Raw genomic sequence first — 72,089 nt, forward strand, 5'->3', positions numbered from 1 at the left:
CATGAGTTTTATGTGGAAAGAAAGGGTAAATGCACACGACAGCCATTTGGGCAAACAGTTGTAACACAAGGATACGTGAGCCAAAGAAGGTGGGGCGGGGGGTGGCGGGAAGAGGAAGGCATTGGAGAGTCTAGAAGCACAATTGTAGTAAGCTAATTCCTGAAGATTGGTTAATACCACGATTTGCTAATTAGCAATGCAGAAAATAGAGTGATTAATTAGTGAAAAGGTGACTTTATAACCCGCACCTCACAGTAGGTTCAAGTATTTGCTTGTACAAGTTGCCTGTTACTCCTCCCTGGATGCAGCAGTCTCTGTTCAGAGTATACACTATAATTTATCTTCAAGAGGTGAGTGCAAGATCTCTTCAACAGAAAGTTGTTACAAATAAAAGTTATTATTTTCTATTATAATATTGCATAATAGAAAACTATATTATTTTATAAAGATATGAAGTTTATCTATCAAGAAAAACAGGCCGCCTACCTCGAAGAGACAGAAAAGCAGTTAGCAACAGAATACAGAATCCTCTGTGTCATGGTTAAATAAAAGTATTTTTCTATTACAATCTAATGTTGTGCAACCTAATGTTGTAAAAGAAGAAAAACCTTTCACATTTATGAAATATGACAGTCACTGTGCAGCAAGATATTGTATAACTAGACACACTGAAAGAACACCTTAATGAATACTAATTCAGAGTAGAACATTTCTCAACAATAAATAAATATCTTGAAAATCAATGAAGAAAAAGATGACTTGATAATGGGATAATAATACACACTGCTTCAAAGTCTGTTAATTGAAGGTTTGCCATGACCAGGGAATAACATTCATTGAAAATGTCTTCAGAAAAAAATAATACCCTGCTAAAAGTAGAAAATGATCAAGAGGAAAGAAAATTGCAAAGGAATGAAAATTAGCGGACTTTACATAGTAAAATATAATGGTAGCTCTCAGAGCTTGGAATGGCAGATTAATTTTCCAAATTAGACTGGTTGGTTAATTGCGCACTTGAATGTGTCAGGCATTTTGAAATACTACTAAAAAGGATCAAAAGTTAGATAGGGAATAAAACCATCCAAGAATTATACTGGTTTAAAGATAGGCATACAAAACAAAGATGACAGGAGCAGGCTGGTGAACACAGAGCTTTGCTGTTTATATAACTAATGGCCTCTAGTTCAAATCTGACTGCAGGTTTTCACATAGAAACTGGTTTAAGAAAACATTTGGTATTTTGCATGCTAGAAAAAAAAAATCACCCTGTTATGTCAGAGTAATAACAAATATTATCAGTTTGGAAAAACAGTAATTTGGCATTAGGCATTTAACATCCTGTGCTGTAAGAATTAAATCACATGTATAACTTTCCTTGAATTTGATGTATACTTGCATATGCAATATTGTCTTCATGCTGAGATATAAACATGATTTGAGAGTATTCTGTTGACAACGGCTTGTTTTACTGAACTTGAGTATCTCAAGACTGGCTTCTGGTAACTACTATGGAAGAAATGAATAATGACCTTTCTGCAATGCCTCTTAGTAGTCAAAAAAGACAGCTCTATTTCAGACTACTGAACGGAGTACAGCATGACTCTGAGAAAGCAACATTTGAAGAAAAGATATGCTTGTGACTACCTGAAAATATTTAGAAATTCTGAATAGAAAGCTAACCAGATCAAGAGATGGAGGTAGAAAGAATTTCTAAACAATGATAAAATAACACTTAGAAAGGGCATGAAAACCACGTTGCACAAGACAGAAATCATGTGGTGGCATATCATTTGAGGGAGAGGACATGTGAGAGAAGACAAGTTAAATTAGCAAACTGGCCTGACTTTTGTTTTATGACTTTCAGTCAAAACCTCAGAACACCAGCAGAGTGTACATCCAGTGAAACTGAGAGAGTAAGAGTAAAGGAAAACACTTATCAAAACAGGCATAATTAGCCCTTGGAAATCACTTTTCCACAACATATGACTGAGGTAAAGAGCTTAAAAGGATTAAAAGTACTAATGCAAATGCATATAGATAACAAAGGAACCCAGAATTATGACAGCAACTTATTTCATTAGTGTTAATTTCACTAACTGCAGCAGCAGAGATCTTTCCTCTTTAAAAGCATCCCATGTTGACCATTGCCTGAAAGCTACCTCTTCAGACACAACACCATTTTTCTTGTCCATGTGGACATAACACTGCTCTCCCATTTCCTGGGCTGAAGTAATGATAAAGGTACTTAGGAAAGGAAATAGTCAAGGAATTTTACTACTGAGAGCCACTGCTGTAAGTAGGGAGAAAAAAAAAATCCACCACATGACTATAGCACAGAATAAAAGGAAAACAGCAACAGCAATGAGGAACTTAAATCGAGACATTCCACAGTAAGGCTTTACAATGAAATTGACACAGATTCCTTGATAGGATCCTTATTCCCACTAATGCATGAGGTCACATTACCAAGGGGTTCCTATCTGGCCTTAAAATCTATCAACAGCATTAATTTTATGGTCCACTTGGGCTTCACAGATACATACAGGAAGGTGAGGGCAAGGATTTTGCCTTTGCTACTCCAGAATACTACAGACATGCATCAGAGCACTAAACACAAATTTTCTCCATACAAACATATTTAGTCATCAGTTTGAACATTAGAAGTAGGAGAAAATTCTTACTTTTGACAGGTAGTTATTATAAAATACTTGAAAGGATACTTGCAAAATAGAACAGCATATGAAAGAACGTTTAATAGGCTTATTTAGAAAGCAAAGCTTCTTATTTAGAAAAATATCTCTATTCCATGAATATTTGGGATAGATGGGATGTCTCCTATGGCAGCCAATGCTCAAAAAAAGGACCTAACCTGGACATTTTTTTCCCCTTCTCCCCAAGTTCAGCAGCACTGTGCTATCTGCTATTGCTAGTTCCAGAATTCATGTATTTGGCAAGCTGGCACCGCCTTCTTTTCTTTTAGTTTCAACTACTGTGATCAATGCAGTTGCAAACACTTAATACCAACATCAAACCTTTTGCTGTTGCTAACCTACACACTTGTGCTCTCTAAGTACAGCTGTGAGCAATAAATTTATTCACACTTACAGAAGGTTGAAAAGAAATGAGGATGATCCAGTAGTTGGATACAGAGGATGATCCAGTAGAGCTACAAAGCTACCTATATTTTTTTATTTACTATTGACTATTTATGTTACTACGGCACCTGGACCCCCCAATCCAGAACAAGGCTGCATTTTGTATTTGGACTTACTACCCAGAACTTTAAATATGACAGAAACACAACTTTTGCCTTCAGGTTGTTCAGGACTTTGTTCTGTCATGCTTTAGACAAGGCACCGTTCAGGATCAGGATGGCAGGACCACCAAAAGGCAATAGCACCATCAACCCTGGGACCCTAAATAAACCATCAATTTGAAACAATGGCAATTACTAGCACTTTTGGGAAGATATTAAGTCGAAAAACTGTACCTTTATTTATTTATTCAAATGCCTGGTTCTCTAAATTGTCTTTGCTAAGGAAGACTGGGTCCTCTTGCAGTCGCTAAGTAGACTGATGAAAAACCTCTAGACTACCATGAATCCCTGTTCCAAGTGTAAGGCACATCTCTGAGGTTGTCTTCTCTAAAACACACTAACAAATCATAGCAAACAATCAAAAACCCCCAAAATCCTGCTCACTAAAATAGCATGCTGCACACAACTTCTACCTTCAGAGAAAAAAAACACACATAGCAGTTGGTCATATAAACCGATATAGGAATGAACAGCACGCAAAATATTACTTAGATGCTTTCTATATTCTATACAAGATGCCTTTTATTTATATTCTTCCTACTTTTTTAATCCCTCTCCACCAGTCTTTCTCAGAAATATGTACTTCCCCTCAGAAATGCTAATTGTATAATGAATGAATCATCATTTAAGAGAAGACTAGGGAAAAAGTACAAAACATACCAGACACTCTCTCTACAGTTTCCCACAGTTACTGCCTGCTAGATACATTTTTAATATTCTTAATAACCTTGCAATTTTAATTTGTATAATCTTTATCAATAATCTCATAAATTAGAAAAAGAGATAAAGCACAATATAACTCTTCCTTTCAAAAATTAAAGGATTATGCATTTGGAGTCTAATCATTTACTGAAGTAGGAATAAACAATATCACATGGCAAGGTGATAAGACAAGCCTTTGTTGGAAACATTGATTTCAAAACAACAACAAAAAAACAGCAACAAAAACACCTTTTATCAAGAAAATGTCTTTGCAGTCACAGATGAATTTATGGTCAAAGCCAATATGAGTATTTGTGCATGCCTTCATAAATGCAAGGACTGAGAAATCCAGATACTCCAATACTGAAAAATACAGAAGACTTCCTGTAAAATTTACCAGCCTATCTGTCAATCTTTGTAGCAAGTTTACAGCCAGGCATTATATTCTCACCTACAATAACTGGTCATATGGAGATATTCAAACATCTCAATTAACAGTAATAAAAAAATGCATTAGGTGGCATTTTTAGCGAGATGATTCATGTTATGGCAAAGGGGACAGAAGTAGGAAAATCTGGAGCGGAGAGGTTTGCACCATTATGCCTACCGAGATAATTTAAACAATATAAGTCTAAATCTAAATCTCTCTTCTTAAACTAGAAAACATTAAAAAAAAAGCAAAACCAGCCTCAGATGGGAAACCAGCATTGCATGTACTGTAGAAATTAGGGCATGCTGAACTAAGAACCTAGAAGGCAGCACAGTATCTTGAGCAGTAGATTTTTCCAACCAGGAATATACTACTCTATGGCCCCAAGCACTGAAAATCACAAATGCAAGAACTTGTTTGCTAGCTACTAACTGTGCTTTCCCAGGACCTGATTGCCTTCTTGTCTAACACAGTCTACATCTCAGTAGACAGCTTCCAGCTACTGCCAACCTCAAGTGCTCTTCATCAATTCCTCTTCTCTTGTTTTCCCCTCCAAGATTCGCCTCACTCCTCACTATGAGAGGGGACTCTCAATTCCTCAAATCCAGAAATGTCTTGGTGGTTTTGTTCCCATCCCTCAACCCCTGGGTCCCTTTCCCCATGCACATCCCACACCACAACACAGGCAGACAGTCCTACACGCACCCCCAGCAAAGAGGCTGGAAATGTTGGGTGCTGTGCTGAACAAGCACAAATTCAATAGTTCACTGCTGTGTCTCTGACTACCACCAGACATAACATGCACTGCAAATTATTCTATTCCTCTACAGCAAGTGGTAGGATCCTGTATTATGAGATCTTGCTTTGGAGACTGAAGAGGCAAACAATACAGTAAATACGTAATTATCAAACAGGAGCTTTCAGGGTAATCTGCCATGTTAAGAACTGCTACATTCACAGAGGCACCGCTAGGTTTTACAACTCAGAATGCTCATTCAGCTTCGTTCTCACATTCACTTCAGCCCTGCTACCCTTAGAAGCAAACGCTCAGCTCTACATTTGCTCCTGATGTTTTATGAATAGAATGCAGGTTCTGTCAAATGAGAAATGACATACTTGAGATTTTTTAGCTCAAACTAATATACTGGATTGGAAAAATATACCTGTACAGATATTTTTTTCTTCTTCTTCAGAATCTTTTTTTTCTTGCTATAAATCTACTAATTAAAAAAAAAAAAAAAGTCTCCTGCTTCCGTCCGCAGATTCATCCTCTTCTTTTTTTAAAGCAAAAATAGATGGAGAACTTAGAGAAACACAGCAGAACAACATTTACTCTGATAGCTTTTTACTAAAGTGATTTACATTAACACGGAACAGTTAAGCACATCATGGTGCTCTCCTGAAGAGCTATGCTGCCATCTATTGGTAAAGAAAATATATTTTAAATGTTTCATGAGAGTTTAGGAAAGCTATGGTCCTATTAAAAACAATCTTCCTGCATTTATGAATCAGTCAAGACAACAACTCCCCTCCTTCCCCCTCTTCCTTTGCTGGTTCGAACATAATGGACTAAGAAACTGGGACACAATCACCCACAGAGAGTAACAGAGAAAGAACTTAACCTTTAACACCTGAATGGAGAGCACTCAACTTGTAAATGTTCACACACGCACAGTCAAGTTACAATTTTTCTTACAAATTTGATCTGCAATGTTATATCAAAATACATTCAGGATGCAAGGCACAACAGCAACAAAGGTCATTGTGAAACAAGTGCAAATCACAGTAAAGTCAAACCAAAAAGAGGTACATAAAAACAGACATTTAATAAAAAAGGCATTGACATATAATTTGTGCCAGTGGTGACTAATTTTTAAAGATAGAGAGCTCCTACCTAATTCCCCCCACAAAGATAACTGCAGAACATGCGAGCATCAATCACCACCTACGAATTCTGCGATCCTCTGTTAATCTGTGATACTAGTTGCCAGTTTCTGCCAACTGATATAGTTTCAGATGGATAAAAATAATGTAGATGTTTTAAAGGGATAACTATTTTGAAAAAAAAAAAAAAAAAAAAAGGCTTTGGAGATTGTTCTTAAGCAGATCTCAATTTTGGGTGTGTGCATTTTGTTGGTTGGTTGGCTGTTTTTTTGTTTTGTTTTTAAATTAGACCGTGTTCCCTTTTTCAGGGAACAAGAACAGCAGCTGGCAGCAGAGATCCCAGAACGCTTGCAAATTACAGAAGCTACATGCTTAAAACATCATTTCTTTTCTTTCTTATAACCAAATAGGTTCTTACAAACTTTGTTCAGGAGAAAAAATAAACATCATCTATTATTATCTATTATTTCTGAATGACTAAAAAGCCTGATGTCTTTAGCAAAGGAGGCTGCAAGTAAACAGTTGAAAAATATTTTCAGCTTTAAAGATTTTGTTTTTAATAATGTGATTTGTTAGGATGTGGCCACTATCCTGGATAATGAGACTTCAAATTCCAAACTCAACTTTGAGAAGTTGCTTTGTTGTCTTTGAGCTAGAATTCTAATTGCAACAAGACGTGAGCCTCCATAACGTTTTTCTCGTCAAATGCACTTTAAAGGTTAATGCTGCCTGTATTCAGTGGAGCCTGTAATGTTTTTAGCTGGTGGGGATCCTCGTCCACTACGGCTCGCTACTGACAACGCACCTCCTGCAGCGGTGTGGTGCCAGATTTGGCACTACTGCGTCTCTCATTGCCATTGCTTAGCCCAAGAGGATAATAAGACTGTAAAGATTTTGCTCAGGATTATAAAGTTCTGGTGAGGATGGACCCCATTACCTCCATGCTGAGAAGTGACCTTAGTTGCATCTGCTTTTCTCCTCTTGCCTTGATCAGCACCTATTCTCTTCTCCTTCCCATCCAGAGATTTTTAAAGGTGCAGTCTGATTTTGAAAAGAACTCCCCTTTCACATTGGGCATTGATTGCTATTTCTTTCAAGCCACTCTAAAAAGTCACATTTCCTTGAACTCAAAACCCAACCAAAAGTGTTGCATGCTCTGAGCAGCTCAACCCTTAGTGCAGCTGAGCGAGGTGTGCACATGTGCACGGAGGCTGGGGAAGCCTGAACCAAAACACAAAACTAGAGAACACCACAATCCAGGCCTCCCAAACAGAAAGCATTTCTGCTCTCAGGACAGCTGATAATCCATGTCATGTATATGCCTGCCTGTTCCTTCACGGATGTAGACCAAGTCAGCTCCTTTGTGCTCAAATGGTTTTAATGAGATCATGCAAGTCTGCATATAATCAGTAGAAGAAAGAGAGAACATACAATCAGACACACACGAGATGCTTAATGAGATTTTGGTAAAATATTTTCCTCAACCTTAGGAAGCAAGGGTTCTTTAAAGCCATTTTTTCATCCTTTGAATGTGCACATTGCAATTTATTATTACAAAGCAAGATAGGGGAATCTTATTTGATACACTTCATTGTATTTCATATTAAAATTCAGGAATTCTAAGCCTTTTTAATGCATAGAAATGTGAAAGAATTTACATCTTCTACTTTAGTAATCAGCCATGTTATTGTCTGTTACCCTTAGCTGAATCTAATGTCAGAAGTAATACCCTTATCAATGAATCATAGGGAACCAAACGAGCAGTCCTTACTCACACAAAACCACCACCAAATGTCTAAAAATTACTGCACACACAATATAGTGTACTGCATACACAGTATAGTATCACTATACTGATATCAGGTCTCTGCCAAAATTCAGCCTGAGAAGCATAATTTCTTTTAATATATTATCTTGATCACAGTCTCACTCTTTTTAAACACATTCTGATATTCAAAGCCTTTGTTATTGATAGCACAAGAATATTTGTTTCTGGAGAGCATTCCTAAAGAACTAGTGCAAGTTGCTGCAGATATAAAGAAAAGTGGTATTTGAGCACGAGAAGTACAAACTATGACTTTTTATGATGTGTCCCCACTCTAGAAACTGCTATTAATCTTCCATCATTAATTTTATTTATCTTACAAAAGAGTATCAAAAGTGATAAAAATTGAAGGCTTGTGCTAGTAACAAACGTGACGGGCAAAACAGTGAAAACCCCAAAATAAGAAGAAATTAGAAAGCCAAAACATAGGTCCCAAACCACAGAAGATTAAATTTTGGTCACTGCAAATGATGCCAGCATGCACCCTTTTAGGCCCTTTTAGGGAGGTCAAGTGATGTTTTATTCTGAAAAACTTTTAAGAGAATAGATCAAATGGGCATATTTTCAAAGCAATATATGTGGAGGATTAAGGGAGGCCATGGAGCTCTGAAAGTGTTCCTAACTCACAGATTCGTTTTCTGATAAGAAAATGAAATAATTTCTTTCCCCTGTTTGATATCTTTCTTTTTTCTGTCACCCTATTGCCTTCTTTATTTCGAAGATCTTCCTTTATCTTTTCTCCCTACCACCAGTTTGGAGCTTCCCTTCTCCCAGTCATCGCTCTTTCTCTCTGCTCAATCTACCATTGGCAGTCACGCTGTACTTCCCAAATCATCTCTGTTGTTCAGCATTTAAAAAGCATTTCTAGATTAACGTTTCAAACGGTAGGGCCTAGCAGTTGGAGCCAAAAGGAAATCCCTCTGAGAAGGTCAAGTATTTCAAAACAAGCTTATCCCTAGTGACTTCCACACGCTCTGCAGAGCCCTTCAGCTGGCTGCCACGTGGCGAGCGGGTAGCGCGGGTTCTGAACACGATGAAACGAGTACACCGTGAGGCTCCTTGGGCAAGCAGCATGAGCTCTTCCTACCAGCGATCCTTCAGCTTAGCTGGTTGTCTGGAAAAGACTAGGCTTTCCGCTTCTGCTCCTATTTTTATCTACTTATCCCATGGGGAATGCTGTCTAGCCTTCTGTCTGGGGCTAATTATCGTGCTTAGCTGCAAAACACCATGGAAGTACCAGAAGTCAAATCTCAGTTCCGCTTTTAAAGTACACGTTTATCAAGCCTGTAGGTTACATCTAAATTTTGTGATAGGATGGTAAGTCACAAGTCACTGTCCTGAACTATGATCCCTCACTTCAGGAAGCTGTTTCTCTTCCTGAAGATTTTGGAAAAGCAGGTGACCCCCTTTCCATCCCAAGGAATTAGATTTCTTGACAGTAGAAACCAGGTTGAAAGCATGAGAACTGTAAAGACAGAACTTAATTATTCCTTCCTTATTTAATTCACTTTGACAGTTATGGGAGACTATCGACAAAGAGTTGACTATGGATCAAATATCAATATTAATTTCAATACATTTTTAAAAATAAAATATTTGTATAATGTACAAACACCTTTGTTATGTAGCTACATTCAAAATACTGGATTACAATACTATTATTAATAAGTTCTGAAGCTCATTTCATTGACCTGAATATTTTCCAAAACACTCAGAATCCTCTCACCATGCAGATATGCACTGAAACAGGACTTTTATTTAGTTTTGAGTAGCTCGTCACTGTTTCACATGATAAAACAGGCCATCTAAATCAAACCACTTTAATAAAGAAAAGGTCATATACCCAGAAAGAATGAACACATGCAGATACTAGAAAGTAACCATATTGAAAAAATAATTATTGCCTATAATAAACAAGCCACTCGGCGGAAGATTTAGCAGGTTACTATAGCTGAGAGGCTTGTGGATAAACACAGGAGCAGAAAGGTCACTTTATCTCTACACAGAATATCACTGGGATCTATGCTGAATTATGTTCACACTTTGAAAACAAAATCAAAATATTGAAGGAGCTTTTTATCATATTATTCAAGGGAGGATTATTCAAGAATCGGAGAACATGTTTTACCAGGAAGGAGAGTGAAACAGTTCAATGTGTATAGCTTAACAAAAATGAGACTGAGTAGTGACTTGGTACCAATGTACATTCACTAGGAGAAAGTGTCAGGTACCGGAGTGCTCTTCAAATCCAGCAAAAAGGCACAGCGTTAAGAACCAGCTTGACACTAAACCCAAATTCAAAGGGAACTCCAAATTTAAAAGTGAACTTCTATGACTCTTTCAGCCATAGCTAGATTTAAAATAGTCTAAAGGTAATATAAACATATACAGTCCCTTGTCACCAATACCTCAAGACAATTAATTCTTTCATCATTCAACCAAATGCAACCTGCCATGATTGCCATTTCTTTTTTAAAATGATAAGACTTCACCATGGTAGTCCCCCATCCTTAATCAACTGCTTTCTCTGTTTTACAACAAACAGAGAAAGCAGAGAGTAAGGCAACCCAGTTTAGATTTCCTGGCCTCATTCGACACTAATACACACGTTCTTAGGGCTGTCAAAATGGGCCTCACTTCTTTAGGAAGAGCATGTTGTGGGCATACCTGAAACTAATCCAGGCTAACTGGCAAGCCTGTCCTGAAGCGTGTGCTCATTTTGAATATGATTGTTCACCATTTGTAACGTAACTGCGTACCTACATCTTCTGCTAGTATCCTGGGATAAGAAATGACAGGAAGGCTTGTAAACCTCAGAACTGTCATTTACTATTAGCTCTGGTGGCTCTTTGGTACCTCACAGCTGTTTTCACATTAAGCCTCAGGTTCATGCCTCTGAGTTTCTAGGTTATGGAATCATGCTTGTCCAAATTAGATGGCTCCCTAGAGCATCCTTGAACTCCCTTCTGACCTGTATATCTCGGTTTTCTTCTCATAAAAGGCTGACAAAGGACTAAACATGCAGGATGAGGTCTTGTCCTAATACCAAAATCAAGCAGCCGTTGGTGTCCAACTCCTTTCAAAGTCCTTCCGAGTCCACCATTCCATATTCATCTTTATCAGATAGACAGAACCATTCAGTCTTCAATAGATAAAAGCTAGAAATCACCATCCCAGCAATCAAAGGTTAGATAAAAGCTAGAAATCACCATCCCAGCAATCAAAGATTTCCTCAAAGTACTCAACTGAAATCAAGAAATGGGCAAGAACAGCAATAAAAGTTAAAAAAAGTATCAGAAATTAGTTATATATCCAGAAAAAATATATATATATATTTTTCCCTCAACCTTCCCAATGAAATCATTTGCTACCCTTGCTCTGCAGTATCTCTGCAATGAAAGAGGGTGTAGATGGGAAGATGAGAGCAACAAATTCCACACGTTTTTCAACTCTTGCTTCCTCACACAGTCATTCTAAGAGCAACACTTGACCTTCTACCATAAGAAACATGCTGAAATTATACTGTCCTTCCAATGTCTGTGTGACCAGATCCAGCAGGTTACTATACAAACCTGGCCAAAATCCAGTGTGCCACTGTCATCAGATCTGGGCCCCTTAATATTATTCTAGACAAAGCAGGAATACTCTGTCATCTGTGTGATGGAAAAGGGATCTCTCTGTCTGCCAGTCTCACACATTAATATTCCCTTTAAAGTCTGAAGAATGCGCATTGTTGACCCTTCTACACTGATAAAAATAAATAAATGTCAATCAGACACCAGTTTACTCACGTACGTACAGGTAAACTTTTTTTTTTTTTTAACTGCATTGCACAGATTTATTCTCTAAGCTAATCAGAATTCAAACAGAACAGAAACCGAATGTCACTCTGCTACACTAACATCCATCAGCCACAATGATTACATCTACATCAATCACTTGATATAATAGTAGGAAAGTCATTATAATAGAACATTGTCAAAGGATCTGGAATTGGTCTTCTATTTAGTATTCCATCATATAGTATCTACAAGATTATTTTAAAGGCAGACTGCCAGCTTGGAAAACATAAGACAGCTTGCTTCAGCATTTACATGGCAGAAGACCATTTTTCAATGACAGCATTCGCTATAAAGAAGCAACATTACTTCTTTGAGTTTTATATAAAGGGGGAATATATTTTCTGCTCTAAAAGCTTCTAAACTAAAGCTGAAAACTAAACGCTTGCTCCGTTTTCACACACACAGCCAGCAGCTTATCTAAGAAGAATCTTATCATTCAGAAGTGCTGGTTGTATCACATATGTCGACACAATTCGAGATGTTCTTTGCAGTATCTCCTTTACTTTGGAAGTCCCACCCACTTTGACTACATCTGTTTTTCTGAAAAGGATAATGCTACATGAGAGTTAAGTACATGAAAACAGCATGCAACAGCATTTCAAAGGTCAGATATTACAGATAATGCATTTTAGCAGTCAGATTACAGATACAATCAGATACGATACTTCATGGTGCTAAAAGAGAGTGAAAAACCCTGGCTACAGGCGTATATGTTGCAGTGACCACTGCAGAGAGTCATTCTGAAGCTAAGATTGCACCCAGAGAGAAGAGACAGGTACAAAAAGCAGCCCATTCCCAGACTTCATGGGTAGCATGACTGCCACCTCAATTTAAGCAGATTTTTCTCAGAGAGGGACCTTTCTGTGTATTAATCACTTTAGCGAGCAGGAAGATTTTTAACCACAGTTAAAATTTTTTTTCTTTTTCATGGGACATATTGTGGGGAAAAAAAAAATGATAGGAAGGACTTAAAAAAAAAAAAAAAAAAAAAAAAAAAAAAAAAAGGACAAGATGAAATGCATGGTGTTGATGAAAGTCCTTTATATTCACCACTGCAAGGATGAAAACCCTGGAAATCTTGTTTCACTTGCTTGGGCAGTAGACATACCTCAAAAAGCATTTAACATTAAAACAAACCTAAAAGTGACACAGCAGATCAGCTACATAGTATCTGCTCAGACTTGATCAGCCTAATGATTTTTGTTTGAAAATACTACTGATGGTAGTAATAGTTTTACCCACACACAGTGCTTCACATTAATATATTCATATGACAGCTTGATGGAACCTATGTCACCATGTAATTGCATCATAAGCTTCTACTATTTTTTTTTTTTTTTTTAACCCTACCCTCACTGGATATTGCTTATTTGTTACAGGAATCATCCATGAGTGCAGTCATGAAAACCCATAGAAAAAGCAGGGTCTTGCAGCAATATCCAAATTCCTGGGATTTAAAAGAGTTCCAAAGCAGCCTTCATTACCAAGTCAAACTCACTCATGTCTTCACAAGATCAATGAGAGGAAGGGCATCAACACAAATATTAGCGTATATCACTGCTAGTTTTGCATCTTCTAGATACAAATCACTGTTCAATGAAGTACTTCACCTGGAGCTGAGTGCGCTCTTAAAACCCTTTACTGAGAAACTCGAATAGAGCAGTGCCTGAAACACTTCTCCTAACAAGGAATTACACTTAGGTCACGCTTACAGCCACACTTTTAGGAACACGTTATTTCTTAATAATCACACATTTTCAGACATGACAAACAAATCATTTTTATGATGCGCTCATATGCTTAAAGTCTATCTAGCTTACGAAAAACAACAATTTCCTTTAATTAGTTTAAGTTCTTACTTGTAGCAACTGCAATGCAGAGGTTAGTCTCCTGGGAATAATTGGAAAAAAAAAAAAAAAAAAAGAAAGAAAGAAAGAAAAAGACTCAAAGAAAATCCCCACTAATTTAGGATGCAAGTAAAACTTCTTCCCCCCCACAAAGGATATGATACTATTAAATAATTGACCATAATTGAATAAACGGTCAAGTCATACTTTCGCAGCTGTGTTTCCGTTAGCTAACAATTTAAATCTCTGCAAATCCTTTTTACTTATTTATTGCAAAAGTCATATTTCACAAGTAATTAGGAATGACAGTATTATATATTGACAAAAAATATGAAGATTTAAATGGTAAATATTGTATATTTACTTGGTGTTTCAGTGAACATTAAGGTTTATAGCTCTCTGTGGTAAAAATCGACTTTGGCTTTACTTTAGTCAATATTTATTTCTCCTTTCAATAAACATTGATGCTTGCCTCAAGAGAAGTCAATATTCTGTTAATGTACATTACTTGAATAACATTGGGGAATTACTAACCAAATGAGTTGAGTTCAGTGAATCAAAGATAGTGGGACCAGGAGAGACTTTATAGGTCATTTGTTTAAACTTTCAGGCTTAGCAGAAGTACCAGAACATTATGGGGAACACTCCTGTGAAAAATCTCTTTAATCTTCAACACTGTCAGTTCCCTATTTGGTACAACCCACCTGCCAAGTCTGCATGCATAGGAACTGTATCCTATGTCCAGCCTAAATGTTTCTCAATCCAATTTCTCCTTGAAGCACACTTTACTTTAAAGGTCATTTAGATTTTTACCACGTGTTCTTATGCCTTGCTCATTTAACACAGATTTTTCAACAGATCTCCAACTTAGTTAATAACTTAAGAAATTCCTGTGGGAATTGTGTTTACAATGCTCAGGATTTTTACTGGAGAGTAAATGATATATGATCTTCTAGACACAATTCCAGTATCACACAGCTGCTATCAGTAGTAAATCGCACACATGAAATGTTCTTACCATATTTGAGTCATTGAAAGGTCAACTACAATGACAAACCACAGCATTCTGTAACAGAAAAGTGATGGACACTGTTAGCCTACACCATTGCCAGAGAACTGTAGACACTCAGCTTTATACGCAAAACAAACAAACAAAAAAACTAACACTGTTTTGCCACATCAAGCTGCTTGCAATGAAAAGCACCAAAAGCCTCCAAAAAAAAAAAAAAAAAAAAAAAAAAAAAACTTACAATGCTCAACCTGTAAGTTTTTAAAGGTGCTCTCAACTTCACACCCTCTTCTAGTGACAACGTGGAATCTCAAAATGAACAGTGAAAAATACTCCAGTCAAACATGATATACACACATATATGTTTATAATTTCAAAACATTCCACTCTATGTTGAAAGAAAGATTAAAGCTCCCCCCCCCCGCTTTTTTTTTTTTTTCTTTTTTTTCTTCCCTGTTCATTGAAGTACAAAGAGAAACTTATTTCTGGAGAACTTAGCCTCTGGAGAAAAAATACACAGACCTTGGCTACTATATTATACTTGTACATAGCATGAATATGAGCCACTGGAAATACTATTTAAAGGTCATGTTATTAAGAGCAAAATTATCATAAATAGGTTCTGTGATGTTTAATAAATCTGGGCATTTCTTCTGAGAAGTATCACTAGGCAGGAAACATGCATATGAAAAAGAGGTGTAGCCTCAGTCAATTATCTTCTGAGTCATTTTTGAATGCCCCAGACATTCTTCATTTTTGATCAACCTACATGTAATAGAATCAGATGCAAAGAAATAGTTCGGGCATTGTGCATAAACTATTTTTATGCCCAGTCTGCTTTTTTATTACTTTTCAGAAAACAATTTTAGTGGAGTTTGAATTAAAATGCTCAGCTTCCCATCTGTAGCAAGCTTTTACCAGTTCAAAGAAGAGTAGTTCAGTTTACTAAAGATTTAACACTTTCAGTCCTCTGCTGGAAGCTAACCCAGAATATGCACTGGCTCTATATGCTGGTGGGCACGGTCGCATAAGCCATTTTCAGTAGGCTAAGAGAGCTATTACTGTAATGTTATTCTCACATTCAGTCTGCTGCATGCAAGCTTAGCAAAGAAGCCAACATTTAACTGAATGCCTCTTGGAGCGACTGAACAACTCTGGTAAGAGCAGATGCAGGGTAGGGTATAGAGAGCAGCTGTGGGCTGCTTTGGTTCTTTGGGTAAGGGTTCCAGATGCCCAGAGCTGTCAATCCACAAGTGTGAAAACAAGTCAGCTTTTAACCTCATCTTTCACCTACCAACCTTTTTCAAATACTAAATTCACATTAAATACATTAAGAATGAAAATAATATTCTATTCTAATAACAGAAACTGCCAATTAAGTCCATAATGTATGGACATTTTCCCCTGACTTGCCCTTTTTATGCAAAATAATGTTGTAGAAAGCTGCTTACAGAACCAACATGTTGATGATTTTAATTATTTCTAGATATTTGTCCATACTGTATTAGACAAAAATAGCCTGAAAATTGATTTGTTCACTCACTTGTAAATTCTTCTTAGCCTATTTGTTAGCATTCAAAAACAAAAGAACTCTTTTCAAGCAAAAAATTTCTTCCTCTTTCCAAAAATATACTAGACAAAGAAGCACAGTTAAGTGCAGTTAAAAATATATATTCTTTATTTGCATGGAAATGTTTCACAAGCATTTTGGAATGCGACTGAAATCAAGTTCAAAGCACTTGCAGTGATAGCCTGTTATATTATCTACCCACAGTCCTACCCACATTAGTGTTCTAGGGCCTACTCATAGAATCGTAGAATGCTTAGGGTTGGAAGGGACCTCCAGAGGTCATCTAGTCCAACCCCCCTGCACACGCAGGGTCACCTAGAGCACGTGGCACAGGACTGCGTCCAAGGGGGGTTTCAAGATCTCCAGAGAAGGAGACTCCACAACCTCTCTGGGCAGCCTGTTCCAGTGCTCTGTCACCCTCACTGTCAAGAAATTTTTCCTTAAGTTCATGGGGAACTTTTGGTGCTTCAGTTTGCGGCCATTTCCTCTAGTTCTGTTGGTGGCCACCAGCGAAAAGAGGCCAGCACCATCCTCCTCACTGCCTCCCTTGAGGTACTTCTAGACACTGATCAGGTCCCCTCTCAGCCTTCTCTTCTCCAAGCTGAACAGGCCCAGCTCCCTCAGCCTCTCCTCATAGGACAGATGTTCCAGGCCCCTGATCATCCTTGTGGCCCTGCGCTGGACTCTCTCCAGCAGCTCCACATCCCTCTTGTATTCTAAGCTGATCTTTGCAACATTCTTGTGATTAAGGATAACTTCTAAAAGGAAAATGTTTTTTGTTTTTTTCTTTTAACTAGCTGAGGCAATAAAATTCTGGTCCCTCTCTTCATGTAATGTACAGTATGGGTACTACCAACATTTGCACTGCTTATCAAAACCTTAAAAATTTCAATCATGTCCAGACTTACCTGACATTGCGGATTAAATTTTATTTAAATTCCAACATTTTCTACTTATCTTTGTGGAAAAAGCTAATCATTACAGTAAAAAAAAAAATATATATATATATACTTTTTCCCATTTATTAGGTAACCAAGACTAGCCAGACACAGCTAAATCTCAAATAATATAATAAGCATACAGAAAGCCATGTGATAAGAATTTGCCTCACATGCTTGCAATTAGTTTTGATAAAATTTTGTGTTTTGGGTCTTACATGAGCATTACAGTACCATTCTCTGTAATCACCATTTAAGGAAATAAAGGAAACAAGCTATAGAAAAAAAAAAATCCACCTAAATCAAAATTGCGAACAGAAGTTACCCCAGCTGGGGAATCCATAGCCTAACACTGCTCTGTTTTGTTATTGATTAGAGGGCAGGGGATTCAGGTTAACATTTATAATAGCCAGCATAGAAATCAAACACTTAAAAATTAAGCACCGAGATACTAACTGTATAATTTTAGTTGCACAGTTGTGCAAAGGAAATATTTGAGCTCCAACCACAATATGAATATATTGCAAGTAGCACAGTCTAGAGGAAACGTGACAAAAGCCTAAAAGTTGCTGCTCCTAAGAACGAGACCAAGGAAATGATCAATAAAAGCACCTCTCCAAATGGCGTCTAATACAAATCTCTTTGCATTTTTTTTTCTCTCTGATTTTTAATAGTAAGGCTAAAGTACATAGGGAGATGTATGCATATATGTAGTAAGTTTTAAACTTTTTCATACATTGTTTAAATAGAGTAGAAAGTGATTTTTCTAAAGAGATATCTTCAAAAGTTTAAAAGGGTTTGGTGATCTTAATACACAGCTACTGTATCATCATTGCTATTTAAAGTGTTTTAAGGAATGTAATAAATAAATGGTTTGGATGACAATGCCCCAATACATCATTTTTGATCAGATTAGGGGAATACAAAATTCCAGGTTGCCAATGCCAAATTAATAACAACTTAAAAAAAAAGTAGGGAGAGTAAAATTAAATTATTTTAAATCCTAGAAAGAATTGTAAGGAATGATTTGTCAAAACTTACGTTACTGTCATAGGTCTGTTTTTGGTTCACCTGAAAAATGTAACCGGATAATGCACATCTACTGGAACACTTTAAGCTCAGTTTTGATACTCGGTGTAGTGCATTATGCATAGATTTGTGCTGTACGATATCATCAGCCAACAAGGCATGACCCCATTTAGCATATCAGGGATTCACTTTGGTATCAGCAAAAGAAATCCCTAGTAAGGAGTATTGTTTTCATCTAAGTTAAAAAAGGAAATTAATTTGTTTATTATGAGGTAGTTGGAGCAGAGGAGAGCATTAAACAAAACACAGTAAAACACTCACAGACTATTACAGATTGATATTCAAATGCGCTGCATTGGATTTCTGGAATCTCCCTCAATAGTGAACTGGGCAAGAAAAACTAAGTTTGTTTAAAATAATGCATATAAGAAACTTGACCTAGAGCAACTTGATATAACTTCGATATTGGACCCAACTTTGAGCAGGAGGGGTTTGGGACCAGAGGACCAATGCAGGATCTTTCACTGTAATTCATCTATGACTCTAGATCATGAGATCAATTTTGTGTGTATATTAAAAGGAAAAAAAAAAAAAAAAAAAGGATTTAAATGCAACTGAAGTTGTTTGGATTTAAACTATTTTTGTGCTAAAGCTCTGGTATGTCTTGAGCTATAACTAAAAGCCAGTCATTTCAGCTAGATATGAAACTTAAAGCATAACCCCATCACATATATTTGGCAATCATTTAATCATTTATCACTAGTATTTTCACTCATCAGCTGTTGCACCTCAAGGCATTCATTTTTAAGCACAGTGTCAATGTGTGCATCCACACTTGACTCATTTAGTAAGGGTTTTTCCTGATCCTTATAGGTGGAGAACACATTCTTCAAATATCTTTTAAAGCAGCTTACAATAGCTTATATCTAAAACCTTAACTTAATGCGGTATTTGCCACCTACTTGTCATGTATGAATCATTATACTATATAGAAGATTTTTTTAAAAAAAGTTCTACACCCTGCAAAGATGTTAGAGTCTAGATATCCACAACAGTTACTTGAAATCTGTTACAATTTCAGAGGATACATCCAGTAAGCTAAATATATTGCTTGTAACTTTGCTTATTAAAAATACTAGCAATATTAACAACTGTAGCTAACAATTACCTGATAGTTCTTTTGAGCCTATGGAATATCTGAACTTGTGATTGATAAACTGCAATGAATTGATTGATAAGTTCTGCTGAGTACTACAATTTATTGCATCGAATGTAAAATTTAAATCAACAGCCACTCTAGGGTTTTATAGCTGAAAAATATTCCAGCACTTCAGACAACGTAATAGATTCTTCCATGTCACTTAAAAAACATCCAGTCCGGGTTCATACTAACTAGTCTTTGAAGTGTTCTTGTGGTACACGCCATTTTCAAAGAACAAGTACTCCCTCCACAAAGCCCAATGAATGAATACAACCAACTAACACTGATGCCAGTGGGTCAGCTCTCAAAGCAAATATCATTCAGACATGAGGAATACACAACTATTGGGAAAAGTAATAACTAACTCAGGAGGCACAGAAAGCCCAAAGAAAGAAACTCTGACAGAGATGTGCCTACACAGTTCTAGCAATTACAGGCTCATCCTAACCCATCAGAAATACAGACTCAGGTTGAAAGCTCACTGCAGAACAGACATTTCAAACCATACTAATGGCTTGCACATGAGATTCTTAGTTCTTCCTTCAAGGCTATTTTAAATCCCAGCTTTGAAGAACCCCCTGTATTTCTAGACCTGAAGTACCTTCATCACCACCTTGTTTCTCTCAGTATCTGATCATTCCTACCAGAACCAGAGCAGAGTTTCTCTGAACTCCCAGCAACACTGCAACCTGTCTGCCCAGCCTACTGCAGATGCTGAAGACAGGAATAAAACTCCTGCCTCTGTTCAACTGTCAAAACTTCTTCAAACGAAAGTATTTTTGACTGTCAGTCAGTGAAAAGTCAAAGTCAATCAGCTACTGCATTCCCTCTGGTTGTGGATATGCCTCCATGAATGGATCATGAGTAAAATGAATGATGTATTTACAATAGCAAAATCCTTCAAACTGAAACATTTCTCCTAGCCCAGCATTGTTTAATTTGGGCATGGACTAAAACTTACTTAGTTCAAGTGAAAGCAAATGAGTGCCAGATCCAATGAGCTGAAGGTCGTATTTTGGCTTTTCATCTCTGTTGAATTACTGTTCTTTTTCCCTTTCTGTTGTTCACTAAATTGCATGTAAATGAGAGAGACAACCAAATATGGGTGAGCATAGAGAAAAATTCTATCAGTTTAACATTGCTCTTTTTCTTGTTTTGACCATTATTGTATTTATTACATATTATATTAATTTCATTTTTTATAAAAATGCTACATTTGCTTTACCCTGTAGTTTAATTTTAATGGTGTTTACTGTGACAGAAATAGACTCTGTTCACTCAATACACTTTCCACTGCACTACAAAAATCCTACCTTTTAATACAGCATATTTTTGTATTTTCTTGGAGCTTCAATATTGCAAAAGTCCTTTTTGCACAAAGCATTTCACATTAGGCTGATATTTGGCTACTGGCTCTGCAAAATTAAATTTCCAAGATTAATGGACTTCTTATAGCTCAAAATGCTTCATAGTTGCATTTTAGTCAATTCCTAGTCTTTTATGTCCCACGAGGCAGGTGACAGATTCCAGTGACTGACTGCTGTTCCCATGTGCCCAACATATTTCTTATCATACAAAAATGCTTTCCATATTCCAGGGATAATAGCAGTGCCTGATTATCTCCAGACTGTTTTAAATACTACGTTTTTTGGATCAATGTGCCGCCCCCAGGTTCTGTAACACATGCTTGGGGAATATTATTTTGGAAGCACCAGATCAAATTCAGCCTCTCGTGAGCACGTACATGTGTGTTAGAAGCACTTGCACTCAGCATGTTTGGCTGACACTTTTGTTTCCTGTCCATATGCATTGCTCAAGCATTATGGATGTCAAGTCCCCTCGCCAGCCTGTAAATGTTACCAAACCACACACAGGAATATCGATAAGAAAAAAAAAAAACACTAATCAGCTTCCCCTCTCTGTACAGCTATCGCTTCCATTGAAGCGAGGCAGGGCAGCCTGCACAAGTTACTCAAGTTGCACAACTGCTTTGTCTTGCAGAGGATCCAACATCTGAGGTTTATATGCTATAAAACAGAACTTCTAATACCAGGGTCAGCACTAAAGTAACGTTTCTTAGACATTAAGAGTTTTGGTACCATATTTTACAGTTTTCCCCCCTCATGTCAAAACACTGTAAAAGCTCCCAAGAGGAAGTTATGTAGTTTCCCCTACTCCTCTCCCCATCCCTGTACCCCCAAACTGAATTAGAAAAGTGTGCACTAAACCACAAACACAACAAATTGCTGACATGGAATGGAAAATAAGAGGCTGTTGGAAACTGCTAGAGAATAGTGCTTATGAAAAGGGAAGCAAAGGGAAAGAAAGAAACATGCTCGGAATTAACACTTACAGCTCTTTTATCGTAGACTTATATCCTTTTTTTTCTACATTTTAAGTAGTTACAGAGAGTATTTGTAGCCAATCACTGTCTTTTCACCTCCTGCCATAGAGCAAACGTGCAGAAGGTGTAGCCTCAGAGAAAGCATATATACAATGCATAAACACGGTGAAAGAGTGCGTGTATATATATATTAAAAAAACAAACAAACTGTTTTTCATTTACACTAGACTGCTATAACTCCCGACAGTAGCATTAGATTTATTTCATTGCTTTTAAAAAATGAATTTTGACAGTAAAGTTTCCCTCATATCTGTGCTCATCTGTATGTAGTATAGTATTATAGTTTTGAGAAAAAACGAACAAAAATAGAAATCAAATGCAGAAATAGAAGCTATTAAATAACCAACAATAGTATAAATAGTAATCACATTGACTCCATTGTCTATGACAGAGAGAGTATTTCAGTGAAGATTGGAGTGACGGCGCTGTTACCACTCTGAGCATTGGTAACCGCTCGCAGCTGTTATGAGCAGCTCATTCTCAACTACATTTTGAGAACAGAAGGGTTATAGGAAGGGAGAAGTCAAAGAATTGAGTTTAAAAATAACTCCACAAACAGTGTTAATATAGTATTTTTCCTGCTAAAAGTCTTCTTGAATGTCACAATATGTGGTATTTACTCTTATTTACTAAGTATTTAAGGCTATATCCTTCCAGGACATGAGTGTGGTTTTCGCTTAGTGCTTGAAGATACCAAGTAGCTTGTTCACTCAGGAGTTCCTATTATCTTCTTGCAAGTGGATTTTAAGACCAATACAGGTAATGGCAGCAGCGCAAAGAGGTTTGTTATATCATTATTCTTGTCAAATATCCTGCACCAAAAGTCATGTGTTATCACACAATAAAAGAGAAGGCTGAATAAAATCAAAGTTTCAGCTTTACTCATGGTAAAAGATTCTCAACTGGAAACCTGAGTGAGGACAGAGATAAGGCAGGCATACATTTTTCAGTAGCTTTTTAAGTGTAATAATATTTAGCTACATAGATAGCACCAAAATCACTCTTTTAAAGCAATCTATGCACATAAATAAAACACACAGGATGTGAATATTCAGAAATCAGTCACCTACAAATCATTGAGGCCCTCCAGTTATTCTGATGTTATAGTTAGCTTGCAGCACTTCATTGCTCCTATTTTAAATACAGAAACTGCACTGTATAGGAACAAGAAAGCCCAGAGAGTGCAGGTCTGCAATGTGCAAGGAATGCAGGATGAGACCTGTACGTGGCCTCCTGCAGCAAAACACTGTCTGGGCCATCTTGGTCATTACTACTTATCTCCCTATGAAAAATGAGTGAGAACCTGACTGTAGCTGATTATGAATCAAGTTGACCACTTAGAGTGATTAACACTTTAGAAGAGTGTTTGCTTTGGCAGGTATCATAATTGCCTATAACTCTTCTGTTAATAAGCCTTTATGAGATGCTTGTAAGTCAATTTACAATTAATTACCAAAAGCATTTTACACAGCAGAAACTTGTCTTAAGTGTTACCAATGCTCCTTCTCCCTGCTATTTTTTTTAAATAATAAAATAAAAACAAAAACACGCACATCTTTACTGCCCTCTCTAAAGACATCAATAACCCCAAGCAGGGATATTACCCTGTTTGCTGGTACAGTGATCAAATACTTATATATTATATGCTACTGCCATGATGTCACCTGGCATATTATGAGAAATAAATATATCTATTTTGTAAAAAAAAAAAAAAAAAAAAAAAAAAAAAAAAAAAAAACACTGATGAAATTAGCTAAGGTGTTTCTCCACTAATATAAGGAGGAAATATGCATTTCAAGCTCCTGTGTCGAGAAAATAATTCATGATGCATTCAGTTTTGACAAGTAATGCATGTACCGGCATTACTTTTTAATAAACAAGCTCACTCATGTAACATTTCTGAAACATGCACAGTAGGTAACCATAACGCAGTGCCTGTTCAGGATTATATTCCACCTTCGAATGAGCATGACTTGCAGACAGAAGCTAAGCAGATTTATAGTGCACTGTAAACCCTACAGTCCAGTTTAGAACAAGTTGTTTTTGAACGGTGAACTAAAATAGTTTTCTGTTTGATTTGGAGGCTCCGCTTTTCACAGAAGTTTGATCCCTATGTTTTTATTCGGTTACCTCTTCTACACAGAAATATTAAAATCTAGTGTTCTCCCCTATAATCCTCTAACTGCTGTTAAGGACAATATCTTCTAATATTTAATACACTAGTGTGTAAAGGCTATAGTCAGATATTGATGCCGTGCTCTGAGCTGAGGGAATTTGGGAGGTCAGAATTTTTTTTTATTATTATTATTTTTTTTGATCTTTTCTTCAGTAACTTTTCCTGCTATAGAAATGCTGTTACTGACTGGTCCCTTAACATGAGTGTTGTTTCTAGTGAGGAAATAACCAGGCAGATCTTGAGACTCTGCATTCCCCTGGGGCAAAAAAAGGAGGAAAGGAAACCAAGGGACAAGAGAGGATTGTAATAAAGATGCAGCCCTGCCAACAGCTGAGCAGCACCACCTGCAAACACAGAACAGCTTTACCTGTACAGAGACATCTAAAAAAACATGTATCCTCTGTTCTAGCAGAACAGGGTACATCCTTAAAAGCATCTCCTCTGAACAGCAGCTAGTAGCTCCAATCAGCCTTTAACATAACTCCAACAAATTCACATACTCAAACGATACAAGGTCATTGACATGACACAATCACTCAGAGCACAGCCTGCCTTTACCCAAGCCTGGTAGGATGGTGGGATAACTCATCACTTCTACAGCCCGTACTACTAAAACCTCTCCCGAGCGCAGGGCACAGAGCAGTGCAGCTCTGGAACACGTCAGGCATCCACAGATCCGCAGCTGCCACACAGCAAGTGATAAGCGAGAAACCGCTCGCTTTCTGACTCGGGATGAGGAACTGCTTTCTGAATCAGCCTCAGTAAACATTGAGGATTTAATACTGTTTACTCTAGTCAAGAGCTCATACTACACTTCCACTTCCTATATTGACCTTGAAAAAGTAGCATTTTAATCCTTTTATGATAAAACCAGCCTTCGTTGCATGAATGTATAATCCTGTCCTCTATCATTTCCTGTTTCAAGTCAGTGCTTTAGTTCAAACTCATTTTGTTTACACTCAGAACACTATTTTCAAACGTACCCCAAGTTGCTTCTGCATTGTGAATTTCTCTTAAAACTAAATTCAGGAATACTAAATTTATTGTGACATCACTACCATACTGTATACGGTGACATTTCTAGCATTTGTATTGCCTGTTTCAGCACAGAACCAGGTAAGAGCACTTATGTTAGCATTTTCAGTGCTATTATGCTTTAAAAACAGAGACAACTGCCTGATGCTTTGTTCAACTTAAAGCACTCAAGAGAAGTGCATTCAGAAGTATAACTCTGTGCCAGTATTTCACAAATTCCATGTAGCTATGGAGAAGCAAGAGGAGAGATTCTCAGCTACCCAAAAAAGTTTCACTTGCACTGCATGTGAACACCAAATGTCTGCATACCAATCAAAACCTAAAAAGGATGGCCCTTGGCATACTCATCATACAGTCAAAACCTATACATTTTAGACCCCTTCATAAAATTCCCTGCTATCTTGTGAACAAATAAATTAAGTGGAGGGGAGGGAGGAAAGGGGGCAGGCTAATTGTGCATCAAAATAGCCCATAACGATACAGCTGTCTTGGCAGATGAAACTCCCACAGGACTTCCACACACAGATCTCTTCACTGCCATCCAATCTGAGCACCTGTATAGCCCCCGTTCTTTGGTCAGGCCTCCTATTCTCTTAGGGAGACTGGAGGAGAAAAACAAAAAAACCTCACATCTAAAAACCACAAAATGACCTCCCACATACACCTGTTATTTCCTTCAATAAAATACTTCATTACGACAATAGAAGTACAACAGCCTGTACTGTTCCCTTTTCACTTTTACATTTAAATATAGGGATTTGTCCATCCCCGCATTTACTGCGGCTGCATAAAGTCTCTCTGAAAGCAAGCATGAGCTGTTAATAAAACTGAGGTACACGTCTTAAAACAAAAATAGCATCGTGCTGCGTTTACCTAACGCTTTCAGAAGAATCTCAGGTAGAACTATGGGGGACTAAACGCTCTTCACAACATTTTCAGACTTGTCTAGCAGTTTTTGATTATCTAAATGTGGGCCTAAATCCAGATGAACCAAATACAATTGGGCAAAACTTTTGGAGCCTCTTTTCTGTGTAGTCATCTCTAACAACACAAGATCCATCTGATTTTGGGTAACAGTGTGTAATTCAACTGTGCATGTCATGCAGTTCATGTAGATAACATCTCACAATTTTATGCATCCTGCCTCTTTGCTTTTCACTTCTTTACCACACCTCATTTTCCTCCCCTAAGCTTAGACTCCTCTTTCCGAATCAGTATATAAAAGCTCCATTATGTCAATGATGCAGTTATCTTAACTGATAGAAAAATAACTGAAGCATAAAGGTGGACCTGCAGAGACTGCAGTGATTTGGGACTCCTTCAGCTTTTTTGCAGCTACACATGCACATTGTCTCATCCCTGCTGTGACAAAGTCCGCTTCCACATGGTAAAATCAGGCCCCACGCTGCTAAGAACAGTTAGGAAGGCAGGCTGCTGAAGCTACTCTGCAGGAGAACCAGCAAGGGTATTTTCATGGAAACTAGCCTCTATCATAACTGCTAATTTCATTTTACACTAAGTGATACTGGACTGTCTCCTTAAACAGACAAGCACAAACCTAACATATGAAAATACAGCAAAAACACCATGCTCTGTCCCTCCACCTTTATCTTCCCATGGCAGAGGGAAAAAATGTGGCACTACCCTCCCCCAGTCTCCCCTCTTTACTCCTTTTGTCACTTATTTCATGCTAAAAGCTGACTTTATAACCTATATATATATATGCATTGAACATGAGACAACATTACACAAGTTGCCAAAAGACAGCTGGAGTTGTGACAGCTGAGAAAGGGACAGCTGAGGTTTTTAGCACCTAGCAGGGAGAACATGAGCTGGGTTTGGTTTCTTGCATCCAAGAAGTAGTTAAAATGCTTGGTACTGAGGAAGACGGATTTCCACTCTTTTTTCCTTTAGAGCAGGAATGCCCTATTGCGATCTACACAAATGCAGTAGTTTCAAGGTTCTGCTGAAATGCTCAAAGTTTATTTCAGTACCCATTTATTAGGTATTAGAAAAAGCTTAACATTTCAGGGAAATGATTTTCCATTATTATACTCTGCTGTCTTACAAAATCAAGATTTATCTTATTATTTACAGGAGCGTTGGTTGCCTAGAGGAGACCTTCCTAGCACTCGCAAGGAACTAGATAAATGGAAACATCTGACACTGACAAAATATTTGACAATTCCTGAGCACAGGAAGGGGCACAGAGCACACAATTTGAATGGGAGAAGGACAAAGAAGTCCAAGGCCCACCTAGGTTCTTAAAAACCACAAAACAACCATCTTGAGACCTTTGTTAGCGAGCCTTGTTTCACCTTTTGAAATATGGAAAGCAGGCAGGCTGGGAGATCCACGTACAAAACAGAAAACACACTATGAACCTTTATCAATATGCTGAACTTATTGTATGAATTGTTGCTTGCAAAGACAGGAGACTAGGTTCAATTACCAGGTAGTTTATGCCACTCCACTTGGAACAAACATTTGTGCAAAGCAGCCTGTTGTATGGATGCATTTGGTACTTAGAATTTGACCTATTTAGACATTCATAGACTATAATACATGCAAATATTCACAATTCATTCATTTAAAATCAGTAACATACATAGTATTTTCCTTGTGAGGAAAAATATGACAAATATGTACAGTATGTCTACTGTATATAATGATGATCTTTTTAATAGAAAAGATAAGGATTATGCTAATGAAAATGGCTCAGAGCAATATGAAATTCTTCACAATAGTAATTAAGTCTAAACAGGTCATCTCAACAGCTTATGTAAAAACAATGTAAGTGATTATTTAAAAATATATGTATAAACTTCTGTTCATGAGTGAAATCAAATATCACTCAAAAGTCAAAAACCTACCTTCTAGTGTATCTGTTAAAAACTATGAACTACCAGGACATGCTTGGAAGTGAAGCGCTATCTCCTCAAGGTTATTTATTGCCAGGAGAGGAGAAAACATGCTGTGTGTTTATGCCAGACTGGTGAATGAGGGCTGTGCAGATTATAAATCTTTAGTTCCAAACATGAAGCACTCAAAGCTGTAGTCCCCAACCACATCAAGACAAGAACAGTTCACGAAGGGCTAAGCTAACAGGGGTTGGGCCCAGTAGGAATACATTAATCAGCAGAGCATGGCGTTAGATAGAACAAAATGAAGAGAAATCAGTAAAGAAAACAAGCCATTTATAATACACCATGAAAAAAAAAAATCACTAAAACAATAGCTTTTGGAAACCTTACATTTGCAGAAAACCTTCTGGGCCTAAATCCAATACAAACCTGTCAGAAAATATTGATGAAAAATGTGCATTTACAATTGTAAATAAAATATGAATACAGAACCTATTTCTAAATTCATTTTTTCCAGAAGGAAAAGAGGCATTTTCTGAAAAAAAAAAAAAAACACTACAGTATGCAGTAAAAAATAATTTAATTAGCCATTGCTGTTGATAAACAAAGTTACCTTAAAATGAAATCACCATAATAATCACTGGCAAATAACCAAATAACATGGACATCACAAAGACTGTTATAATGCTCATCTGCTCCCCTCTGTTTTCAAAAAGCTATTAAGAGTCTGGTATTACACAAGGCACCTTCCCAGAACAGAAACACGATCAAAGCAGTTGTGAGCTGGCGCGAGGCCAACCTTGCAGACACTGCACAAGGGACTCCGCCAACTTTGCCTTGAGAGGTCAGTGATGCTCAATTCCATATTCCAGTCCAAACCTGTGGTGAAAGGTTAATGCAGTTTGCCCCTAACACATAGGCACATCTTAACTACACATGCTAACAAAATAAAAATACATTTTCACTTACAGTGCAAGCTCTTTGTAGCATATTACAATACTAACAGTCCTCCCACCATTTCCTTAACAGCTGTGTATGCAAGCAGCTACTCAACACTATGGATGATAAGCCCCAAAGAAAACACCACAGGATCTTTTCCCCTGCCATTATGCACCATTTGTACACATTGGGTACACACACACACACACAGTTTATCTGTGCATTTACACACACAGATGCTGTTCACCATGGGGGCAATTGTTCAACGTTGCCTTGTACAGGATCACATGGTACATGGCCCTAAGCCTATTTACTCTGCCACCCAAACCCCACAGAGTACAAATACATTTTGCTAGATGCTTAGCTGACACAGCTTGTGAATGTATTCACTACAAACCTGTACATTTACACTTTCTAGATCCATTGTGGTCAGTGGCCAGTGGTCAGATGGAATTTTTCTGAGAGTTATTCACTAAGATTACCTTTCTATAGACCTTCTCAAATGATCTGATCAATCTATGCACCACTAAGTATCAAACCAAAGAAATAAGGGCAATACAGAACACCAAAAAAAAAAAAAAAAAAAAAAAGAAAATCAGCATTTGACCCAACTAGTGGTGGCATTCTGGCTAATACATAACACAAGTTGGCATTTTGGTGCTACTTGAATTAGCTGGGAGGGAACCAGACATGTAGTAAGAAACCAGGAATCCATGAGCAGGGAGAAAAGACAAAAAAAGATAAAGGCTGTAAAAAGGTCTCAAACATTTCCAAGTCACTTCAGCCTGCGCACTAAAGTGCACTCACCACAGGAGCTCAGGATCTCGTGTGCTTTCATCATGAAAAACAAAGCTAGAGTAAGTTCTAGTCCCACATAGTTCAGAAATACAGTCTGTGGGCATCGCGTCGCGCCGCTGAATCAATAGCAATCGTGTTTACTACAGTCAGCACTAGAGGCACTACAAGTCATTAGGATGGGCGACAGCCCAAGTAAAGCCACAAACATTATTAACAAGAAAACTCTTCATTTCTTTGCCAGTGTATTTTCATTGATTTAAACACAGGAGCTCTGTAGGCAAATGCAGAAAAATGGGCTAACCGTAGAAGCACAACTTCATTCAGTTTTATCAACAAGTTAGATTGCAGTAAGCAATATCCACAAGTCAAGCTCTAGTTTAGTTTTTAGAGGGCATTTTGGCTTATATAAGCCAATGCAAGTGCAGAAAAATGAGATGCAAAAAATCTCCAATTGCCAAAGTATCTGTATACGTAATTTCACATCCTCCCATAAGAGAGACAGACGCTCTGCAACTGGAACAGAGACTCCAGGTTGACTCCTGTAAATCCAACTGAATACAGCTATCTGGACTGATCTTGTGATAAAGTTAGCGTTAACAAGACTTAGGCATCCATCAGGACATACAAAGAGAAGCTTCTGAACTCGTGAGTTAACATTGCAAAAAGTCTCTTGGAAAGCACACAGTGCACAGGAAGGGACCCCAAGTTTCAGGCCAGCTGTTACAACTCCTGCATTTTGCAATCTTTCTCATAGGATAATCAGACTCCTTCCTTGAAAGTGATTGGGATTTTGCTTTGATTGAAAAATGATACTAGAACCTCATTGTTCTAATGAATAGAAACTTTATTTCAAATGCCAGCCTAAATTTATTCATAGTCAGATTTTGCTCTTTAGTTCTTGTGCCAATATTGTCCTTCAGTTTAAATAGTTCTCCTCCATCCCTGATCTCTAGTGTTTATCCCCATCACGTATTCACTTTCATTCAATTACACTTTTAGGACTAATTGTTTTAAAATGAGAGGGCAGACTTCGTAAAATTATCAATGGGAGGTATTTTTCACTCCCATAAGGAGAAAAATTAACTTCTCTAGCAATTAAGCAATGACAAAAGTTGGAAAGCGCACAGTAAGACAGTTATAAGCCCATGGAACACCTATGTTAGTTCAGGATAACAAGCAGAAACAATTCCAATATGAAGACATTATAGGCTGTAGAATGTGATTCTCTAGTAGCTATAGGGGAACAGAAAAAGAGTTTTTATGAATCTACATATGTTTAGTGGTCAGCACTCCTGTGTACAAGTGGTACCTTCCCAGAAGGACTTCTGTTTAGTTTAGGAATCTCAGTGCTCATTTCTCTTGCCACTGCACACAGCAAAAGAAAAATTAGGTTAAAAAGCAGTAAAATACAACACTGCAGAGGCCACAGAAAAAAGTGCAGTACTTTGCATGCTGTTTTAAGCTTAAAGAGGTTTTTTTAACCTCCACTGGGAAACTTCTAGCATCACTTTGGTTCCTCCTGATAGTTCATACAAAGGTCAAGGCAAAATGTTTCTTGATCAGCTCTCAATCATGAAAAAGCCAAAACTTTTTTTTTTTTTTTTAGAAAAATAAAGGATGAATTTATATTTGGCCACAGTTAAATAGACATCTGTTTAGTGGTTCATCTCCTTTTTCCAGCTGATGCTGACATAAATACCGATTTTCTTCCACAGGAAAACACACTGGTATTACAGAACTACATGCTACCATAGGAACATTGTATTAGGTGAACGCAAATCTTCCAGACAAAATGCGCTGAAAAAGTGTATGATGAATTATCTAAAACAATGACAACCTTCTTGTATTTTTAGTTTCCATTCTGCTCGTACAGTCTGCAGTGCAAGCACAACAGGAATCACAGCATTCCAACAGTTTCCATACTGATAGCCTGCAGAAATCAAGTATCAACTCCTAATCTGAAGCCATAAATTTCCATTTACTAAGAGGCAGAAAATACTACCAACTCAGGAGATTAGGCACATCTATTGCAGGGAAAAGGCAAGAAGTTCCCCTTTACTCACCAAGAGTATTACCTACTCTTCACGTATGCAGAAGACTATAAAGAAGTTGATTCCACAAGTTTTGTTAGGTGAAAGCACAGCTTTTTCCCAATTTTATTGCTGCTTTGTGAAGCATTCTGGTATAGTCTATATTATAGAATATATCAAAATATTCTATATTGTGCTTTGCTTGGAATGAGCAATATCTCTTCCTAAATGTTCATAAAACATCTCTAAAAACACAAACATACTTTTCTATCAAGAGACTAAAGCTAGATTTAGCTTCAACCCAACACACTTTGAAGTTTGGAGCTGGCGGGACTTCACATTCAAAACTTGGATTATTTTTTAGCTTGGTTTTCATATCCCACTAAAAAAAACATATCCTATAAAATTAGCCTTTCACATAACACTAGAACTGATCCTATATTACAGTTACCACTGATGCAGATAATCAGGTAACAAGTGTGATGATATTGCTCCCCCAAAAAATCATTGCAACAGTCAAAATAATGTCATATATCATAATGACAGGGGACATCACTCAGACCAAAAGATATAACGCAATATAAGCCTGATTCTAAATATTAAAGTTATAAAATAGCTCCTGCCAAAGCACAGCAAAGTACAGGCTTTAGCTTTATTTTGTGAATCTCCTAGCACAATTTAAATAATTATTGTGGAAAAAAAAGAAAAAGTAATTCTTTGTCCTGTTTGAGCCTTTAACAGCTCAGAACTTCCAGTGAGTATTCTAAGTATTTCTCAGCTCTAAAACATATAGAAAAAAAAATGCCAGAAAGGAAAATAGTATTTAATGGTTATATGACAAGTGCTATACCATTATGCAAAATATAGAAAAAAAAATCTTCAGAGACAGTCACAACTTCTAATTTCTTTGTAAGGAATACAAGATCTAAATCATGCCAACTTCTGCCTATGCAGAAAGTTTTATGGAAGATACTTAAAGTTCTTTTACTTGTATTACTACAAAAATACACACCCCACAGATCAGAGCTGCACAAGGATATAGGTTCAAATTCACTGGAGTGTCTAAGTTTTGATTTTGCTCACATTACAATATGCTTTGACATCAAACAAAAAATTCTATTTGGAGAAGTCTTGTTGGCAGAAACTATAAAGTACAACTGTCCTTTAAAGCATAGTATAAAGTATAACTCTGTCCTTGCAGAGTCTAGTTGGAGGCCTGTAGCTAGCAGTGTCCCCCAGGGGTCAGTCCTCAGTCCAGTCCTGTTCAATTTATTCCTCAATGACCTGGATGAAGGCACAGAGTGCTCCCTCAGCAAGTTTGCTGATGATACCAAACTGGGAGGAGCAGCTGATACCCCAGAGGGCTGCGCTGCCATCCAGAGGGACCTGGACAGACTGGACAACTGGGAAGTGAAAAACCTCATGAAATTCAACAAGGCCAAGTGCAGGGTCCTGCACCTGGGGAGGAATAACCCCAGACACCAGTACAGGCTGGGGACCGATCTTCTGGAGAGCAGCTCTGCGGAGAAAGACGTGGGTGTCATGGTGGACGACAAGTTGACCATGAGGCAGCAGTGTGCCCTCGTGGCCAAGAAGGCCAATGGGATCCTGGGGTGCGTTAAGAAGAGCATCTCCAGCAGGCCGAGGGAGGTGATCCTGCCCCTCTACTCAGCCCTAGTGAGGCCACATCTGGAGTATTGTGTCCAGTTCTGGGCCCCACAGTACAAGAAGGATGTGGAGCTGCTGGAGAGAGTCCAGCGCAGGGCCACAAGGGTGATCAGGGGCCTGGAACATCTGCCCTATGAGGAGAGGCTGAGGGAGCTGGGCCTGTTCAGCCTGGAGAAGAGAAGGCTGAGGGGACCTGATCAGTGTCTATAAGTACCTCAAGGGAGGCAGTGAGGAGGATGGTGCTGGCCTCTTTTCACTGGTGGCCACTGACAGAACTAGAGGAAACGGCTGGAAACTGAAACACCAAAAGTTCCACAGGAAATGAAGGAAAAATTTCTTAACAGTGAGGGTGACAGAGCCCTGGAACAGGCTGCCCAGAGAGGTTGTGGAGTCTCCTTCTCTGGAGATCTTCCAAACCCGCTTGGACGCAGTCCTGTGCCACGTGCTCTAGGTGACCCTGCGTATGCAGGGGGGTTGGACTAGATGACCTCTAGAGGTCCCTTCCAACCTTAGGCATTCTATGATTCTTTCTTAATTTGGTCCACAATCATTTTTAGTCACTTACTGATACCGTTTTTTTCCCTTACCAAATCACTGTGCGGCATTGCTTTGTGGCTTACTGCGCTAGTGTAAATAAACCTCTGGCCATTTTAAACTGAGTAACTTCCAAAGATAGTTCACATCACTGTTTAATCCTTGTGTAAATTTTAATTGCCGAATTCACCATGTGAACATGAGTTACAGAACCTGAGGAGCAACTACTCTTCAACTTGCAGATATGTTCTGTAAAGCAAAGCAGCTGCACTCAACCAGCTCACCTTCAAGGAGACTGAGAGCGAACATCATGAGACTCGATCATAAGAAAAGCAGCAGCCACCTACTCTCTTCTTTTGCTACATTTTTATACATATATATATATATATGTGTATGTATATGTGTACACACATGCACACATATACATACACGCACATGTCAGTTTAGCTACCCTGAAAGGTCCTCCTTGTTACTGGAGTGGGGGAAGGTTGCCCTGCACTGTTACATTTTTTAAAACCTCTATGCACTTTTTTTTTCTTTTGATTAAAGGGAAAAAAGAATAGAGGAAAAAATAGTGAGCAAAATGCTGGTAATTTGTTTAGCTGGTAATGTAGGCCGTTCTCCGATCAAATTTTGTTTCCCAAAGGAAGGGATCAGTTTTAAATTACACAGCAAGCAGGCAACAGAAAGGAAGCAAACAATCAAAACCTTCCCAGAAGGGGTAGGAATAAGGCAAGAGCTCAAGAGATTCTATTTAATAAATAAACACCTTCATTTCTGTAAGTTAATTTCACCACAGGAAATAAGTTTAGTTTTAATTATACTGCCTTATGTCATGTTTTATAAAAGGTACATGAGGCTCAGTGACTTGCTCTTATTAAAGCCTTTACACGCTGCAGAGATGTTGCATGTTGATCAAATCTCAGTAGAGCCCTCTCAGCATACAGTTACGTAAGGTGCAATATTTGTGTTGGTACCTCACACCTGTGACAACTGCAGAGATTAAAAGCAACACAGTGTTGCACATGATTTTTTGTCTCCCAAAAGCAATTAGACCTCAAAAAAATTAAATAAATATACGCACACACTATTACACTATGGTAAAATACACTATCAGTTCAAAGTCTGCTCCCAAAGCTGTGGGAGGTGCATGTATTTCAGCATCTCAATAAATCCAGAAGCCTAAGAGGTTACATAGGAAACCAAAAAAGTCTTTTTAAAGTCCACTACCAAAAGAGAGTCTGAAAATAACTTTGCTTTCAAGGTTTAGTAACATGCACTCGAAACACATTTTAGGAGCTGTGTAATGTTGACATAACCTTCCTTAAGCTACTCCCAGTTTTCTCTATAGTAACTCATCAAGCCAACCAATATAGGAAAGCATGGGAACCTCTGGGAGTTCCACTTTGTCATAGAAAGCATAAAGATACCTTAATACCATCACTTTAACTCTTGCAAAGTTAAGAAACAACCACCCAAGACACTCATTCACACAGCTTTGTTTTTGTTCTCACACCAGTTTCGGGCATTTTCAGTTAAAGAAGTTTCCTTCCAGGTAACCCTGGCTGATTACTCAATGCTTAGAAACATGGAGAGGCATTCCTGAATTCTTTCCAAGACTAACAGGCAGTTTGTTCTGTAACCTCTCAAAGGAAAATATCACCTGTGTTAATGCAGCAATTGTGAAGATTTTTCTAGAATTTCCCTAATTTGCTGGGACTTTTAAATAGATGGTGCCACAGGCTTAAGCAGTGATTTCTGACACTTCTAGAAGATGAGAATATACCACTGTGACTATCACCATGGAGCACGAGAAGTCTATTTATAGGCCATGTTGTTTGTTACTTAGGCTGTGAAGAGATGAACTTCTCTTGCTGTAGGTCTAACACTTGTCCAGATTAAACAGCTATTTCAGGAAAAACTCCTAACATTTCATTGACAACTTTAAAGAAACGTAAAATTCTGGAACAGACCTTTCATATATTGCCCTTCACCTTGCTCTGTAAAATGAAACTTCAGTTTCTATTATCAGCATTTGTATTATCTATAGAATAGGCTTAAGAAAATAAAAAATTTAGAAAAATCTCTGCCAAAGTCTGACAGTCATAACCCAACATGTCTGCTCCCAGCTGCTCATCCATCTCTAACTTCAATTTTCAAAGACTGCAACTGAAAATTATGAAGATAAATATTTCTTTGCCAAATTGCCTGACTCCCATTCTTCAAGCTGTTTGCCTTGGCTACAATTCCTAGCATCAGAGCTTTGATTCAATTTTTAATAGAAAAACATTGAAAATTCCCTTTATGCACTCTTTCTCACACTTGTGAATGATCAACAAGTCATTCTGTAGCCTGAAAAATAACAGAATCTGATACTAAGCCAATATTTTAAGTGAATTTGGCATTCTAGAAAATTTGGAAAAAATATTATTACAAACAATATCATATATGCAGAAATTCAAAGGAAGTCTTCTTCTGTTAGTTAGCATATGGAAGAAATAAAGGAAATCAGACATTCATTATTCTTTTACTCAGATGTCAAAAAATGAATAAAATTCAAGACATATTTTTTGTGTTGGCACACCTCTGAAATTTAATCAGACTTCAAAATCCTATGCTCCTTACACTAAACCAGTTGCTTATTGTGACCTGTATTGAGGTTAATAGTGCTCTGAAGAGGTGGACTCAGAAAACCACATGGAATGGAATGTTAATGATCTCAAAATTCAGTGGATTTGATCCCATAATCGAGAACATGTAGCCCTCGAGCGTTATGTCTCATTAGTAACATCAGTTTGATTAAATCAATTTAAAGAATTTGGAGGTTTCCAAAGAGGGCAGGGAACAGTCCCAGCTGTGCAATGTAAAGGCAGCCTAGTTGAAGCTGTATAGTCCAATAAAATATATTTTTCCCTTTATTTACAGTTTTGACCATGTGGCTCTGTTCTTTCTATTATCTCACTTAATTTAGTCAATAGCAGTCTGTAACTCTTCTCAAACCTATCATATGTACAATTTATCCATTAAATTACAAGGCCTCTACATATAAACTCCAGCAGATAAACTCCATCCAGTCTTGAGTAAGACATTATTGCATACACTCTGTATTAGGTTATGTACTCATTACTAGAGTATGAAGTCATAATTTGTACTTATCCTATGCACTAATTTTGAGGTTGCAGAATTCTAAGGAATCCTTATTTATGCATCACACAAAATCTGCTTATGATTTTTTTCATATACTTTAAAATGTGATTGTTACACATGATATTAACAGATATCAAATGCCACAATTCCAAAATTCTTCTGGACACTAAATATATAGCTACAAGGCAAGAGCAACAATGCCGAATACTTAGCAAGTCTGGCATAATGAAAACAAAACAGAAGCAACTGTATTCATCAGAGTCCACAATCACATTATTGTACTAGTTTGTAAAAAGAAAAATTCTTATAGATACATCATTAAATTACTGACTAAACTTTGGTATCAATGGCCAAACAGTCATAAATATTAATCATCTCTTTCACTGTTTTCAGTAGTTTGTGCATCCTCCCCAGTCAAGTTCTCAGAAGATGAAAGAGCCTCTTTTTCTAAAATTCATGATTGCTTCTTTAGCTGACTTGGGTTCAAATAGAAATCTACAAAATGATTTTGTGTAATAAGAGATAGCTGAATAGCCACAAGGACACTCACTTGATATTGAAAGGTTTGAATGCTGTCCCAGGTCAACTAACAGCTCAATGAATGACAGCAGGTCCATTTAGTCCCCTTAGGACTTGATTTCCTATCTTGGAAAAGGAAAATACATGATCCATTGAACTGCTCTTGGAAGCAGCCATCAAACACCTCTTCTTCCTATCCAGCTCAGCAGCAAAGCTTGACTCTTCGGCAATAGCACACCCACCACTATCACCCGTGGATAAGTACAACCTACTTTCCAAGACATCAGTGATGTGCATCAACCAGGGATATACAGGGAAGCTGTAGAGCTCAAGTTAAAAAAAAATAAATAAATAAAAGAAAAATGTGCTGTAGAAAACCAATACATCTTACTGAGACTTGGAAAAACAAACAAAACAACCTAGAAGAATGTTATCTGTTCCCACAAAGAAATAAGAAAAAACACACTCATCAAAATACAGCATGCTTGGGAAATAGGTCAATAAGAAGCCTGATCCATTTTGTTATAACTTCTTCATAAAATGTTTTCATAATTAACTGATAAGAATCATAATCGATGCTTTAACAAGACACCTAAAATATGGCAGACATTAAATGCACTATTCTTCTCACTACTGTGTGTTTGCCATACACAACAGGAAGAATGACGTGTAAGCTCTCAGATACTGCTCACAAAGATATACAGGTGATTTTTTTCATGCAAATCACATTACGTATGGCATAAAAACAGAAGATCATTTTAAATATTTTAGAACATTTAACCAAACCGCCCCTGAATCACTAAATGGTAATTACATCCAGACATCAGAGACCCCTTTAAAGAGCAGGATCACCCCAAACTATCAGTAGTTGTACAGAGAGCAAAATATAATGGCAAGGTTCAGCCTTGAGGTGAATCTATTTCTGCATTTGTTGCAATATAAAGCTAATAAATGAATGCTGTGAATTTTGGGGCAGCAAGAGATGCCATGTTATCTGACAGATTAGCATGTGAAGTAAATGAAACTGTCACAAAGAGATGACTTCTAACAGAATCAAATTTAGATTTAAAATGAGCCCTGAAAATATCTTAGAAAAGCTTCGACAAGGAAGAATTCACTGACTTCTCCGAGGGCAGGAGGTCATGTATTACACCAAATCAATCAGCTGTGCCCCTCCACTGAAATACAATAAATGAAGAGCTAAAAAAGACTGAAATAAGAACTTCTTAAGAGAAAGAGTGAGACTCTGTAACTAGGGTCATGGGTCACACCATTTAAAAATAGCAGAAGTGCCATTCCAACAAGTGCAAAAAGAGGTGCAGGGAGCAATACATTTGTTTTAGAAGATCAGAACACTCTTATATGCTGAAGAAACCAGCTCTAATGCCCTTCTTTAATATCACATTAGAAAAGTTCTTGTCACACTGCAAAGCCACCATCGCTATGAAACCAGAAATATCTGCAAGTGTAAAGTAACCACTAGTGTTCCTTATTTACCAGAAGTGATATCTTTTTTTCTTTCTCCCCCTGACTTTTTAAAAAAGATGACTATATTTTCAGCTACCATGCAAGACTAAAATCCAAGCTTAATGGAAGGCTTTCCAAAATAATAACAACCTGCCACACACCAGATTGCCATACACAACACTGAAAGGCCCGCTTGGCAATTTCTGCTGCATCTCAGGTGAACAAGGCTAGCTATAAGGGTATTACCTATTTCTAGATGGATCTCCTTAGCAGGAGAAATTAAGAGGCCTCCCCACACTTCTGGCCACTGCACTCCCTCTGGGATTTACAACAGCTACATACAAACCCTTAGTGTTCAATAGGGAGAAGCCAGCCTCTCACATGGCAATGCACTAGAACCAGTTCATTTTTCATTATAGAAAATCTTCTATAAATTACATATACACCCACATGATGGATTTATTTTGATTAATTTTTTTCCCCCTACAACAAACAACAACAAAACACTCCAAAAAATATAAGCTAAGTTCTTCTAAGTTGTAAGAAGCAATTGCTTTAAGTGTTTGCCGCCCCAGATACTCCTAGAGCTGGGTGTATTTCCTTCTCGGCAAATTCCTTCTTCGATAGTTTTTAGCCAACCTTCTTCCCCTCTCTGAGTAACACTGGTAGAGCCCTTCTGAACTGCTTTGTGCACAACATGCAATTGTTGTAGATTTAAATGGATAGCTTTAAAAAAATCCAAAGAAATGACTAAGGTAATCTTTTTCATGTACTAAACAAAAAAAGTTTTGATCAATCAGTGAAGTCCACCAGTAGTCATCCTGATGGCAAGTGAGAACCCGCAGGATTTCAGCAGAACACAAATATCACTTCTACCAGTCTCTCACCAGAGGGGACTACGGTGTACAGAGATTCTCTGTATATTCTGAAAATGTTGCCATTTGGTATTGTAAAAACATAAAGCTGTTCTGAACCAACATCTTAGAATCCCTCCTGTGGCTCATCTCAGCCAGCTGCAGTCAATCTGTTCCATAATATCTGTAATTTGTTGCATATACCAGGAAAAGAGAGCAGGGTGGGAGTGGGGAAAAAAAGGCATAAAGGGAAAGAGCACCCTGTCTATCAGAAGTTAGTTCTGCGATTGCCTTTGCACCACTACAGAAAGCTGTGCTAGGTTACACAGTCTCGCAGATTGCTTCCCTGTAGCCCCGGGTACTTAAGCAGAACACAATCCCCCTTTTTCTGGCATTCAAAGACACTTGGTCTATGGTTTTTCTTCCTGTATTAAAAAATAGGAAGACTTAACTGAAAGCATTAAAAGCAGAGGAATTGCTGTCCTCAAGCTATTTCTAATGATACCTTAACCAATATTTTGTCTAACAATTTTCCAGCTTTTGAAAGCATGACATAATTAATGCCTTATTTTTCCTATACAGAAAGTTAAAAGCAGCATTACAAAGGAGCAGAAACACATGCACATGTAAGTCATCAGTGTTTAAGTCAGAATTCTCTCTATAACATCACATGTGTTGATTCAATTAACAGTTACAATTAACAATTGCAGAATTCCACTGAGGCTTAAGTAGAAAGTGTACATCAAGTAGTAACATTGATAAACACATCTTCCCAGAAGAAAAACTTATAGTCAATTACCAAAAAATAACCATAATACCTGGATGATCTGATAAAAGTTAGGAATATGGATTTTAAAAGGGTAATTCTGCAGTCAACATAAAATATATATATAGCAAACCATGTTATTAATAAACAATTTGTCTATTATATTATTATGATTAACTGGTTCTAAATATCATTGTTCAATCAGCTATGCAAAACTCACACAGGAATTTTAATGACAGCATACCACTATTAGGGAAATATGGAAGAATAAAACAGACAATAGCCCCCTAGGCTCCAGCATAGTTTTGACAATGGATTAAAAATGTATGTCAAAAATTAATGAGGCAGAAAGAGAAATAGGACAGGTAACATTTGAAAGAGCTTAATGTGAAACATATTTACTATAAATTATTTTTGTAGTTTGTTGTCATACAGGCTATGTCAAGAAAATAACCAAGACGACAACACTGCACCTGGGATAAGAGTAAATCTGGGGTGGGGGGGGGGGGGGGGGGAGAAAAAAAAAAAAGACTGATACAATGTATAATCACTCCAGCTGTGATGCCTGAAAAGGGTACTCTTTCAGTCCACTCAGTCACTAGCAATGCTCAAAGAGGACACAGCCCAAGAGGCATATCATGTTTTCATTTCAGATACTTAAAAGGATGCCATGAAAGAAGCAGGCACTCAAGTCCTTTAGTTTCAACGCCGGGCATTTCATTTACCTAAACTACTGGTCACTCAGAGGAGAGGAAAAAAATACACAAAAAAAGCAATTTTAACAAAGTGCTTTAAAGACTGGTTTTCTACCAACTTCATGAAATAAAAGCTGTCTTCAGAGAATGTTAACATCTTAGGATGACTGTGAGAAACCATGCTGAATTGCCGACAAGCTGTTTGTGCCTCTCTCTCTACAGGATTTATGGAGCATGACTATGCAAAAATAACCCCAATCACCTACCTTGAGGTTTTAAGAGAGGCAGACAAATCACATCTTACAGACTCTGGACAGTAGGTTTATCGGGTAAACAGGACAGCTGATGCCAAACCTTTCTCAAAGGTGGTATTCATTGCCTCTTTCTATTCTCTTCCATTTCACAGGACATATACATCAATATCTTACAGAGTACCTTGTAAGTAGAGAATACAACAGAAACATTATAGATTAAAAAAAAACACCTAAATGCAAGTTTTCAAAGTTGCCCTGACTAGACCTTATAAAAGCAGAGGGAAGAATATCACTGCAAAAGCATCACTCAGCCCTTTCAGCAATCACAGCACGCATTATCATCACCGGGAAAAGCTCAGAAAGTAAGTCCAATTCATGTGTGTCATACACTGACTTTGTGCCAAAGCAGAAGTATTCTTTATAGGTACAGTTCATAACTATGCCCTTAACCAGAAAAGCAATTGGGATCTGGACAGTTCTTTCACAGAAATGGATTTAAACATGTAAAATATGTTTTCCTGGATACTGCCAAAAGCTTTTTGAAACCTTTCACACGACGTACTTAAACCTTAGTCAGCCTTCAAAGTTAGAGTCCCAAAATTCTTCAAGAGATTTTACCTCTAGGACTTCAGTACCGGATCAACTGATCTTAATTTAGTAATGCATACAAAAAGGAGCAAGAAATCTGGATTCGCTGATCACCTGCCTACATATGCAGACAGGATTGCCTCAACCAGGAAGACTACACAGCACTGCCAGATTCCTGTATCAAATAGACAATTTCAAGAGTAGATAAGTAGATTATCCCAAAACCTAAGACTGGTCTTGGAGAACAAGCTTCTCTTCGTCACAATGCTGGGAGCATATGTAACTTAAAGCCTGGATACTGACAGAAAAGTCAGCATGTTTCTGACTGTCTCCTCTTTTAAGGGATTAAACTTTGGCTGAGATCCTACAGTGCTGCATCCTCCCTGGTTTAGAGGCAAAAGCATGCAGTTTGGCACACGTTGTGGTTGCCCAAACTTGGATTTTCTGGGATGGAGGTTTTTAGTACTACAAAAATCACTAGTTCTCTAAAATATCACTGTGCCCACGAGAGTTTGGTGATCACTGGACTAAGTACTTACATGAGATGCCCCACACGTGAGCTCTTTGAGGCTCACTCCCAGGAAATTCCTCAGCGAGTGCCTAGCACGCACACACACACACACACACACACACACACACAGGGGAAGCTGCCCCGAAGCAGGAGTGATATCTATGACTAAGTCAATGATCCTTTTTCCTTTCTGAAGCTTTCTGAAACCACTGTCCATAAAAATCTAACAGCATTATTCACACTATCCCAATGTTGTTTATGCCACTTTTTAAAAAAATCTAAGCTGCTATTTCCTCCTTGAAAGAGCATCAGTTACTATAGTTATAGTTAGTTTAGCAACAGCTACCAGATCAGTATAGAAATACATATATATATATCATTTGATTGAATGGTTGAAAGGTTTAAGTGATAGAATACTAAAATGTTAGAGTTCATGTTTTGGCTAAAATTCACAGTTCGGCTAGAATCAGAGATACAAAATAGGGAAATATTAAGAGATAATACTAAAGAAATGAATATCTGTGCTTAATCCCAGCTAGTAGTACCACTAAACAGTGTGTTTATTGAATTTCTTTTCAAGTGAGAAGACTTCATATTTCCTTGCAGATCTCTTGTTGACTTTTAAATCCACTTATTTATATTAAAACTACTGGATCAATAGTAAATCTTGTGTTGCTAAAAAGGAAGGTGTTTGGTCTAAACTATCAACTTTTCTTATAGAATTATAAAAATCCACAATTAGTTATCTTCTGTAAGATGCCAGGACTGATTCAAATAAATTGTGCTCAGTGGCATCTTAGCTAGCTCTTTTTAACAACCAATCATTACTCTGATTAGCAACACACACTGGGAAAAATGTATCTTAGAGGCTTGTTCCAGCCTTTGGTGCTCGTGAGAGTTTTTGAAAGGTTTCTGTCACCTGTAAAGGGCAGAAACAAGAGCTGACAGTTCACCTCACACCCAAGAACAATGCTAAGGAACCTCTGATACCACAGCCATGTGCTATGACCCCACACTCCCAAAAAGTGCTGCATTAAACCCAAAACAATTCTGCTCTCCCCAAGTGAATATAAATAACTGACCTCATCTTTCAGCCAGTATTATTTTAGCACTCTGAATATCTAGTCAGAGATTCCTAAAATCATATTTCATAAGTAGTTCCAGAGATAAAAATAAGACTGAAATTATTAAATACTATTATTTGTTCCAAACACAAAGAAAAATATCAACTTGGAAGGCCTTTTAATCAGGCTAAAAGGGTTTAAGCCACATTCCTTTTATTCCTATGACTTCTACTAACCCTCTCCACTGTGATGAATTTTACCTATTTTGAAATTATTAATTAAATAGGCAAAGGATATAATTCACAGGCTTTCTTTTTTTTTTTTTCCTCCAATTTAAAAATTTAACGAGAAATGTTATCTGTGTTTTGATTGATCATTTGGACTTTTTTTGAAATCTTTTCTGAGTTTATGTTATTCCCTATGTATTCTTCACACCAGCAGTTACTCCTCAAGGAGCAGATAATATTGAATATCATATGCTGATTAAAGAAAATAAATTTATTGTCACATAAGTGACAAATTTAAATTTTAAGATTAGGCAAAATGATAAAAATAGAAGGATATAATTCAGGAAACAATTATCCACCTTAGATGAGGGAGTTCTACAGACTTAATTAAAAAATGCACCGAATGCATTACTGTCTATTATAGCACACCCTGTGCAATTCATTAAAGCCCTCTCCCCTGTGCAGAAGTGACAAACACTCCTTTCTGCAGAGGAGAAATGAGGTGGAACACAAAGAGGGTAATGTCAAATTAAAAAGGAACTGACCTGTTCATAGCACAAAATTATATTATTAAAAAAAAAAAAAAAAAAAAAGAATCACGGATCTCTGGACAAAAGAGATGAAGCTACAACAGAAAAAAAAAAACAGCTGAAGTGAGCCCTAATTTGTTTACAGAGCACTTAGGATGGAGATTTACTATGGTAATTAAGCTATTATTCAATGACAAAAAGAAAAAAGAAGCAATTACTAAAGAAACCCCACTGACACTTGGCCTAAAAAGATATACACCTCAGTGAGGAAGAAAAAGGTGAAATAAACATCTTTAAGATTTTATTTTAAACTGGTTTAAAATGAAAACAAACAGAAAAAGGATCGGAACAAAGGGTTTTTCAGAAAATGGATAAACTCCAGCAAACCAATGAGTTAGACCTGCCACTTCTTTTCACTTTTTTCTGACCTTTAAAAAAAAAAAAAAAAAAAAAACTAATGCCTAAAAGACTTAAGGATTAAATTATTTTCTTAAAATGATTAAACTACTGTTCACAGCTACCATATATATGTTTATCCCTCATTGTCAACTTAATTCCATTTACTGTCATTGTTTTGAGATATTAAAAAATTAAAAATAAAAAATAATAAAGCTAAACATTACAGATCCTATTTATGTTATAAACTATGTATTTCCATTAATCTCCATGAGCAATTCCATTCTGGGCCAGAAACATCAACATTTGCAGTAGAATCTTTTCTCAGTACACACCTGCATTGCAGCATAGCAAAATTCCAGGTAAGCAGCTGGTTCCACCCTTCACTACTCTGTTAATACTGATATTGCCCACTCATTCCCATGCATCTCCAAAACCACTGCAAAGCTAACAGTAACTTCATACCAGCATTTTCCGGGTCCACAGACTGTCTCCACAGCATTGAGGTGACACACACCATATAAATGAAATTGCACAGGTACTTATCATATGAAAGCTAAGATCTGGTGCAAAAAAAACCTCTTCATTTCAGGTCAGATAAGTTTTTAGGCCTACATTGTAAGTGGCAAACTTCTACCAAATTTAGACTCAAATACTGATTTGACTTTCTTGCACCTTACCTTCCTTTTACATTTCACTTTCTCCTCCATAAGCAATTCTAAGCTTTTTTGTACCCTGGACAAGTAAAAAGGAAAAATATAACCTATATATAGGGGTATAGAGCTCCAATTTTAGTTACAGACTCCAACACGTTATACAGGCAAAAGAAGAAGAAAACATTTTCTAACTTGCTTGTTATCAGTAGATACTTAAGCTAAATTCCACTTCAAGGCTCAATTTCATAAGTGATGATGTATGAGTGTCCAACTGCAAAGTCCACCACGAAGGAGGTCATTCTCCTTTTTTATTTATTTTTTTTAAACCCCGTCATATATCAGATGCAAATCAAAAGAAATCAAGGGAGCAACAACAATGCATAACTTAAACACATTCAAATTTGAGCCTAAGGAGACCCTGTATGAAACAAGATTGCAGCATTCGCTTCTTAAATCCTAGTAATACCTTTCGCAACGGATAAAGGTCACATTTACCAAAACCATTGCTAACATTTCTGCATAACCAAGCCAAGCACAAGTCCTGCCTATGTGCACCGGGCAGCTACACAGACCAGCCTGCGGGTCGGTCGAGACTCAGGGGCTCCCAGCTCCCTCCCGCAGCACTGCCATGTTGCTGGCAACACAGCAGTCCCACGTGTCACAGGGGTCACCCACAGTTATATCACTCACCCCACTTTTGAGCTCAGTCACATTCACAATGCACAAAGGATCAGCATGAACTAGAGGCAAAGCGATGCTCTGTTTTCTCCTTTTCTGACTCGGTCGCCTAAACAGTCAGATACACTCAGCATTTCCAACCAGGTTTGAACACTAATGTACAGTCAGGCATCTAAAAGCCACAGCACTTACCTCAGATGACTAAAAAACACCTGCCCCCAAACACAGCCTTCCTCCTTGCTGTATTTCCCCCCCTTCAAAACTTCTTTCCAATCACCTAGGCCTGACTCAAGTTCTATAAAGAGAAGAGCAAAGTCAGATTACATCTGTTCTTATCTCCCAACACTGAGGCTTAAGCTACTTCATCAGTCTACAGAAGAAAGCACTTAATGAAAAGGTATGTTTAAGCACATAATGTTTAAGAGAGAGAAAGGAAACTATATTAGTGTGAGAAAAGTATGCCTAAAAACAAAATTTTTTAATTATTTATTTTATTTTTTTACAAGAGATGTTACATCCCCTTTCAGTTGCGCTATTGTGGTAAATGTCATATTTCAGCATATTCAGAAAAGATCATATATGTGCAATAATCTCTCAGTTTAGAACAACAGTGATCAGCTCCTTAATAGCATATATTCTATTCATTTAGTGTTTTAGGACCACATGCCATTTTCCTAACAAAAGCAGTCTCTTGTAAGATAGTAACACGGAGATCAGTTTTAATAAGCTCTTAAAAGTTCATCATAAATTTCTACTGACCTCTGGTAAAATATCACAAAATTCAAAGTGACAGAACTAAAAAGTGCCCATTTTCTAACTCTTATCAATCACTGTCTAGTAATTTATCTCCAACACATTAAAAAAAAAAACTATAATCTTGTCTCAGTTGGTTTTCTATAAAACATATTTTATTCTAGTTATATGTAAACTGACAGAAATTATCTTAATCTCTTTAGAATCTCATTTGTTTAATATTAATGCATCTTAATGACATAAGGTTTAAAAAAGGATACCGTTTGTAAAATAAAATAGCGACAAAATTTCCCTACCTCTTACCAGGTGGAATAAGCTTCTGACTGCGGTTCAAAAAAGTCAAAACTAAGATGCCTGCTCTTCTCAAGAGTAATGACCTCAAGGGACTAGAAACTGCCCCCAGAAACTTTTAGCAGTTAAGGGAACCCAGGCTGTTTTATTTACATACAGGAAAACTTCATTGTCTCTCAACACTGAACACTTCATTTCCAGGTCTGGATTTGCAGTCACGTAGTAAAGCCCTTGCAGTAATTAACACCCTGAGGAACTTTACCCCTCTCACTCCAAATACACAGCTTTTCTGCACTCTAAATCTTCATCTCTGCCGCTCTGCAGCAGTGCTTTTGGGGGGTTTGGTGTGTAACTTCCCCTAATGTGTTGCAGTACCCGCTGGCCCTCGCTCCTCAACACTCGTGTACTTCTAAAGCACCATACAAACCTGGGTGGGGAGCAGGAGACAGCAGCTCCCAACCACGCAAGGGATTTTTTGTTCAGGACAGAAATGCAATTAGGGTTTCCTTTTCACTACGAGCTGATATAAAAAACACCTAACCAGTCTGTATCATGAAATCGCTGCTGTCTCTGCAGAGACCATCTCTGCAATCTCTGCAAACTGCTGTGCTCTGCTGTGCATGCCGTTCTAATACACTGCTTTATTTTGCTAGCTCGGTAGCTCCTGTCAACATTAAACTCGCCGGCTTTACCTATTTCCGTCCTCTCGGGTACGCGACCGTGTGTCCCCTGCAGGGGCGGCTGGGCCCCCTCCCCGCACACCGTGGAGCCCAGGGACACCGCGGCGGGGCCAGGGTCGCGGCGGCGAGGAGAGGGGAGCAGGGCGCCCGCCGCGGCCCTGGCTGCGGCCCTGGCGGGAGGGCAAGGCCACGGCCGTTGTGGCCCGGGTTCCTCTTGGCGCCATCATTCGCACTATCCCAATTCTGTTTATGCCGCCTCTTAAAAAAAAAAAAAAAAATCTACTAAATCTAAACCACAGCCACTCGCCGCTTGTTCCCCTCACCTCATGTTTTCTGTGCTAGTCTGTGTCAGAGCCAAACTCCCAAAGCTCAGTGGCCTTCTGGGCGTTCCTGAGGCATTTGCTCTGCACCGCTGACTCACTTCAACGTTTTTTGTTAAGAGTATGCTTAACCTTCTCTTTAGAGAAGAAAAAAAAAAAGTCATTTAGAGGCTGCTGTTTACTATATTCAAGGATATGTTGTTTCTGTTAGTGATTATTAGAGGTACACAGAAATCTGGCAGTGACAACCCAGTGACATTGCAATAGAAAAGCCTTTAGTGACATCAGCGAGCACTATGAGGTATTGAAGTATACTATGCTATACTACACCTGTGAGTCTTATTTACGAATCCATACATAAAGTGGATGGTGGAGTGATAAAGACAGCAGATGTGAAAGGAGCGTTTTCACAAGCTGTATCCAAAACTGTTTCCACACAATAGGCCCTTACCTTTATATTGCCAAACTGGACAAGTTGTAGATACAGCTGTTTTGGTTACAACAATTACAACAATCATCCGATATTTGTAATAAAAACTTACTATTTATAGTATGCATGCAAGTGTTTGGATGTTTAAAAAAAAAAAAAAAAAAAAAACCCACACACACACACACAACAAAAAACTCTTAAAAGCAGCTACTTGATTTTGGGCAAGACTTCCAGTTTAACACCCATCTCTCCCAGAGTGCTTGCTCCAGGTACTTTCTTATTCTGCCTGCAAAATCAGAGACTCTAACTCATTTTGTATATAAAGCTAATTGTAACCTGAACTTTCACTCTTTCTGTATGCTCACCTGCTGCTGATGAGATTAACATCATTAACTGTTTTCCAAGAGTCAAACAAAGCATTTGCTTAGATACCTAGATTTTATGAAGTCCTTTCACACTATGCTTTAGGTATTTAATCAGAAATTGATTGTTCCATTGATTAAACTATGCAACTATTCACAAAATAGCCAGTGCAATTAGCCATCATCTCTACACCCCTATGAGTTTTCTCCCAGAACAAGGCCTTCTCTTATGCTCAAGTAGAAGTAAGGATTTTGCTCAGCTTTGAGACGGCTCAAACTTCTTATCCTCAAGAATATTACAATGTATATTCTGAACATTCACATTCTGACCTCACTTCTCTGTTCACTATACCTAGGGCACACCTGTGCTCCATATGAGCATATTCATGGCAATATATGGCAAAAATATATTCATGACCCCAGCATGATTAAACTAAAAATGGAAATAGTCCAAATTCACTGATTGTGGAACATAACCAAAGTGAACTCTGCCACTGAAAAGACTGATAACCCGTACATATTACTATTACCGGTGTCCTGAACCAATGGTAGTTAAAGTCTTACTGAAAGTCTCTCTATTTGTATAATGCTTGAACGCAATCTTGAACAATATTGGAAATGTTTAGACTTAACAAAGGATACAGAATAGGTACAGTGTGCAAAGAACACATTGCATATTTATTAGAAGAAATTAGTTCTCCCCTAGATGAACATGGAATTTCTAAAGGGGATTAAAAGGAGTTATGGGAGAAATATTGTGAATGCATTAACTGAACACAAATTTGCCCTTTACTTCTTGACTCTTCATTTGGAAAACACCAGGTAGGTGTTAATTAAGATAACAAGTGACCCATACTTTTCATCTTTTGCTTTAATGACTGATGAGAATTTATGAACTTTAATGCTACTTCTTCACTGAAGCAGAGTTAAGTACACAGAAACAGAATAATACACACCTAATTTAAATAGTAAAAGATTTGTTGAGACTTTTGAGAGAATATTCCTCCACTTTGTTTGCACTTCTTGAAGAGAAACTTCATAGGTGTACTTTTTTGTGTATTATACTGTACCTCTAATGATAATATATTCCTCACAAATGTAAGTAAAAATCAAGTCTACTTCCATGCTGGAAATCAGATGACAATATATCAATTTTTACAGAAGAATTATCATTGATCATATGTTTCTGGAAAGACTGTTCCTACCAAAGACAGAAGTGACCTGCAAAACATAGAGAAACTAGTATGCAAGATGTATGCTAAAAATGGAGCATCTACACTTATTTGATAAGAGTTTTCATTAGAAAGCAGATACATATTTTCTCACCTAAGCAAACAAAAAGATTGAAAATAATCACCTTTGTATAACCAAACAAGAACACCACAGCTATTTCTGTGTACAGACTTGTTCCCTTGCCACTGATCTTATTTACGTCAGTGATTTGGAAAGGAGAATATTTACCCTGCTTGCAATCATTGTAATTTAGCTTTGCACTTTGCTTAAAGAACCAAAAGCAGTTTCTTTGTATTGATAACAAGTATTCTTGGTTTTCAGTTGTGTTTTACAGTGCTGAAGTTTGTTCAATTTCATAGAGCAAAATGATTGCAGAATATGCCAAGCTTGAAGTCAAACAGGTCATTTTGACAGCAGAAAAGCATGAACTGATTCAAAAACAGGCCATTACTTCTATCTATAAAATAGTCAACACTGGTCTGCTGATAATCACAGTTGCTCCTAGCTAAATCAAAGGCTAACATTTCTCAGCAAAAGTCTTCACATCAAAATAGTATTTTAAGTAAATTTCCATTAGTCTGTATCTTGTACTGCAACAAATATTAAACTACTTAAAAAACAAAAATACACTTCATATTTTATTCACCTTTTTACCCAAAAAATGGAACAGTATTTAGACTTCAGCTTAGCTCTAAAAATCTTATTTGCAATGTAAGAATGTGCAAAGGATACATTTAATTATGCCAAATTTCTGTAGAAAGAAATTTAAAACTTCTGCCACATTTCCATGTGCAGAGCACTTCTTTGAAACTTCTAATTATTTCCTGAAGGCATGGGCAGATCATAAATTAGAAAGTAGCTGTGAAATTTCTGTAAACCCCACTCACTCATTGGTAGGAGTAGCAGCTTAAAAATCAGAGGCTCTTTTATACTGCTGGCTGGGAAACATCTGAAACAAGAGGGCAGACCTCCTCCTGTTGTAGAGTACATTAGTGTTTCCCATTGCCCTTCAAATAACAACCACTATCTAGATTAGCTCTGGGAGAGGATAAAAAAGTCACATACCTTATTAAACCTTACAAGTCATTTGGCAAACTTCTGGTGTCTGTAGACCTTTGTCTGCCTGAATTTCTGAATGATTTGCATATTGCTAACCATTACATTCAGCACTGGCGTTTCCTTTGTAATTAGTTCTTTTAAGTGCATCAAAGCTTTAGAAGACATACATTCATTTGACAGTTCTCTAATTGCTTTTTATGTTGTCATCTTTATGGCAAAGTAGCTTTATGATCTTAAACCTCTAAAACATTTCAATTTTTCCTAGAACTTGATATAAGGGCTAAGAACCATGGTCAAATTAAACAAGTCTAATTTGAAGGTACGTAAGAGGTCTTAGCAGTGCATCAATTCAGTCGGTGCCAGACAATTTTAACCCTCCCAAGATTGTCAGACTACACAGAAATGTGACAACACAAATCTTGCCCTTTGACAGTTAAGATCTGGTTCATATTTATTCCTATCTAGCCCATACAGTTGGGAGCCCTCTGAGAATATTATAGGCATACCAGTAAAAGTCATCACCAAGCACTTTCTTCATGTTAGATGGCCTATTTTTTCAACAGTTTCTTGGCCATACGCTTGCCAGTAATTTCCTCCCCAATTCCCCTTTTTTTCCCCCCTCTAGCATGTATCTCTCTCTCATTTCAAGTCCCTTGGTTCAAGGCTGCGTGAAGGAGCAATTACTTCTTTGGTCCTTCATGTGCTCCCTTTAGCGACTAGAGAACGTTTGGTGAGCTGCATCTGCTATCCTCCAGAAGAAACATAGTTCACATCCTCTCTATGAATCAAAAGCTCTTCTTTCAGATCAAACAATGAAAGATAAATTTGGAAAGTCCTTTGGGCTAAAGCTTCCAAACAGAGTCTTACTCCAAACGAAAACACTAACAAATGTGCAGGCAAACAACTATGTGACAGCATTAAAAAGAGGCGAGGGAGGGGGGGAAAAAAAAAAAAAAAAAAAAAAAAAAAAAACAGTGTATAAATACAATGGCTTTAGCAGAGAGTTGGTTATTCTACTGACAACCTTCTCTTCCCATTTTGAAACTCTGTTTTGGTACTTGAGTTTGAGTCTATGAATCATTTATTTTCTAATCTGGTCTCCCTATATAGATTTTTTTTTGTTTTTGTTGTTTAGTTACTCACAAATATCTTGAGTACTTGGAAGGTAAAATATCTTGTCTTGATGGCCAGGTCATGATTTTGTGGATGGTTGTACTAAAACAGTTTTGAACAGGAATTTTGAAACAGGACTTTCAAGTATATTGACCCATTCAGTCTATTAATTATTCTCTTTGGAATATCTCATATTTGAATAGGTCTTTTTTTTCCAGTTAAGAAAAACAAATTCAGGACTAAAGCATAGTTGCAGAAATTTTGAGACAAAAACATCAATTTTTATTTTCTAAGAGCAATTTTTACTTTCTAAATTTGCTCTGTCTACTGAAGGACAAAGACGGATGATGAAAAACTAAATATTTATGAAGCTACAGAATAACAATATTGCGGGAGTTCTCTTCATTCAAGATGTTAATTGTCAGGAAGAAGAAAGAAATAGGCAGCATTAATTTTATTGAGCTTAGTCAACTGAACAGGAAAAGTCCAAACTGTTTGAGTCTGCAATATTCAACTAAAAAAAAAAAAAAAAAAAAGGCAATTTGATAACAATATGGATTGTTTAGTATTATTATTTGCTAGATAAGCTTTAGGCCTTTTTTTTTTTTTTTCTTTTTTTTTTTGGGGGGGTGGGGGAGGGCTGGGGTTGAGAATTCCCTCAACGATTCCCAGAGCTAACCAAGACTGCTGCTCTTCCAAATCTGGGAAACTCCAGAACTTCAAGCCATAGCCAAGGCTGTCCCTAGTTCATCTGGAAAGTCTATCACAACCAGTCACTACCTCATTCTGCTATGAAATATCCTATGTGAACATAAAGCATATTTAAAGTTATGTCTAACACTTTTGTAGACAGTGGCAGATGGGCCAGAAAAATGGCTTACATTCAGACAGCTAGTGTGAACATGCAAGTCAACACATCTCATTAGGTCTAATGACTTAATGCGTGCTAAATAACCCAGTTTTGGATTAGTGAAAAAGCTTCAGAATTTATCACAACAGCTTATCAGAGCATCAGAAAGTGGGTTTTTTTTTTTTTTTTTTTTCCCCTTCTCTCTTCTCTCCATGAAATTGATACTATTAAAGTGCAGTTGTGCAAGAATCACCATCAGGAGCAAGAAGAAATTCTTTCTACTTCAACCAGCCAAATTCCAATTCTGACACTGACAGATACAAGAGTTAAGCATTCCTTTGCAGAACTATATTCAAACTCATTTTCCCGCTTAAGAAAATGTCACACTATTGTCTTTTTAAACAACATACCTGCTCCTTAGATAGAAGAGACTTTGTGAGCCCATGGTTTACCAAAATAGAATTAAAAATAAAATCAGATCTCTGGTGCTAATCAGAGCATTTCTATTGAGGTTCAAATTATGCTAGCTAGGAATCTGTACTTAGATTTAATGATCTCCTTGGTAATGAAGCATAAAGACAGTTTTACAAAATCAACAGTGAGGAAACAGAAGAAAAAAATGAAAGACAGACAGACTCTGGCAGCAGTCCAGCATTCATAACCGAACTAATGTTCAATTACTGTGAAACGCTTTATGGAAATAAATGTTAGTTCTACATGAATCCCAAATGAGTTTATTACAATCAGTGCTATTAAAATGATTAAAATAAAGTGTTACTAATATGCCAAACAACTATAATTGCAGTTTCATAAAACTAATGCTTAATACCATCAGAGATAAAAGATTTTTTTGTAATAACTAAACATAATGATGTGTCTAAAGCTTTTGAAATTATGACATTGATGCTAATGTTAATTACCCTTTTAAAAGGAACTAACTGAAAGCAATGCATAAAATAAATAAGAATGTCTAAAGGTAATTTATGTAAAGAGCCAGTCATCACAGTTTTTCTGTATTGCTAGAAGTAAAAAAAAAAATAATAATAATTTCATCATATGCCTGTCTGCATTTTGAAGTAGGTTTTTTTTTTTTTTTTTTTGGGGGGGGGGGGGGCGGGACGGGGTGTGGACAGGCAGATGCTTTTTCTTTTTTGCAAAATATAGTACTTCTGCTTAGAGTTTTTTCTTTTGGCAATCAAAGCATATTCAAAAATATGGCTTGACAGCTTCAAAATAATGAAGAACCTCCACAAATACACACCAATAGTAAGTAGTTATTCCTCTTAGAGGAGAACTAAAATTGAAAGAAAACATGAACTTATGTGAATCAGCTCATCCCGATATTTCAGAAAGGCATTCTTAACGGAGACAAGTGCATTTTGGTTAGAGTGTAACATGCAATTTTATTAGCAAATATATTCACTAATCACTTATAGAGATGCTACAACCTTCGCTGCAGGGGAAGAAAAAAAACTAATCCCAAGAAACCAGATTTCAACCCTATCTGTGGAGTTAACTTGAAGCAGAATTGCTAGGGTGATAGTTAAGGTATAGAGTAAGGTAGATCAGGTAGAGAGATGGCTCAACTCAAGTGTTCGGGCAGGGAAGGGTCACTTGTTTTGGAACTGTAGGTTTCAAAAAAATTGTGGTATTCGTCACTTCTTTTCATACCTCATTTGAAACTATCTAAATTTAAACACTGTCTTCAGTATTCGAACACACAGTTAATGGACAGTGTTTCCCACCTTCGGATGCGCTCTGTGTGTGTGGACTGCTCTGGATCAAATGTCTATATGTCCCATACCAAAACCATTTGTAGAGTTACTAGGAGGGAAAAAAATATATCTTTTTTAAAGGAGGTTGTGTGGCCATGTGCCATCTTAGCCCCAGTTCTGAGTATAAATTACAATGATAGAATGAGATGGTAGAATAAGTAAGAAAAAAGGGCCCATACTTCAGAACATTAGACAAAATAAAAATTAGCACCAATTATCTGGGGACACATTCAGTTTGTGTTTTTAATTTGTGTCAACAGTCTTACACTTGTGAGCCACCCAATATTAATGAATCAAAATTTTATGGTAAGGAGTAAATAAATCCATAAAGAAGAAAAGGGTTGCAGTGTCAAGTTGCCAAGAAAGTTATTAAAAAGGATGAAGCTTTAGAAGTAAACCCATGGGAAACATCCTAAAAAGCCTTTTAAAGTGCTAACAATTTGAGTCACTACATGGCATTAGTAAAATTACAATTCATAAATTGAGAAAAAAACTGAATCCATATAGAGCATATGCAGATGGAAAATACGTTCTGGGCTTTCAGAAACATGGAGTATTTTTAAGAAATAAATGACAAATAAAAAAAGTAATTGTATACAATTGTAACAAGTTTTTTTTTTCTTTTTGCTGTGGAAACACTGCTGCTCTGAGTACTAAGTGGAAGCAAAAACAATTATTTCTTGCCAAAATAAATTCAACTTTACATTTTATCATTCCAACAGTTTTATTAACAAGATAACTGCATTTTCTTCTTATAACTTTGAAAGCAGAACTATTGAATTAATAGCTAATGCAGATTTAAAATTAATGAGCTCTGCTGTGTTGATTTTTTTCTAAATTTCTTGAATAGTGTTCCTTTAAATAGTCTTTCACATAATGCGCAATCTTATAAGTCCCAGTTGAGTAACAATGAAGTCTCGTTAGTCTTTGTCACCTCATAATCATTCATGCTGCATTTTAAACAAGCAACGTAAATTGCTGCCTTGGGAAATAATTTGGGAGTTATAGAAGAAATATGTGCCAGCTTAAGTTGTAGTTCATTCTTGTGCAGCATTTTATTATAAAAAAAGTTTAACTGGGTTTACAAAAGTCTTCTCATTAAAAGCATTTTTTTTCCTGCTAAGTTACTTCTTACACATGTTAAATCTCAACTGCCTACCTACTTTGTAACAACCCTGTGTAAAAAGAGCATTTTTTATTGAGGTTATAATACTAGATACTCTTTTTGAAAGAACCTGCTGCTACAGGATAAAATTGCTCTAAGAAAATCAAGAAGGGAAGAGAGGAAAAAAAAAAAAAAAAAAAACACCCACAAGGAGAACATTTACCACAAAGGAGAAGTTTCATAGGACAAGTGTCTCTTTTGAGGGATTTCCTTAATTTCCCCCTACCTCTCTGTCAAATCATCTGTTCCTGGCATTTTGACAACTAATATAATGGAATCAGACGCATTTGTTGATCTACCAATTAAGCAAAGTTGACAATTAAATGAAAACCTACCTCTGGGCAGAAGGCCAGCACAAATCCTACAGGCCACTTAAGTGCCATTTATAACCTATTGTGAGACTAAATGGTAGCTAAGCGGCACATATGCCTCACACTCCACAGATTAACCCTTAGTGGAGATTTTTTTTTTCTTCACATAAAGGAAGGAGCAGACCTGGCACCTCCACCATGGAAGGTGGAAACCTTCTTATGTCCTTTAACCACATGTAGCAACAGGACAAGCTCTAGCTGTCTGCCTACAAAGACACTCATCTACAGGGAAACTTGTTAGGAAGGAGCTTTCCTGTACAACCCAAATGATCTTACACACTCCTCCCCCTGTGGAAAGGGAAGCATGATATTCATTTCACAGAAAATCCTGAAAAATATATTTTTTTCAGTATATCAGATTTGAAATTCAGCGTCATCGCAGACTCCTGCGAGCTTTTCTTTCTCCCTGACAAGAGAGGTCAGTCAAGCCCCAGCTCCTTCTCAGTCCATAATGCTTAAAAGGCATCCCCCAAAGCTTCAGGATACAACTTTCAAGTTTCTTTGTATTCTGGCAATACTTGAGGATCCTAGTAGACTCTCTAGGAAATCTGAGCTTTAATTAGATATTTGAGACCATCAGTTTTGTAGCAGGAGCCTGGGAGGTTCCTGGCTCTTGGCTTGACTCATAAGTGTCACCACGCAACGGAAGGTGATCCAGAGCAGCCACACGTGGACCTCCCAAACTTTCTTTTATTTCCCATATCAAAAACCTTGTTTTGCTGGAACATTCCACAACCATCTGCAGGCTAATGGATCTGGTCCTGACCAAAGTGTCATTAGCTGCGTCATTCATATATTCTTAAACATTTGTAGAAGGAGGTTTTCAAAGGGCCAAGAGTCCTTATTAAAATGTGTTGTGAAAGAGGGGGAGAAGTATCTTTACACATGAGTTTGCAATTATTAATTGGCTTCACTTTTAATTAGTTAATGATCCAATTCAGCTGTGATCAAAGCACAACAGCTATATAATTCAGGAAAGAAAATAGAGTTAATTTACTTAGATATGATATTACTTTCCTAATGACTTTATTTCGATGGAGTTTCAATTAGTTATTAGGTTATTTTACTCATTAGACCAACAAGATGCCTGCAGGCAATTAACATGTCACTCCTTGTGAAAACAGCACATACATTTTTTTCCAGAGGGATGTCTTTAAGATTTATTTTACTGAGATTAAAAAGAAAAAAGTTTATGGAAAAACTAATTAAATATTGAAGCTCAAGGAGGTGGTCATTTATTTTTATTTGTTTGGGGGCTGAATGATTGTATTTAAAAAAAAAGTATCATTAGGAAGAGCCATTTACTGGTACAGCATTTAGTTTTAGTTCTGCTTGCCAGACAGGGATATCCCTTACCCAGCTAAACACAGACAATACGGTTTAAACTAGACACCACAAATCAAGACATTTATTCTTTTGTAACCAAGGCATTTTCTCAGACAGCTAGACTCTCTGGTCTGCTGACTGAGCAGTGAGAAATCATAGGAATATTTTTTTTTCTTTAAAAAATGCTATAGTAATTATTAAATCACAATTCAGAGACAGTTGAAATCAATAGACACATCGTACTCTAATCCAGGGCAGGCAATGGGGGGAACAGGCTTTAATGAGTTATGACAATAGCAAATGACTTAGACATTTTTCCCCTCACAAATTTAAGTATTTTTAACCTCTATTCTGCATTTCATATTATTTTACCTTTCAGTCTCATCTATTATTGTATTACTTATTTCATAGAAAAGTTATTACCGTATTCAGCTATTTATATACAGAACTCCACCTTGTTGCTTACTACCATTCCTGCTGGACACACATTATCAGAGGAGACCTTCCAGCACCTCATTCCCTACTTTTTATTATTATTATTATTAAAAAAAAAAAAAAGGCAGGAAAGTAGACGCTCTCTATCTTTTCCAAGAGTTCCAGGCCATATACATGAATGTGAATACACATTCATATGTGAATAAAAGAAAGGATTTCCCATTCTTTAATTCAGCTATTAAAACAAAATAACAACACAAACACCAAACCCAGTGATTCACATCAGTTTGAGTTTGTTTTTTGCTTTTTTTGTTGTTTTTTTTTTTGGTTTTGTTTTGTTTTTAAAAAAGCTGGCCTTCATCATAGCATTTAGCATCGGTTCCTAATCACCCCATGGGTGAGGTAGCTCTAACCTCTTCTCCAGTTGCTCTTCTCATAGGTATTCAAGATGTACATATTTCAACATAGACTTTTGTTAGCAATGTGATAGGAGAAACCTCCCTTCCCGAACCATCATTTTATATGAATAACTGTGGAAAATACTTCCCCACACATACACATCTCCTGCAGGGACAAGGTCTTCTAGCTTCTCTTGATCCAGCTGTTCTCAGTAGCTCCTGGGTTTGCAAATGCTCTCCACTCACAAGGGAGTGCAGTGCAGCAATACCGGATAGCATGAGCAGGAGCCAGGGGTGGTTTCAGCTGAGCTCTTCCAAGCTTTACTGCTTACAGGATAAACAGGTTGGGCTCCCCAGACACTCCAGCCCCAGCAAAGTTCAACAGAAGAGCATACAGGAAAGACACAGAATTAACTTATCCTGCTAAACACACGTCCCCAGAGACAAGATCCCACAAACTTTGTCAGCCCAGCAAAAGTGCACGAGAACGGGTCAAACCAAGTCGGGGGAAGAGTAACGGGCCTGACAGGCGGGACTGCTGCGGACGGCTCGCAGACAGCTCTGGAGACAGCCAGGCTGACAGGCTTTTTTTATTGCCTTGTTTTTAATGGTCGTCTGACAAAAGAGACCGATCAGACAGAAGTGCACATTCATAAAGTCATTCTCTGACTCACTGAAACACTCCCCCCACACACACACACTCTGTTATTTATGGTTAGGGAGGAGGTCAAATCCAAGAGGTTTCAGCTGATGCAGAAAAGCTGCAGGAAGGATTTGCTTAATTCCAAGAAAGGGCAAGCATTTCTTCTTAAAAGAAAATTAATTGGCACATCTTTCTTAAGAACTAACAAGTTCCCAACAAATTTGATTCCCAGACGTAATTCTGCATAGGCAACTTCCTCCTGCCCACCCTCCCCCCGCCGCCGGCCCCCACCTCCAACTCAGCATTTGACTTATTTATCTTAAAGAAAACTTAACAGGAGGTCTCTACTTTTGGGCCAAATGGCAGGACCCTGCTACAGTCTATGCTTGGACAATTCTTACTTTACCCAGGCAACAGACTTATGCTATTTCATGCCCCACCTGCAGAAACATGAGTCAGGAGAGAATTCCTGAAACTTTCAGAAAGGTGACAAGGTGACCTCACCTAGAGTAAGCTTTTTCCCTTGAAAGTTTCGGATGAAACTGTCAAATGACTGAAGCAGTATGAATTCACAGGAAGCACTATAACCTCCCTAGACGCTGACCTAGTGAGATTTTTCCCCTGCAAATATTTAATCATTATGTGCCCAAATACATGTGTTGAACAACATCACCATACTGTCACCGTGCTCCTTTTAAAATTTTCTGCTATATCAAGGACTTCCCATATTCTCCAATAAAATTCATTAAATCCAATAAACACCCTAACTCTGGTCTCCAGTCCAGGCAGACAGATAAAACCCCCTGTACAGATGGTTCCTCTCAGAGCCCAGGCCTGTACCTGCAGCTGCAGACATTCAGAGGAGTTCACCTATGGAATTCACCTGTGGAAGAGTCCTTGATTTCAGTCCTTACACTTTGGAGCATTAATGTTTCAGATGAAAGAGGTACTGAATAAGTACACATACACAGTCCCCACAAAGTCTCAAACTGCCTGGAAATGCCTTCCTACATTGTCGCCACCAAGCAATCAAGTAACCCCATGCTGATATATCAAGACTTGACAACGAACAAAACATCCCATATTTGAAGCTCACCTCTGAGCAACACAGGGTGTTATAACTATGACAAATTAGAAAAAGTCTCAAGTAAAATGAGTTCCAATATTAAAAGCCCCATCATTATGAACTCTCCGAAAGACAAGGGAGGTTAAGTCCTTCCTCAGTTCTCTTTCAGCAGAAAAAGCAGTTATCAGCAAGAGTTTCTACTTCTGTAGCACTTGATATGCTTAATAACTGTCAGCTAACTCAGACATGGCAAGCTAATTATAAAATTAGTACAGGAAACACAGCACTCCATGCAAAAATGAAGCATGCATATATTCTCAAATACTGAATTAAAAAGGACTGGAGAAATACAGAAATGAATAATCAAAGAATGAACTAATCTTATTCCAGAGGAGAGAAGAAAAAAAAAGTTATTTTCAGATGAGATCAGACTGAATTTGGTATCTCAGGCAAAACTTGCCATGGTGAGATAGTTAGCATTGACAAAGCAGTTGAAATTGCTAAGCAACTAAAGTTTCTTTAGCACATCCTGAAAATTCTGGAGGGCAGACTAATTCTGTGATCATCACAGAAATTACAAAGATAAGAAAATAAGACAGCTAGAAAGCCAGGAACATTCAATAGCTAAGCAACTAAATGTCTAAGCACAGCAAGAAATTCACATTTTCAACCATGAGGTTTCACAGGCCGAAACTGCCTCAGAGTGCGGTATGTAATTGAGTATGTTAAGAGGCAACATGCTAAGCCTGGCCCAAGTTCAGAGCAGGGTGCTGACAAGTTCCTTGCTCAGGTTCACTTTTAATAAAAGTTTATTAAAGATTGGATAATTTTTCATTATACAAATACAAGTTTAAATGAGTATTGTCAGCAATATTGAGACCTCAGCAAGCACAAATGGTCAGTGAATAATACTCAGTGAAGTAACTAGTGAATCCATCAACAATTTATTAACCTCTCCTCCAACAAGAAAGCTAAAGCAATAACTGCCAAATCGATGTTTTTATTATTAAAAAAAGAAAGAAAGAAAAAAGAAAAGAAAGAAAAAAAGACCATAAACTTGCCTCAGGAAAGTAGAGCAAAACAAGAAGGAAGAAGTTATATGATACATATATATATGAACATACAACTTCATCTTCTCTACTATAAAGACAAATCAGCCTCAAGTGGCTGTGTCAGCTGGCCACAACAGTAGCTTTACCACTTATCACAGAAGTCGTGGTTTGTGGCTTCATTTTGAACTGATTTTTAAGATAATTGGAAGTGAGTAATAATTCACAGCTACTGAAAATTTATTATCTTCTTGATGTTTTCCCTTATGCATATTGTTTTTCTCAGTGGGGTATCTTCCCATTTTGAGGACATACTCTAGCAGAGAAGTGCAAGAACTAAAGCTCCATTTCTGTCTTTTACCTAAAGAAAGGTGGGTTCAATCAGAGTAGAGCTTGAAGCTATGCTTAGCCTCTCAGTATTTCTTTTAAATTAAGCGTCTCCCTTAGATTTCTTTTCAGCTCAAACCCAACATACATACATCATTTTCTTTTCCCACTGTTGCAGAAGTGTGATTTCCATTGATCACATCAGAAATCCACATGTAACCATACCCCCTCTCCCTTTGGGCAGGAAAATTCTGATAAGAGCAGGAGAGAAGGAAACTTACACTACCAAAGCAAAGCATTATCATTTTCAAACTTCAGCTACAGACTTCTTACTGCAGAAAGAATCTAGCTGCGCAATATGAGATACATGCACAAATTCCTTCTTCTAAAGATTCTAGTCCATTCAATAGGAAGAAATTTATCAAGATTTAGTTGGAACTCTAAAGACCCAAGTCAGACAAATCTTTCAATCACATTCCAGCACATTCTCCAGATTTTAATGCTTTATTGTTCAGCAATGTTTACTTTGTATTCTTAATAATGCTTCGTTCATACTTCAAAGTCAGCATCTGTAACACTCTGACGAGCATTAGGTATTTGTCCATAACATCGGTAGAATGGGAATTAAGAAGCTGGGACAGGGGGGACTTATTTGCTGTAGTTACTCAGAGATAGTCACAGACTTCAGTGAGAAACTCTACTGGCAAAATGGTTCTCTCACCTCACTCCAGTTGCAGGATTAGAACCTCATTCCTCATAACCAAAATCTTATGAATAAAAATGAAGCTGAGTCTCTGCCCTTTATCCTCTACAAAGACAGCTATGAAACTCTTTTATCCTGTTCAACCCATCAAAGGTATGTTCAGAACATTTGACTAAATCTGCCAACAAACCAAGTTCTGTAATAAAATATAAATCTAGCTACATTAAAATAAGGGGATCACAAGCCTTCAAAGGGAAATAATTAGGCTGCCTTATGAAAAATCAAGCTCTTAAGATTAGTGATCTCAAAATTCCAACCATAACTGAGAAAAAATAAGTTTCTTTACAACAGCTGCTTTGAAACATAAGTTATGAAGTAACACAGTTACAAAGGGTGCAACGTCTAAAACAAAAAAAAAAACAAATGACTACTATCATATACTGTATTCAAAAATACTAGTAAGAGTACTAAAAATAGACCTTAGGGGCACGTGTAGGGGATAAGAAATAAGAAGCCACAAAACAGGAAACCAGAACAGTCTGCAAAGTCCCAACCAGAGAGGGATAAAAGTAAATTTGTTGTTCAAGCTTACCTGAATCCGCCTGCACTCTGAAAAGGTGGCTGCATTTGCTAGGAGACCGGCTACAAAATGGCAGGTGAGAGTGTTTATCAATTAGACCCCACCCAGGAAGGTAATTGCACTAATTAAAGAGTAAAGGAGGATAAGGTTTCTAGCCAGGTGCTTGTGAAAGTAGATAATTTAAAGAAATTAGGAGGGGAAGGGGGAGAAAAACAGAAGTGATAAAGTACCAAATTCTTCATCCCCTGTTTATTGACAGTCACCTTCATTGGTATCCTGCACATGTAGACCTCTTTATTTGCTTGCTCCCAATGTCAGTCTACAGAGTGATTTTTATACAAAAACTTTATTAAGCTGAAGAACAATGCAACTGCCTTAGATATATACGTGTGCTTCTCTAAATCTTGTGCTATAGCACAGGGAAGGTGATTAACATTCATAATTCTTACTGGAAGAGATGGAAGAAGTGAAAGAAATGTGAACTTAGTAAGTTTGCACAAGAGAAAGGGATGACAGCCGCTGTATGAAAGGCACATCATGGTCCTGAAAGGAGATTAATAGCAGAGTTTCTCTAGGCTTCGACTTGTTAGCTGATCTACAATTTTCATTGGTAATTCTTTTCATTGGTAATTCTAGCACAAAAAGAAAACAAACAAAAACAACCTGATGATTCAAAACTGTCAGAACACAAGAAGCATAAATATTACCAAAAATAAAAAGAGGATGACTTTGCCTGAGAAGGAGTGGATCAAATATTGAAGTACAAAGTTGCAGCGTTCAAGAAGCACTACTACAGTAATGAGAACAGGGGCTGTATGTTATGAGCTGACATACTTAGCCTGGGAGACTGAAACTTGAAAGAATCCGACTTTCTATACACATGCCAGAAGCATAACTATCACAATAGGAAACAAACTATATAAAAGACAACATTAGCAGATGAATGGCAGTTATATGCTAGTCATAAATACGTTAAGCCTAAAAATCAGGTTCCAGCCAAAAGAACACTGAGTTTGTGTATTAGCTTTCTGTTGCAAGAGCAGGAGCAGAAAACATCACTGGTTTTAGGCTGGGCAAGGCAAGGACAAATACAGACCCCAGAACATCCTCATTTTCTATGTTCTGCTCAAGATGCTTGTGCTGTTATTGGTGAGCACAATCTTTTCACCTGGAGCAAAACAATTAAATGAGCATTTACACCAGCTGATTTAGGAGTCTGTGGATACGGATGTGTGCTTAAACAAACATATAGTCGCTAGTTTTGGATAAAGTTTACCAAAATGAGGGTGGATAATATGGTTAGTCTAATCACAACTTTCATGATGTCAGAGATTGTTTCAAACGTTCTCATAAACCCCAAATCCCAGCATGTTGCATTACAGTAGGAGTACAAGGAAGATTTACCACAGCTTTAGTACATGTCTTAGGACAGGGAGAAAAAGGAAAGGGGCATCTGAGATGTTGCCATGCTTCCTTTTAATTCACTGACTCTGCATGGGATGACTGGGACTCCTGGCTAGGAAGACAGACTGGAGTAACTTCCTAGGCTGAGTGGCTAGCCATGGACTTCGCTAGCCATGTGCACAGTTCCTAGCAGTCGTCACACTTAATTAGCTTAATTGAGCTAAGCCTGCTAAAACTAATCTTTAAAATATGGAAAAAAATGATTATGCCAAGTATATACTAGGGAAAGAGGACATCAGGCAGACCTGGAAAAAGATCAAAGTGTGCGTATGTAACAGAATATAGTCTAGAGATCTAGCACTGCAATTAGTGTTGGATCAGGCTGCTTCCACCAATTGCAGTCAGTTTGCTAAAATGCTCTACATTTTGAAGAACTGGCCTTTACAGCAGAGTGGCTGTTTTTCAGAGTGGTGTAGTTTTTCATGTTATGTGTGTTTACAGCTGTAAACTTGTGTTTTCAGTGCATATCTACTTCTATCTTGCCACTTACTGCTCTAAAAAGGAGCACTTCCATGCTGCAGCAGTTCCTAATGGCGCTCTTCAAAGTGACATGGTTATGCCACATTTTAGCCATTGGCAATTCCTATTCTATTACGGCTTTTGGAAGCTATGTCCCATGTAACTCCATTATACCACCCCCTCCACTTCCGCTCCGCTTTTTCCTACAACACAAGCAAAACTGCTCCTCTTTTCAAGAGTACTGTCTAGCTTTAAATTTGAGGGCTGTCATATGCGATATCCTCAATGCAGAGATGAGTAACAGCTTCCAATGAGGTGCAGAGACAATACCACACAATTTGGATCAATAAGGACAGCATTCAGAATCTTTCTTAAACTTTTTTTCAAATAAAGTCTCGTAGGCCATAAATATAGTGGGAGTTTCTCACACATCAGAGGCAAAGTGACAACAGCGTATTTTTCGGCACTGGATTCCCACACAACATTGAAATGCTGTTGTGCTTAAAAACAAAGCAGCAAACGTTTTCCTTCCTAATTTTTTTTTTCCCCTCCAGAAATGATTTATTTGTTCTAGTGTGGCCCTAAAAGACACTGGATTCTTGAGCATTTGACAACAACTGTCGCTTCTGTGGCCTTTTCTATTTGGGAAAGTTGGTGCACAGTTAGTTAGAGAATGGCTTTTTATGAACTAGCTGCTCTTCCCAACTGCCCGTGTGGACATTGCTAATGCCAAGTAAAAACACGGGGAGCATTTGCACCTTCCATGACTGCACATTAACTTATAAAGAAAACACACACTAGCTCTTCCCACAGATGAGAAGTGCTTTGGTTATCAGCAAAATAAGGCTACAGGTTAGAACCTGCCTAGATCTAATTTTTGGCAAGAGGGCATAAATAGTCTGGCTACAAGTCCAGCTCCTGCATTAATCAGAGCCCACACAGCTGCCTCTCACTTTTTCACCTTAAGCAGTGCTCTCATCAGACAGGCAGACTGCGTTGGGAGGCTTCCTACGCAGCTCCAGAAACCTTTGCTGAGCACAGAGCGCCACTATCTTTTTCCTTTTTCTCTTTTTCCTGTTTTTTCTTTTTTTTTTTTCTTTCTTGCACTGCTCTTCTGAGTCTTCACATTTTATCCAAACAGAATCCCTCTTTCTTCCTCATGGGTTTTTCCTCTTTGTTGAATAGACAACAGCTGGACTGGACTGGGCTGCACTGGGTGAGCTTCAGCTGCCTTCCTGGTCTAACAATTAACCCTTTTCTGTCCATCTCCGTATTTTGCCAGGAGAAAATTTGTCAGAGGAGGTTTTTTTTTTTGGCTAAATTTCCTTAGGCTACAGCCTAAGGCTCTGAGTTTGGAAAGACTTTGCTTTTCAACATAAAGCAGATAGGAGAGATTAAAATCAGTTGCTAGAGCTGATGATAATAGAAATGCTCTGGGAAATAGGTGGGCTGCATACCCACATTACATGTAACTACCTTATCAGCCAAATCGTGGGCGGGTGTTGAGCTGCAGATTCCTAGGACTTTCAGAGATGTATTAAAAATGCCATCTCTTCAAAGATGTACTTTTTAATGCTTCTGTCAGAACTTTTCTCTCTGTCATATAAAAATCCACTTCGAATGAAAGAGGATTCACAAAACCATATCACCTAGTCAAATGCAAACAATTTTCTCAAAATAAGATATGCTGATCAATGTTTTCTATATTTGTTAACATTCATTTGATTTTGCATGTATTTTACTATTTTGCTCTCTCTAGGGGATACTAGATTATTACTGCTAGGTTATATGAGAAAAGCAGCTTAAGTTTTCAGTTGACAATGAAATATAATGTTACTGAAACAGGTAACAGCAACTTGGTAATTGCATCTCTTAAAATATGATTTTTCTGAATACTTTAATAACAAGAGGAGATGAGAAAAACTACACAGACTGAAATGTGCACTTTTCAAATTCATGAAGCATAGATTCATCTCAGTGACAACAACTGCAATAGTAGAGCTTCACTTTCACATGCTCTCATCCCAGAGGTCTATAGGCAAAGGTACCTGAGATGATAGCTGCAAGCTGTGCTAGTGATGAATGATGAAGAGAATGATTACATTCTGCAATTTAAGATATTTGTTATTATTATTAGTGATCAATGCAGTGCCAGTTACAACCTGATATCTCCTGGCATCCAATAAAGGACATAAAGTACATTAGTAAAGTGCTGGGCTCAGACAAGCAGATTTGTATTTTCCTTCTGCTGAAGCAGCTCCACCTGAACAACAGCACGGTAGGAGCCCAGGTAAAGAGCAGTTTAGAAAGACAAATCAATGCATTGGTTTCATGACTAAGGTGAACGCTAGTCTAGTTTACTGATAGTGACTGGTCTTCCTTAAACAAAGATAATGGCATAATCGTAATAACACAAAAATCCAAGACCAAAAATGCCATCCTATCTTCTATATCCTGATGGATAAGGGACAGAAAATCAGCTCTCGTTGCACCAGTCACTAGAACAATCCTAAAGAACACGACTGCCGAAGGGGTCCTGCTCTTAGACATCCAATTTAGCAGGACACTTCAATCAGTGCTTAGCCCTAAGCACAATTTTATGTCCATCCCTCTGCTACAAAGCCTTTGGGCATATCCATATGCTTAAATGTGCTCCTGAACCAGAGCTACAGTCAACTATCAGTGAGTATCTTTGATGCTGTCTCAATCCTCTCTAGCTCCCAGATTTTCTTTTAACATAGGCAATTTAAGACTATGACAAAACTTGTTTTCCAGAGGTATTTCTTACTGAGCTACAGACAGCTGATGTTGCAATTCATAATTCATTTAAGCAATGTGCTACCCATGGCATTTCTTAAACTATGTTCTCTTTAGATCAGGAACATATGTAAGTTACCTAAGCCAAAAGAACTTTTGGCCTGACTGGGGCTGGAGAAAACTTTTAGACTGAAAAGGAAATAGTAATACAGAAATAAGACATTTATATTATTAGTAAGCTATTAAGATACATATGTTGATATCCTATGTATCAAGAAGTCATAAAACACACTTCAGAAGACTAGAATTTGGGGTGATTCAATTACATAATGTCAACTAAATTAAATCATTTATTTTACATTTAATTGTAAAAAAAAATCAAAAAATGATAAAAAAGAATTCTCAGAGGTGAATTTCTGAGACTATAACAATAGACTGAAGATGCAGGATCAGATTGTCAGATGGTATAAATTGATGAAGTCAATGGAGCTATAATTTCTTTGGCTGAGAATTCCCATATATTATCAGTTCCTGATTGTAATCCAAAGAAATAGAACTATTAGGCTTAGTTTTAAATTGGAGAAGCAAATGTTATGATATTCTTTGTATGGATCAAGTAGCTGCCCTCCATATAGACCTTTTTATATCTTAAAAATTGTATGCGCTATATGCAGATAGGTATTACCCGAAGCACTTTCTATTACCAGATACTACTGTAATGAAAGATATGGATGGAATTTGGAGGAGGACATTCATCATGTTTCTCTCTTGAATAAGTTAATAAAAAATCTTTTAATGTAGCACTGAATACCAAGAAGACTAACCTCCTACATTACCCATATTGGTACTTTACATCAGGTCCCACTTAAGAAAGGGTATTGTTTCTCTGCAGAATTATTTCCTATTAATATTGCCAATATCGTGGCACAGTATTTTACAGAAGCTCTCTGTTCAATGTTAAAAGTAGGAATGAAATGCAGGCTAAAATTATTCTCTCTAGCTAGCCCTTATTTGAAGTGGAAATGAGGGATTTTTGCTGACCTCATTCGCTTTGTTCTCGTGGAGGTGGGTAGTTACTTCTGGCTCATGAGATACAGTTATCGCTCTTGGTCCCATACAGCTATCTTTGCACTGATAGTATTCATTTACACAATTCATTACGCTGAAGTGCTGGGATTTCTAGCACAAATAAGGTGGCAATGAAAGGAGAGGAGAATTAAGTCCTGCTGAGCTTTCAAGTGGCAAGGAGTCTAAGTCCCTGGGCATTCTCAGGAAAGCCTTTAGTACATGCTTAAGCCCCATTAAAGCCAGCTGCAAGCAGAGTCCCTCTCCTTCCGTCTGTAAAACTTCAGAATCTTAACCCCAAGTGTCAGTAAACATATTGGTAGGAAATATACAGCTGATGGAGCCCAGGATCTGGAGTACCAAAGGATGGCTTCTGCCCTCTGTGCATTCTTCCTTGAGACAAAAATACAAGAAGTTAGACTTCAAAAAGGCTTCATTTAAACTCAGTAACAGTTTTCTATTTTATAAAGAATTTTAAAGAACTTTATTTGACACAAAGTAACCATAAACATGCTGGTCTTTGCATATGGGCAACATTACAGAACTAATTAGTTCTGGAGTGGGGAGACACAAGCCACAGCAGCAACATTCACTGTACTTTCCTACTAATTACTTCTTCAATGCAATAATTCATTTGTGTTACAAGTTAGCTTTAGGAAATCTCCTTTTAGCCTGATTAATTATCCCAAATATATCCCAAAATACTTTTTTGAAAGTGTATATAGCTACCACAAACAAGACTGATATCATGGGTGGTCCAGACTGTTATATGTGATCCATGGAGTTCTTGGGAGAAAAGTGGACTTGAGCTATTTGCACTAACAAGTAGCAAATTATTCAGGCAAATCTCCTGTTCAAATCAGTAGGAGTTTTGCCAGAGTAATCATTTTTATTTCAAATTTAAACTTACATTTGCTTTTTAGCTATTCTTTTGCATATTGCTGGTGCCAGACTTACAGTCTTCACACAATACTTACTTTATACAATTTGCAATATTGGCTGAAGATAAGCATTAGCCACAAAGCCAACTGATCATTTCCTGCACAGTCCAGTTAATTCAGAATTTCTTACTGTCTGCCATATTACTTATCATCCAGTCCAAAGTAGGACTGGGGGAATACTTGTGATGATATATTGATATTAATATACGAACAGCAAACAATCCAGTTGCCATATGTTACTTCTCACGTTATTTCTAAGCTGTTTGTCAGTGAGCTTTTTCAATAGATTTGGATCATTAACTGTTGTCAGTGGTACAAAATTAAAAGTATCTTATTTCTTGCACAAAGAAATAAAAAGAAATATTCTCGTATATCTTATAAAAGCTGTTCAATTCTTTGTGCTACAGAATCACCTATATTGCCATATTGTCATTGATAGCTCTCTGTAGAGGGCCCAGAAGAGGGATTGTTAATCAGAAGCAGTTTTGCACTGGACTGTTCCTAAAAGAAATGGAGAAATTATAACCTGAGGGAAAAAAAAGAAAAAAAAAAAAAAAAAGAGAGAGAGAGAGAGAGAGAAATGAAAGCAAATTTTGCATGCCAATATAAGTTTTTTACTTTCCTCAGCAGCTTCACCTGGATATGACTCCCCTTTTTACCATGTTAGTTTTTCATAGTTTGCTGAGCTGAAGTAAGGAGAGAGCAGGATTTTCCCATTTGCTGGTGATGCTGTTAGATCAGTTCCTGTCAGATGAAAACTCAAGCAAATTTATTGTCTGAAAAGAATGAAGAACTCACCTTGAAGCCAAAACGTAGAGGAAAAGAACTATAATACATTTTACTGATTCATTTATCAGTCTCTCCTCAAAGACAGAAACTCTTTTCTTAGGTTTTGCATTTCAGTGTTAAAAGCCCTTTTGGCTTTTGCCGTGAGCCTTGCCTGGAGTTAAGGGACATTTTAGCAGTAAATTCACTAAGGGTTTTTATTTTGCTCACACTAATGGCCCTAACCTTTGAAATAACATTGTCAACCCCTGAATGTCCCTTCTCTTCCGCAGAGCAGGAATGGGGCAAACACCCAGGCCAGCCTTGTGGGTGACAGAGAGCGAAGCTGAAGAAAGATCATGGAGACGGTGGAGAAGAGGCTGATGGATTTGGAAGAAATAGCTCCATGGTTTTGAATTAGGTCGAGGTAGATATTAGCCACTGTGTGAAATATGAACTGGAAATGAAGACAGTCTTTTCTGAGGTTCCTCACTACTTTTCACATGCTGTCTTCCTGACAAGTGGCTTCAGATATTTTTAAAGTGTGCCATTTACTGGAAAACACTTAAGGAATGATAATAGCAGCAGCCACCCTTTTTTTTGGAGCTTTCAGTGCTTTCTCAGCACGTTGCAACATCACTGCTGTGCCCTCAGAGAGGCAAATGTAATCCTGGCTTCTGAGGCTGCTTGTTTTCTCACATTGTGCTCAGAGGGAAAGCAAGTGATTATTAAGAAAACTGATTAATCAATTGGAACAAGTTTATGGGAAGCCGCATTTAACTCGGTGCTCTGGGGCTGCTCTGCTATGGCTGTACTGCAGGTCTCCAAGCTCAGTGAGGAGCATGTGTGGCAGAGAGGAAAGTTTGTTTATATCCACAATAAAATATCTTTATTAGGAATAATTAATTGTACTCCAAAAACAATCTTAAAATAACAGTTTCCAGAAAGAGAAGTCATTCCTTTTCTACTAAGTGTGTGTGTGTGTGTGTGTGTGTGTGGCAAAAAGCCTGACACATTATTACATTCCCATAGCATTGCTGTTTTCAGCATTTCTTTGAAATTCATACCTTTCATGTACAGTTCGTTAGCACTGATCAAAGCCCGTATCTTTCTAATACAGTCAATTTTTCCTTGTAATCTTTTGTAGATGTTTTACTTCATGTAGTATTTTGAATGTTCTGTATCCTGAAGTCTCATTTTTAATGTGTGCCTATGGTCAGGGAAGTGACAATAAATGACATCTTGGTCTACTGTATTTATTCTCTTTCAATGACGTCCATAGCAAGTTTCTCACTTTACAAGTCAAAACAAGACTT

The sequence above is a fragment of the Tinamus guttatus genome, unplaced genomic scaffold, assembly GCF_059628265.1.
Source record: "Tinamus guttatus ecotype Peru unplaced genomic scaffold, ASM5962826v1 Tinamus_guttatus_pri_ptg000288l, whole genome shotgun sequence".
Classification (NCBI taxonomy): Eukaryota; Metazoa; Chordata; class Aves; order Tinamiformes; family Tinamidae; genus Tinamus; species Tinamus guttatus.